The sequence below is a fragment of the Arachis ipaensis genome, chromosome B7 (assembly GCF_059453495.1).
Source record: "Arachis ipaensis isolate K30076 ecotype BB chromosome B7, ASM5945349v1, whole genome shotgun sequence".
Lineage (NCBI taxonomy): Eukaryota > Viridiplantae > Streptophyta > Magnoliopsida > Fabales > Fabaceae > Arachis > Arachis ipaensis.
In genome coordinates, this window is record NC_142442.1 from 57,991,801 (window position 1) to 58,063,889 (window position 72,089).

At 39.5% G+C, this 72,089-nt stretch overlaps 3 non-coding genes across 3 annotated transcripts; 2 read left to right on the plus strand and 1 right to left on the minus strand.

Moving 5' to 3' along the window:
* Positions 1-21,747: 21,747 nt before the first annotated feature.
* LOC148552714 (small nucleolar RNA R71) lies at positions 21,748-21,854 on the plus strand. The gene has a single exon (XR_015893152.1). It is a non-coding gene; the product is annotated as a small nucleolar RNA R71 (small nucleolar RNA).
* Positions 21,855-61,398: 39,544 nt separating this feature from the next.
* LOC148552715 (small nucleolar RNA R71) lies at positions 61,399-61,507 on the plus strand. The gene has a single exon (XR_015893420.1). It is a non-coding gene; the product is annotated as a small nucleolar RNA R71 (small nucleolar RNA).
* A 7,360-nt stretch (positions 61,508-68,867) lies between these two features.
* On the minus strand, positions 68,868-68,975 carry LOC148552716 (small nucleolar RNA R71). The gene has a single exon (XR_015893350.1). It is a non-coding gene; the product is annotated as a small nucleolar RNA R71 (small nucleolar RNA).
* Between the last annotated feature and the right edge of the window lie 3,114 nt (positions 68,976-72,089).

Sequence of the window (72,089 nt, forward strand, 5' to 3'; positions counted from 1 at the left end):
GAGTTAGCTGGTGACTACGTACCTGTGATACCACCAGAGTGGGACTTTCCCACTGAGCCGATCCCTGACTTTTTACAGCCTGATGAGCCGGCACTACCGGACGGTGGGGTAGCTCCTATATACGCGAATGGACCTGTGCTCGCGAATGGTTTTGTACATAGTGACAGCAGTGTTTCTGTGGATCTGAGGGTATAGTTGTAGATGTGGATAATGAGAAGGAGGAGGATCCTGAGATAGAGATAGAGCAGGATGAGGAGATGGACGAGCCTCATGACGATTCTCCAAATGGCCACGTGTAGATATAGCTTGACAGCCGTAGAGGCATTGTTTTGATGACACTCTAGTCTGACATTATCTGATAGTTAGTCTCTCACTTGTGTTAGTACACCCGAGAGCTAGGAGCTATATAGTGGTTAGGCTAGCCTGGGCGCCAGTTTAGTGGCTTTTTATATGGGCCAGGCCCTGGGAGTGTCGTGTACATGTTAGCTACGTAGGATGACGAGGATGTAAACTGACTTGATCTTGTGTAAACGCTACATGTTTTGTTATAGTGTACATGATGTATATTATCAGCTGTGTTTCTATGATTATTTATGCTTCCTTTCTGTTTCTCTCAATGTATGCCTGTTTATTTTACCTTGTTATCCGCAACGATATAAAAAAAAGTGTTACTCGTAAAGCTGGCATCGCTCTAACAAGGAACAGGCTCATATATTAAATAATAGTTAATAATTAGGAGGGTTAAGTTAGTAACACTTAGCTTCTTGTATGACCATGGCATACTGGGAGTTGGGTCGTTACAGGATGGTTGAAGTTCATCCAACGCTCAATCATTCCTACTAGCAACCGGTCTGAAGTTACTATAGATCGGGCTATCATGATCCATAGCATCATGATTGGAGAGGAAGTAGAAGTTCATGAGGTTATATCCCTAGAACTCTACAAGGTGACGGACAAGTCCTCTACTTTGGCATGGTTAGACTTCCCTCATCTCATTTGTCACCTCTGCAACTCAGCTGGAATTGACATAGAGGAAGACATCCTCATTGATGAGGACAAGTCCATCACTAAAAAAAGGATGGAGCAAACAAGAGAGCCCACTCATGGACAAGAACATGAGGAAATTCCTCATCATGAAATCTCTGAGATGCCTCAAGGAATGCATTTCCCTCCACAAAACTATTGGGAGCAAATCAACACATCCCTAGGAGAATTAAGTTCCAACATGGGACAACTAAGGGTGGAGCACTAAGAGCATTCCATCCTCCTCCATGAAATTAGAAAAGACCAAAGAGTCATGAGGGAGGAGCAACAAAGGCATGGAAGAGACATTGAGGAGCTCAAGGACTCTATAAGATCTTCAAGAGGAAGAACAAGCCAGCATCACTAAGGTAGACCCGTTCTTTAATTTCCTTGTTCTTATTTTTCTATTTTTTGAAAATTATGCTTTGTGTTTTATTTATGTTTGTGTCTTATTACATGATCACTAGTGTCTAAGTGTCTATGCCTTAAAGCTATGAATGTCCTATGAATCCATCACCTTTCTTAAATAAAAAGTGTTTTTAATTGCAAAAAGAAAAAGAAGTACATGAATTTCGAATTTTAAAATAGATTAATTATTTTGATGTGGTGGCAATACTTTTTGTTTTTCTTAATGAATGCTTGAACAGTGCATATTTTTGAATTTTTGTTCATGAATGTTAAAATTGTTGGCACTTGAAAGAATGATGAAAAAAGAAGAAATGCTATTGATAATCTGAAAAATAATAAAATTGATTCTTGAAGCAAGAAAAAGTAGTAAAAAGCTTGCAGAAAAAAATATATGCGAAAAAAAGAGGCGAAAAATAAAGAAAAAAAAAGAAAAAAAGAGAAAGAAAAAGCAAGCAGAAAAAGCCAATAGTCCTTTAAAGCAAAAGACAAGGGTAAAATAAAAAGGATCCAAGGCTTTGATCATCAGTGGATAGGAGGGCCCACAGGAATAAAATCCTAGCCTAAGCGGCTAAACCAAGCTGTCCCTAACTATGTGCTTGTGGCGTGAAGGTGTCAAGTGAAAAGCTTGAGACTGAGTGGTTAAAGTCGTGGTCCAAAACAATAAGAGTGTGCTTAAGTGCTCTAGACACCTCTAATTGGGGACTCTAGCAAAGCTGAGTCACAATCTGAAAAGGTTCACCCAGTTATGTGTCTGTGGCATTTATGTATCCGGTGGTAATACTGGAAAACAAAATGCTTAGGGTCACGGCCAAGACTCATAAAGTAATTGTGTTCAAGAATCAACATACTGAACTAGGAGAATCAATAACACTATCTAAATTCTGAGTTCCTATAGATGCCAATCATTCTAAATTTCAAAGGATAAAGTGAGATAGCAAAACTGTTCAGAAGCAAAAAGCTAATAGCCCCACTCATCTAATTAAGACTGATCTTCATAGACGTTTTTGGAATTCATTGTATATTCTCTTCTTTTTATCCTACTTTGTTTTTAGTTGCTTGGGGACAAGCAACAATTTAAGTTTGGTGTTGTGATTAGCGGATAATTTATACGCTTTTTGGCACTGTTTTTTGGTAGTTTTTAGTATATTTTAGTTAGTTTTTATTATATTTTTATTAGTTTTTAAATAAAAATCATATTTCTGGACTTTACTATGAGTTTGTGTGTTTTTCTGTGATTTCAGGTATTTTCTGGCTGAAATTGAGGGACCTGAGTAAAAATCCGATTCAGAGGCTGTTGGATTCTGACCTCCCTGCACTCAAAGTGAATTTTCTGGAGCTACGGAAGCCCAATTGGCACGCTCTAAATTGCATTGGAAACTAGATATTCTGGGCTTTCCAGCAATATATAATAGTTCATACTTTTTTCGAGATTTGATGGCCCAAACCGGCGTTCCAAGTCAGCATAAAAATTCTCGCGTCAAAACGCCAGAACTGGCATAAAAGCTGGAGTTAAACGCCCAAACTGGCACAAAAGCTGGTGTTTAACTCCAAGAAAAGTCTCTACATGTGAAAGCTTCAATGTTCAGCCCATGCACACACCAAGTGGGCCCGGAAGTGGATTTCTGCATCATTTACTTACTTTTGTAAACCCTAGGCTACTAGTTCTCTATAAATAGGACCTTTTGCTATTGTATTTTCATCTTTCAATCAATCTTTTAATCATGCTTTGATGATTGAACTCTCTTTGGGAGACTGGCCTCACGGCCATGCCTAGACCTTTTGTTCTTATGTATTTTCAACGGTGGAGTTTCTACACACCATAGATTAAGCTGTGGAGCTTTGCTGTTCTTCATGAATTAATGCAAAGTACTATTGTTTTTCTATTCAATTCATGCCTACTTCTTCTCTAAGATATCCATTCGCACTTCAACATGATGAATGTGATGAACTAGTGACACTCATCACCATTCTCACCTATGAACGCGTGCCTGACAACCACTTCCGTTCTACATGCAAACAAGCTTGAATGTGTATCTCTTGGGTTTCTAATCTAAGATTAAAACCTTCGTGGTATAGGCTAGAATTATTGGCAGCCATTGTTGAGATCCGGAAAGTCTAAACCTTGTCTGTGGTATTCCAAGTAGGATCTGGGAAGGGATGACTGTGACGAGCTTCAAACTCATGAGTGTTGGGCGTAGTCACAGACGCAAAAGGATCAATGGATCCTATTCCAACATGATCGAGAACCTACAGATGATTAGCCGTGTGGTGACAGCGCATTTGTACCATTTTCACTAAGAGAACGGGAGGTAGCCATTGACAACGGTGAAACCCAACATACAGCTTGCCATGGAAAGGAGTATGAATGATTGGATGAAGACAATAGGAAAGCAGAAGTTCAGGAGGAACAAAGCATCTTCATATGCTTATCTGAAATTCTCACCAATGAATTACTTAAGTATCTCTATCTTATTTTATATTTTATTCATCTTTTAATTATCAATTCTCCATAACCATTTTAATCCGCCTGAATGAGATTTACAAGATGACCATAGTTTGCTTCAAGCCTACAATCTCCGTGGGATCGACCTTTACTCACGTAAGGTTTATTACTTGGATGACCCAGTGCACTTGTTGGTTAGTTGTGCGGAATTGTGAAAAAGAGTTGAGATTACAATTATGCGTACCAAGTTGTTGGCGCCATTGATGATCACAATTTCGTGCACCACCCACTATAGACCATTATATATCGTTGGAAATATCTGAATGTCAGCTTTCTAATGCAATTGAAATCACCTCAATTGGCCCTCTGTAACTCATGTTATGCTCCTTTGAAGGAGACAGGGTTGCTGGCATAGTAACTGGCGTTATTGGCAAAGTTAGCCATAGTAACGTCAGCGTTCAGGGGATTAATATTGCTAGGTTCTGGAGCTCAAAATTAATGTCCACCACATACTATTATATATTATTCGAAATCCCTGGATGTCTACTTTCCAAAACCTTTGGAAGCGCATCATTTGGAGCTCTACAGCTCGAGTTACACCTCTTGGAAGGTGAAGAGGTCAGCTGGCCTTACTACAGGTTGATACCATGTTCAACTTTGCACTTTTGGGGGAGGTTTTCTCCCTTAAATTTAGTGTCCACCATGTAGTGCCATATATGCTTGGAAAGCTCTGAAATCCTACTTTCCAATGCCACTAGAATCACCTCTTTTGGAGCTTTGTGGCTCATGTTATTCTTGTTTGAAGAAGGCATGGTCAGGGTGACGGGTGAAATTTTGCCCACGTTTGTGTCCACGTTAGTGGCACTAACGTGGCCACTAACGTAGGCCTTCTTTGCTTCGCTAAAGTTAGTGATGTTAACGTTTCCACTAACTTCACAGCTGCCTCCTTTCTCCACGTTAATGCCCACGTTAATAGCACTAACGGGGCCATTAACGTGGGTGTTCTTGGCCTTTGCTAAAGTTAGTGGCGTTAACGTTGTCACTAACTTTCCATGCTCTCCTTCTTCAAAGTTAATTCCATTAACGTTCCCACTAACGTTCTAAACTTTCCTTCCTTCCATGTTAATGGCCACGTTAGTGGCGCTAACGTAGCCACTAACGTGGCTCTTCTCTTCTTCTTTTGGTCTGAAATCAAACAAACAAAGTGTATCAAAGTAACATACAAGATAAACTTTACTATACTAAGTGTGCTAATAATGCTCAAAATCATACATTCACTTAGTTTGATCTATTTCATCATATTTATCCTGTATATTAACTAAAATTCACCTATGCTTGAGATTTTGTTTCATGCAAAGATTTTTCATGCTATTACTCATTTATTGGAAAAATGTGTATAAAAACTAAACAAAAATCTACTGAAATAACTACTAAAAATAGGCAATGATGCACCCGCATCACGACCCTCACTTGTGGAAAAGGGGAGTTGACCAAGTAATTCGAAGATGTGTCCCAGAATTCGAAATCCAACCCATTCTTGAATTTTGTGGCTAAAAAGGTTTTGGATTGTTGATTCTGGTGGCCGACATTGTTCAAGGATGCTAACCAATTTTGTGTGTCATGTTACCAATGTCAAAAGTCAAGAAATGCATCTCAAAAGGATGAAATGCCTCAACAACCAATGTTGTTTTATGAAATTTTTGATGTATAGGGCATAAACTTTATGGGGCCATTTCCTAACTCAAGTGGAGATCTGTATATTTTGTTAGCAGTTGATTACGTATCAAAGTGGGTGGAGGCGATACCTACCCGCCTTGATGACGCTAATGCTGTGGTTTCTTTAGAAACAATATTGCATCCCGCTATGGGTCGCCACAAGCAATCGTGAGCGACCAAGGTTCTAACTTTTGCAATAGGAAGGTAGAAGCACTACTCAAGCGATATGGGGTGTTACATAAGCTTGCAACCGCCTATCACCCCCAAACAAATGGGCAAGCGGAGGTGTCCAACCGGGAGATTAAGCGAATTTTGGAAAAAGTGGTAAATCCACAAAGGAAGGACTGGAGCTCTCGGTTGGGAGATGCATTGTGGGCATATAGGACGGCCTATAAGACTCCGTTAGGGATGATTCCCTTTCGGATTGTCTATGGGAAGGCGTGCCACCTCCCAGTTGAAATTGAGTATAAGGCCTATTGGGCTGTTAAGCACTGTAATATGGATATCACCAAGGCGGGTATAGCCAGGAAATTGCAACTGGAGGAGCTTGAATGTCTTAGGATGGAGGCGTATGAGAATGCTCAGATCTACATGGAAAAGACTAAGGCATTTCATGATCACCATATCCGAAAAAAAGATTTTCAAGAAGGTGACGAAGTTCTCCTTTATAATTCGAGGCTCAGATTCATGCCTAGAAAGCTCCGTTCAAGATGGGATGGACCCTTTAGAGTAAAGGAACTAAAGCCCTATGGTGTGGTCGAATTATTTGACCCTCAAAGTGATACAACATTCAAAGTGAACGACAATAGAGTGAAGAAGTATCATGGCTACAAATTATCAAGAGAAGTAGAGGTGTTCCTACTTGAGGATGCACCTACAGGAGGAGAAGCTTAAGCTCACGACCTTCCAACTTAAGGACGTTAAAGAAAAGTGCTAGGTGGGATACATCCCACCATGGTATGATCTTTCTTGTATATACTTCCTTACTTCTAGCTTTAGATTCTTTGTGGATTTTGTGATTTCTTGATGTTGTGAAGTTTGTTTAGGAGCACTAGATTTTGTTAATTTTACTGAATTGTTGTGATATTCATTAAGATTTCATTGATCATGGTTTAGTCGAATTGATTATGCTGAAGAAAATGCTTCATTTTGAGGATTTTATGAAATTGTGAGTATTTTCTTGATCTATCTAGCTGAATGATTGCGAAGATTGTGTTAAAATTGCCATTCTCTATGTTGTTTTAAAAAAAAGGTATCCCCCACGCGCAAGCATGGGCGACGCGTACGCGTCGTTGTGTCTACACCACTCCTGGTAAAAAACCCGAGAGTTGTGTGAGATTTGGGTGAGAATTGTGCTGGGAGCACAATCCCTATCCACACGTACGCGCCGATGACGCTTAAGCATCATTGGTCCACTTCGCCAACCCACGCGTAAGCGTGGGCGACGCGTACACGTCGTTTGGTGAATTCGCAACTCCTGGTACAAAAATTAGAGAGTTATGTGGGACTTGCACTGTCACTGTGCGCAAGGCACAATTTTATTCTACGCATGCGCGTCGTACGACGCCTACGCGTCACTTAATTTTTGGCTCACTCACGCGTAAGTGTGGGCGATGCGCACGCGTCGATCGCCAATTTTAAATTCTCTGGTACTAAAACCCGAGAGTTATGTGATAAATCCCATTTTTAGGGTTTATCTTGTGTTGAATTTAGAGAGATTTTATCATCTTTTCCCACATTTATTCAATGAAATAGCATGGTTTTGTAATTCTCCTTTAATTATGCTTAAGAGTGAAAACATGCTTTTTAGGTCTTAAAGTAGCTAAATTTAATTCACCTTGATACCATTAGATGCCTTGAATGTTTGTTTGATTTCAGGTTTAGAAGGTAAATATTAGATTGAGGGAACGAAGTAAAAGCATGTAAAAATGGAGAACTAATGAAGAAATAAATGAATTGCAAAGCTGTCAATCCTGACCTCTTCGCACTTAATCGATCATAACATGAGCTATAGAGATCCAAATAAGGCGATTCCAGTTGTGTTGGAAAGCTAACCTCCGAGACTTTAAAATGATATAAAATTTGACATAGTTTCCTGGCGTTTAGGGACACGTACGCATCATGCACGTGTACACATGGGAAGCTGCACGTGACTCACTAAAGGCAACTCGTGGCCAGCAATTTCTAAAGTATTTTGGGCCCAATCTAGCTCATGATGCTATTTAACCCAAGGATTAAAGAGGGATGAACCGATTAGTGAGTTAGTTTATTTTAGTTTAGTTTTCATCATGCTTTAGTTAGTTTCTAGAGAGAGAAGCTCTCTCCTCTCTCTAGATTAGGGTTCTTAGTTTTAAATCTAGATCTACTACTTCTTCCCTTTCAATTTTCCTTTTCCATCTTTAATTGTTCTCTTGTAGTTGTAGCATTCTACATCTCTTGTAGTTTCTTTGTATTGTTAGTTGTAGTTTATGAATTCTCTTGTAGATCTACATTTCTTTTCAATGTAATTTGTGATTTCTTTGTTGTTTCATAATTGTTTTGATTTTCTATTATTGATCTCTTGCTTTTGTAGCTGTAGATTCCTTTAATTCTTGCAATTTATGTGTTGTTTGTTTGTATTGTCCACTAAGTATTTGTTGAAATGTCTCTTCTAGTTATGAGGTAGATTTTGTTCCTTTTGGCCTAGGTTGAGTAATTGGAGACACTTGAATTATCAAACTCTCTTGTTGATTGATAATTGGAAGTTGCTAGTTGACTTGAATTATCATTAAAACTAGTCTTTCATCATGATTAGACTAGAACTTGTGGTCTCAAGTTGATATCCACTTGACTTTCTGATGCACGGAAACTTGTCTCTCAACAAATTTCCCTCAGCAAGTATACCGAATTGTCGTCAAGTAATAACTCACAAAAGAGTGAGGTCGAATCCCACAGGGATTAACAGATTAAGCAATCAATGGTTAATTGATTATCCTAGTTAGACGAATCATATTGGAGTGATGAGTAACAAGGAACTGTAAATGGCATAAAAGTAAGGAAAAGTAATAAAGTACAAAAAAGTAAAATGGCAAGAAAAGTAAATCTAAGAACTAAAAATAAAATGAACATTGGGATCAAGAGGTATTGCAATTCTCCGGATCAAGTTCATTCTCATCTCATTCTCAATCAATGCATTCATTGATCTCCTTGGCAATCTTAAGTGATTGGATCCCAATTCCTTGGCAATCCAATCTCTCTAAGCTTGAATAATTTCCCAATTCCTTCATTTAATTGCTCATGGAAAGAGATGAAATTTGGTCACTGATTATACCACACACATTCATAGATCAAAGTATTGGTAGGATTAAATGTCACAATATCCATCCAACCCCCAACCTAATCCAATGTGAGAGAGCATTTCTAGCATGATTTCCTCATTCCTCTTCCAAGGTTCAGAGGAAATCCAAGTATGAGCAATTTCTCTTCCGAGACAATTACCTAATTGGATGAAGATCGAAAGCTCTCCAGTAAAATCAAGAGAAAAGAAAGAAGAAGAAGAATAAGAACTACAATTGATCCATTGAATCAAAATAGATCTCTCTAACCCAATAAAAAGAGTTAGTTGTTCATTGCTCTACCAAAATAGAAAAGAAAGAAAGTGCAGAAAAATAAAGATGAAGATTAAAACTGAAATTGAAACTTTAAAGTTCATAAATGGAAAATTACAAACTATAAAATGTACTACTACTAAGAAAAGAAAAAGAAAGAAAAGTGTGTGAGGGGAGGGAGTCCGAAGACCCCAATACAGAATCCTCCCTCCAATCCCGAATAAATTAAATGTTAAAACTAAGGCCTTTATGTATGCTCTCCTAAATTACAAAATGAAATGAAACTAAAAGTAAATTACAATTAAATGAAAATTCCTATTCTAGATGCTTCTTGTGACCTTGATTGGTTGCCACTTGTGGGCTTGCTTCTTTGTGGTTGGGTGGTCCTTGAAAGAGAAGTAAATCAAGTTGAGGTCTAGGTGCTAATCGTTAGTGCTACCGTTAGCCACACTAATGCTACAAGTGTGGCGTTAGTGCTGAAGTTAGTGTGGCTAACGTCACATTTGCTACCCAGTTGGTATTTTTAGGGCTTAAAAGATGCCTCTTGTTTGTACTCCAATTTCAAGCCCACTATAAACTATTATATGTCGTTGGAAAGCTCTTAATGTCAGCTTTTTAATGCAACTAGAATCACCTTGATTGGACCTCTGTAACTCAAGTTTTGCTCCCTGGAAGGAGACAGGGTCGCTGGCATAGTCGCTGGCGTTATTGGCAAAAGTGAGTGCCAATAACGTCAGTGTTCAGGGGATTAATATTGCCAGGATCTAGAGATCAAATATATTGTTGAAAAGCCCTGGATGTCTACTTTCCAGCGCCTTTGGAAGCGCATCATTTGGAGCTCTACAGCTCGAGTTACACTACTTGGAAGGTGAAGAGGTCAGCTAGCCTTTCTACAGGTTGATACCATGTTCATCTTTGCACTTTCGGGGCAGGTTTTCTCCCTCAAATTTAGTGTCCACTATGTAGTTCCATATATGCTTGGAAATCTATGGAATCCTACTTTCCAATGCCACTGGATTCACCTCATTTGGAGCTTTGTGGATCAAGTTATTCTTGTTTGAAGAAGGCATGGTCAGGCTGCCGGATGAGATTTTGCCCACGTTAGTGTTCACATTAGTGGCACTAACGTGGCCACTAACGTAGGCCTTCTTTGCTTCGCAAACATTAGTGGCGTTCACTTTTTCCACTAACTTTCACAGCTGCCTCCTTTCTTCCACGTTAATGCCCACGTTAGTGGCACTAACGTGGCCACTAATGTGGGTGTTCGTGGCTTCGCAAACGTTAGTGGCGTTCACTTTTTCCACTAACATTGGAGTTTCCCTTTCCTTCCATGTTAGTTCCCACGTTAATGTAACTAACGTAGAAACTAACGTGGGTCTTCTTGCCCTTCGCTAACGTTAGTGGTGTTTACTTTTACCACTAATGTTCCAAAGTTTCCTTCCTTCCACGTTAATGGCCACGTTAGTGGTACTAACGTAGCTACTAAGGTGGCTCTTCTCTGCTTCTTGTTACCTGAAATCAATCAAACAAAGTGCATCAAAGTCTTGCTCTTAATCATGAGATCATGCATCATCTATTTTATTATTCAATTCATGCATAATTCTCATGAAATCATTCAAAATTCACAATGTTTGCTTGAATCATGGTATGAATGCATTTTCAACCAAATGCTTTCTTATTTCCTAAGAAAATGCATGAAACCAACCTAAAGCATACAAAAAATAGCTAGTAAAACTAGCCAAGATGCCCTGGCATCACTTTCTTTCATAGTTAGAGGTTAACTAAGTGGAGCAATGGACAATTCTTCTTGTCACACTTGAAGCTCATAATTAAGATAGGATTTTTAATTCTCATACCTTGCCAAGAGCTTTCTTAATTGTTAGTTCATTTCCTTTGCCATTTACATTTCTTGTCTCTTACTATAAAACCCCCAAAATATACTTCATAGCCAATAACAAGAACATCTTATTGCAATTCCTAGGAAGAACGACCCGAGGTTTGAATACTTTGGTTACTTTTATTGGGGTTTGTACTTGTGACAACCAAATTTTTGATTGAAGGAATTGTTTGTTGGTTTAGAACTATACTTGCAACGAGACTTCATTTGTGAAAGTCTAAACCATACACACAATTTTGGTTCATCATTATGCCAGCTTTATGCGAACTCTACGCGAGGGGCACAACTTCTACCACGTGTGCGCGTCACTGGACGCGTACACGTCCTCTTCATTTCTGTTATCGACGCGTATGCGTGGACAACGCTTACGTATCCTTGCTCTTTTCTGGTCATCCACGCCCATGCGTGGATGACGCGCATGCGTCGCATCCCCGACGCAGCTGATATGCAGCCTGCCCTGATTTTAATTCTTTCTTTAATCCTCTTCTTCTACTCCTCCCTCCTCCCTTCTTCACTTTGGCCACCACCTTGTCTCCGCCCACTACCACCGGCGACTTCATCCACCGGCGACCACCACCTCCGGCGGTCCCACATTCTCTTCCTCTCTTTTCCCCTCTCCTATTTCTCACTTGCATCTTACCTTACCCTCACGTTCTTCTTCTATCAAGGTTCCATTCTTCCTCTTTCTCTTTTGTCTTTGTTTAATTTTTCTCTTATTAGTTGCATTTATCTACTTTTCTTTATTACTTCTTAATTGCATTTTACTTAATTTGTTCTTGTTTATTTGCTTTCTTTCTTTTCGTATTTTCCATGGGTGTCGAATTTTGAGTTAGCTCTTGCTTTGATGGGTTACTTTGATATCTTTTGACTCCTTTGTGATTATGTGGTATTGTTTTGATGTTTGATATTTCATTTTGGGATGATACATTTTTGAATTTATTCAATTTGCTTGTGGTTTAAATGTTGCACACCAAGTGTTTGTTGAAAAGTACCTATGACATTTTTAGTCTATTTTGACTCTATGCTTTTAATATTGTGTTCTTCTCTCACTACACTTGCTTTTTTATTGTGCATTTAGCTTATTGCACTTCATCTTTACCATTCATATGCTCGTACCCATGACTTGCTTCCTTATGTCCTATTGCAAGAATTGTGTTTTAACCCTCTCTAACTCCACTTTATTCCTTTTGCATGCTTTATTGTCTTGAAGTTAGATTAGGTGATTGATTTTCTTGTGCTTATTATCTTTCTTGCATATGTTACTTTGTGTTGTTATTGATGTTTGAGCTTGTTCTTCTCATTCCTTACTTGCAAGCCTTTCTCACTCTTGCATCTCATGCTAGTGATATGCACCGATTATTGCATTGCTGTCTTGCTTACATGTTGCAGCTGTCATGTCTTCAAGATGCTTTACTCCTCTATGGCATTATTTCTCACTTGCATGTTATTATGTTTATGTTGCTTCTTCGAGTTTAATATTTTCTCTTTTCCTTTCCTTTTCAGGATGGCCATCAAAAAGGACAATGGAAAAGCTCTAAAAAAGCCGCCTAACAAGAGGGCACCTCAAAGAACAACCGGTAAGGTGCTTCCTGCACCAAAAGTCAAGCCCCTCTCCAAGAGGGTGAAGAGCATCATCCATATTGATGAGCAAGAGAAGGGTAACCCTGTAAAGGACCCCACAAGGTTTCCCAACCGCTATTGCGAGCTCATGTTCCCCACTGTGGTTGAAAGGAGTTACCATGCTGAACCCCTCCTCGTTCCTCTGGAGCATCTTGTTCAGTGTATCTTACCCCGCACTGAGCGGCGACAATGGAGATTTCTAATGCGGAGACCACAAGAAGCTAACCTTTCTTGGGTGGTGGAGTTCTACTCCAATTAGCACTCCCCTTCCCTTCAAATAGTTTTTGTGCGCCGGAAGCAAGTCCCAATTTTGGAAGAAGCTATTCAAGGGATACTTAAAGTCTTGCAAGTGGTAGAAGGAACAGATGGTTACCATGAGGTCCTGCAACAGCGCTGCACATGCGATTTTGATTGGGATTCTATCCTTAAAGTCATTGCCGAACCGGAATCACATTGGACCCAGGGGACACTCAGGCTCCGCCCTAAGTGCATTGACGCACGCGCGCTTACTGTGGAAGCTCAAGCGTGGGCTCAGATCTTGTCCCACTACGTTCTTTCAGGCACTCATGAGTTGTCCATTACAGCAGATTTAGCCCTCCTTGTCTGGTGCGTACTCACTGAGAGGCTGGTCAATATTCCTCTCCTCATCAGACAAGCAATGGGTCGTGTTCATGCTAAGGGTAACCTCCTATTTCCCGCCCTAGTGACAGATTTGGTTGCTGCTGCTGGTGTCCCCCACGAGGCTAAGGACATGAAGGCAATAATTTTGGCAAAGGGTGCCATTGTCCCTAGCGGAAAATATCTTAATCCTCTTATGCACACCACAAGCCTTGACATAGCTCCCCTTTCTGACATTCCTACCTCTTCATCCGCATCACAGAAGTCATCCCACCAACTGCTTCTAGCACTTACTAAAACGGTGGACCGATACGAGCAGCGGAACCAACGCCAATTTGCTTACATGAAGAAGCTTTAGGGTTATGTTAACCCACCTATGGAAGAGCCGGACATTTCCACTTCCACTTCGGACCAAAGTGATGCAAGCTCACAAGCGATGGATAGTGGAGGTGCTGACCCCAAGCCCACCTTGCGCCTCACCAATAGCATGGAGGACCATGCAAACTTTTAAGTGTGGGGAGGTCGTCTCCAACGTCCATAGGTAACAACCCCTTTTCTTTCCAACACCCATAATTTGATTTTTCTTTTATTGATTAAGATAAATTGCATAGTTAGTTTTTGTTTTGAACATTTTTTGCATGGTAGTTGTTCTTATTAGGACTACTTGGTTAGGGTGATGACTTCTTTTCCAAGAAATCATTTTAAGGGCACCCTACCAATTTGGAAAAATTTTTCTTTGTGTTAAACTTGCTTGAAGAATTTATTTTGGAATATGGTTTTTGAGCAAAGAACACAAGCATGTGAGTTTTGAGCCCAATTGTGTGGTTACATCTTATAACCACTTATTTCCATTCTTTTGTGTCTTGTTCTATTTCTATGATTGTAATCTTTGATTTGTTCGATTCTTTATGTCCATTATTCCATGTATACATGCATCTATATGATTGAGGCCATCATTTAATTTAACTCACTTACCCAAATAGCCTACCTTTCATCAATTATTGTTAGCCAATTTTGAGACCATTTAATCTCTTTGTTCTTAATTTTAGTACATCACTACTCCTAAGTGAAAAATAATGAATGTCCTTTAATTTAGATCTTTGATTAGCTTAGGCTAGTGAGGGTGTGTATCATCTAGGTATGGGAAACTTGGGACATTGGTTGAGGTAAAAGTGTATTTTGTATTTTTTTTGAAAATTTGGGAATTGGGTACATACTCATGTATTAATTATGTGAAACTATATGCATTGATACGTTGTATATACTCCATTGTGAAAAAATGATAAAGAAAAAAATATATATACGTATGTAGAAAAAAAAAAGAAGAAGAAAAATAAAAGAAAAAAATATATACATAAAAAAATACAATAAAAAGTGGACAAAAATACCGCAAAGTAAATTAACAATAATAATGCATATGGAATGTGAATTAAAGAAAATGCATGAGTATGTGAAAAAGTGGGAATCATGGGTAGCTAGGTTGTGTATTAGAATTGTATAGGTTGCTATATGTGTTTAGCGAGAGCTTAGGTTAATCAAAGATTCAAATTTCAAGCTCACTTGACCACATACATCCTCACCCTTACCCTATCCCCATTACAACCTATGAATAAGACCTCATGATATTTGTATGCATGCATTGAATAATTGTTGATTGTTAGATGGAGAACAAATCTTGAAAAACATTATTAGAGGAGAATTGAGTTATCAACACTATACGCTTGAGTGAATAGAGCGGATACACTTCTGGTGAGGGTTCGATGCTCAATTCCTTGTTTTCGGCCTTCACAAGCTTTCTTCTTGCAAGTTGCACACATGTCATTTTGATGTTTGAATTGGTAGAGTTCATGGATTATCATATCACTGGTGCGCAGAAATTGTGATTACACTTTGATTATGTAAAATTCATCGCTCTTTCTTTCCTTGGTAATGGCGCCAAAAACATGATGCCAATACCATGGTTCACAACTTCGCACAACTAACCAGCAAGTGCACTGGGTCGTCCAAGTAATACCTTACGTGAGTAAGGGTCGAATCCCACGGAGATTGTTGGTGTGAAGCAAGCTATGGTCACCTTGCAAATCTCAGTCAGGCGGATATAAAATAGTAATGGAGTTTTCGAATAATAATTAATAAGATAGGGATAGAAATACTTATGTAAATCACTTGGTGAGAATTTCAGATAAGTGAATAGAGATACTTTCGTTCTTCTGAACCTCTGCTTTCCTGCTATCTTCATCCAATCAGTCTTACTCCTTTCCATGGCTGGCTTTATGTAATACATCACCATTGTCAGTGGCTACTTTCGGTCTTCTCTCGGGAAAATGATCCAAATGCCCTGTCACGGCAGGGCTAATCGTCTGGAGGCATCACCCTTGTCAATGGCTTACATCCTATCCTCTCAGTGAAAATGGTCAACGCACCCTGTCACGGCACGGCTATTCATCTGTCGGTTCTCGATCATGCTGGAATAGGATTTAGTATCCTTTTGCGTTCTGTCACTACGCCCGGCAATCGCGAGTTTGAAGCTCATCACAGTCATTCAATCATTGAATCCTACTCGGAATACCACAGACAAGGTTTAGACTTTCCGGATTCTCTTGAATGCCGCCATCATTCTAGCTTACACCACGAAGATTCTGATTAAGATATCTAAGAGATACTCATTCAGTCGAAGGTAGAACGGAAGTGGTTGTCAGGCACGCGTTCATAGGGAATGATGATGATTGTCACATTAATCACATTCAGGTTGAAGTGCGAATGAATATCTTAGAAGCGGAATAAGTTGAATTGAATAGAAAACAGTAGTACTTTGCATTAATCTTTGAGGAACAGCAGAGCTCCACACCTTAATCTATGGAGTGTAGAAACTCTACCGTTTGAAAATACATAAGTGAAGGTCCAGGCATGGCCGAGAGGCCAGCCCTCAAACGTGATCTAAGATAGCATACAACTGATCAAAGATATCTAATACAATAGTAAAAGGTCTTATTTATAATAAACTAGCTACTAGGGTTTACATGAGTAAGTAATTGATGCATAAATTCACTTCTGGGGCCCACTTGATGTGTGTTTGGGCTGAGCTTTAACTTTCCACTTGCAGAGGCCATTTGTGGAGTTGAACGCCAGGTTTTGATCCATTTCTGGCGTTCAACTCTGGTTTTGGATCCTTTTCTGGCGCTGGACGCCAGAATTGGGCAGAGAGCTGGCGTTGAACGCCAGTTTGTGTCATCTATTCTTGGCCAAAGTATGGACCATTATATATTGCTGGAAAGCCCATTATGTCTACTTTCCAATGCAATTGTAAGCGCGCCATTTCGTGTTGTGTAGCTCCAGAAAATCCATTTTGAGTGCAGGGAGGTCAGAATCCAACAGCATCAGCAGTCCTTCTTCAACCTCTGAATCTAATTTTTGCTCAAGTCCCTCAATTTCAGCCAGAAAATACCTGAAATCATAGAAAAACACACAAACTCATAGTAAAGTCCAGAAATGTGAATTTAACATAAAAACTAATGAAAACATCCCTAAAAGTAACTAGATCCTACTAAAAACATACTAAAAATAATGCCAAAAAGCGTATAAATTATCCGCTCATCACAACACCAAACTTAAATTGTTGCTTGTCCCCAAGCAACTGAAAATCAAATAGGATAAAAAGAAGAGAATATACTATAAATTCCAAACTATCAATGAAACATAGCTTCAATCATATGAGCGGGACTTATAGCTTTTTGCCTCTTGAATAGTTTTGGCATCTCACTTTATCCATTGAGGTTCAGAATGATTGGCATCTATAGGAACTCAGAGTTCAGATAGTGTTATTGATTCTCCTAGTTCAGTATGATGATTCTTGAACACAGCTATTTTATGAGTCTTGGCCGTGGCCCTAAGCACTTTGTTTTCCAGTATTACCACCGGATACATAAATGCCACAGACACATAATTGGGTGAACCTTTTCAGATTGTGACTCAGCTTTGCTAAAGTCCCCAATTAGAGGTGTCCAGGGTTCTTAAGCACACTCTTTTTTTTGCTTTGGACCTTGACTTTAACCGCTCAGTCTCAAGTTTTCACTTGACACCTACACGCCACAAGCACATGGTTAGGGACAGCTTTGTTTAGCCGCTTAGACCAGGATTTTATTACTTTAGGCCTTCCTATCCACTGATGCTCAAAGCCTTGGGATCCTTTTTATTTACCCTTGCCTTTTGGTTTTAAGGGTTATTGGATTTTTTCTCTTGCCTCTTGGTTTTAAGAGCTTTTGGCTTTTTCTGCTTGCTTTTTCTTTCTATTTTTTTCGCCTATTTTCATTTTTTTTTCTGCAAGCTTTGTTCTTTGCTGCTTTTTCTTGCTTCAAGAATCATTTTTATGATTTTTCAGATTATCAAATAACATGTCTCCTTGTCATCATTCTTTCAAGAGCCAACATATTTAACATTTTTAAACAACAACTTCAAAAGACATATGCACTGTTCAAGCATACATTCAGAAAGCAAGAAGCATTGTCACCACATCAATATAATTAAACTAAGTTCAAGGATAAATTCGAAACTCATGTACTTCTTGTTCTTTTGAATTAAAACATTTTTCATTTAAGAGAGGTGATGGATTCATAGGACATTCATAACTTTAAGACAAAGTTACTAACCACTAATGATCATGTAATGAAGACACAAGCATAGATAAGCATATAACATAGAAAACAAAAAATAGAAGAAATAAGAACAAGGAATGAATCTACCCTAGTGATGGTGGCGTTTCCTTCTTGAGGAACCAATGATGTCCTTGAGCTCTTCTATGTCTCTTCCTTGTCTTTGTTGCTCCTTCCTCATTGCTTTTTGATCTTCTCTTATTTCATGAAGGATGATGGAGTGCTCTTGATGTTCCACCCTTAGTTGTCCCATATTGGAACTCAATTCTCCTAAGAAGGTGTTGATTTGCTCCCAATAGTTTTGTGGAGGAAGGTGCATTTGAGGCATCTCCGGGATCTCATGGTGATGAGCTTCATACACCTCTTGAGCTCCATGAATGGGCTCTCTTGCTTGCTCCATCTTTTTTTTAGTGATGGGCTTGTCCTCTTTGATGAGGATATCTCCCTCTATGTCAATCCCAGCCGAGTTGCATAGGTGGCAGATGAGGTGAGGAAAGGCTAACCTTGCCACGGTGGAGGACTTGTCAGCCACCTTGTAGAGTTCTTGAGGTATAATCTCATGAACTTCCACCTCTTCTCCGATCATGATGCTATGGATCATGATGGCCCGGTCTATAGTAACTTCAGACCGGTTGCTAGTGGGAATAATTGAGCATTGAATGAACTCCAACCATCCTCTAGCCACAGGCTTGAGGTCCAATCTTCTTAGTTGAACCGGCTTACCTTTGGAGTCAATCTTCCATTGAGCTCCTTCCACACATATGTCCATAAGGACTTGGTCCAACCTTTGATTAAAGTTGACCCTTCTAGTGTAGGGGCATTCATCTCCTTGCATTATAGGCAAGTTAAACGCCAACCTCACATTTTCCGGACTAAAATCCAAGTATTTTCCCTGAACCATTGTAACATAGTTCTTTGGATCCGGGTTCTTACTTTGATCATGGTTCTTGGTGATCCATGCATTGGCATAGAACTCTTGAACCATTAGGATGCCGACTTGTTGGATGGGGTTTGTTAGAACTTTCCAACCTCTTCTTTGAATTTCATGTCGGATCTCCAGATACTCATTTCTTTTGAGTTTGAAAGGGACCTCGGGGATCACCTTCTTCTTGGCCACAACATCATAGAAGTGGTCTTGATGGGCTTTGGAGATGAACCTTTCCATCTCCCAAGACTCGGAAGTGGAAGCTTTTGTCTTCCCTTTCCCTTTTCTAGAGGATTCTCCGGTCTTGGGTGCCATCAATGGTAATGGAAAAACAAAAAGCTTATGCTTTTACCACACCAAACTTAGAATATTGCTCGTCCTCGAGCAAGAGAAGAAGAATAGAATAAGAAGAAGAAGAAATGGAGGAGAGGGAGAAGGGATTGTGTTTCGGCCAAGAAGAGAAGAGAGGGTTGTGTTTTGTGAAAATGAGGAAGAATGGAGGGCTATATATAGGGGAGGGAGGGGGTTAAGGTTCGGCCATTTAGGGTGGGTTTGGGTGGGAAATTGGTTTTGAATTTTTGAAGGTAGGTGGAGTTTATGAGGTAGGTTTATAGGGAAGAGAGATTGAGGTGGTTGGTGAAGGGTTTTGGGGAAGAGTGTTTATGGGGTTTTGTGAAGGAGAGGTGAGAAGAAGAGAGTGGAGGTAGGTGGGGATCCTGTTGGGTCCACAGATCCTGAGGTGTTCAAGGATTTACATCCCTGCACCCATTAGGCATGTAAAAATGCCCTTGCACACAACTCTGGGCGTTCAGCGCCAGGTTGGTGCCCATTTTGGGCGTTCAACGCCCATTTGTTGGCCATTTCTGGCGTTGAACGCCAGAACCATGCCTGTTCTGGGCGTTTAGCGCCCAAATATTGCCCATTTTGGGCGTTCAGCGCCAGAACCATGCTCTGTTCTGGCGTTGAACGCCAGGCAGGTGCTTCCTCCAGGGTGTGATTTTTCTTCTGCTGTTTTTGATTCCGTTTTCAATTTTTCTATTTATTTTGTGACTCCACATGATCATGAACCTAATAAAACATGAAAAACAAGGAAAATAAATAAATAAACATTGGGTTGCCTCCCAACAAGCGCTTCTTTAATGTCAATAGCTTGACAGTGGGCTCTCATGGAGCCTCACAGATGTGCAGAGCTTTGTTGAGACTCCCTATCACCAAACTTAGAGTTTGGATATGGAAGTTCAACACCAAACTTAGAGTTTGGTTGTGGCCTCCCAACACCAAACTTAGAGTTTGATTGTGGGGGCTTTGGTTGACTCTGCTTTGAGAGAAGCTTTTTATGCTTCCTCTCCATGGATGCAGAGAGAGATCCTTGAGTTGTAAACACAAGGTTGTCCTTATTCACTTGAAGGATCAATTCTCCTCTGTCCACATCAATCACAGCTCTTGCTGTGGCTAGGAAAGGTCTTCCTACGATGATGGATTCATCCTCTTCCTTTCCAGTATCCAAGACTATGAAATCAGTAGGGATGTAAAGGCCTTCAATTTTTACTAACACATCCTCTACTTGTCCGTAAGCCTGTTTTCTTGAGTTGTCTGCCATCTCTAATGAGATTTTAGCAGCTTGCACCTCATAGATTTCCAGTTTCTCCATTACAGAGAGGGGCATGAGGTTTATCCCTGAACTAAGGTCACACAGAGCCTTAAAGATCATGGTGCCTATGGTACAAGGTATTATGAACTTTCCAGGATCCTGTCTCTTCTGAGGCAATGTCAGTTGATCCAGATCACTTAGTTCATTGGTGAACAAGGGAGGTTCATCTTCCCAAGTCTCAATACCAAATAATTTGGCATTCAGCTTCATGATTGCACCAAGGAACTTGGCAGTTTGCTCTTCAGTAACATCCTCATTTTCTTCAGAAGAGGAGTACTCATCAGAGCTCATGAATGGCATAAGGAGGTTCAATGGAATCTCTATGGTCTCTAGATGGACCTCAGAGTCCTTTGGTTCCTCAGAGGAAAGCTCCTTATTAATCACTAGACGTCCTAGGAGGTCTTATTCCTTGGGATTCACGTCCTCCTCTCCCTCTTTGGGTTCGGCCATGGTGCTTATGTCAATGGCCTTGTACTCTCCTTTTGGATTCTCTTCTGTATTGCTTGGGAGAGTACTAGAAGGGATTTCAGTGATCCTTTTACTCAGCTGGCCCACTTGTGCTTCCAAATTTCTAATGGAAGACCTTGTTTCATTCATGAAACTTACAGTGGCCTTGGACAGATCAGAGACTAACTTTGCCAAATTAGAGGTATTTTGTTCAGAATTCTCTGTCTATTGCTGAGTGGATGATGGAAAAGGCTTGCTATTGCTAAACCTGTTTCTTCCACCATTATTAAAGCCTTGTTGAGGCTTTTGATCCTTCCATGAGAAATTTGGATGATTTCTCCATGATGAGTTATAGGTGTTTCCATAAGGTTCACCCATATAATTTACCTCTGCTATTGCAGGGTTCTCAGGATCATAAGCTTCTTCTTCAGAAGATGCCTCTTGAATACTGTTGGATGCAGCTTGTATTCCATTCAGACTCTGAGAAATCAGATTGACTTGCTTAGTCAATATTTTATTCTGAGCCAATATAGCATTCAGAGTATCAATTTCAAGAACTCCCTTCTTCATAGGCGTCCCATTACTCACAGGATTCCTCTCAGAAGTGTACATGAACTGGTTATTGGCAACCATGTCAATGAGTTCTTGAGCTTCTGCAGGCATTTTCTTTAGGTGAATGGATCCACCTGCAGAAGTATCCAATGACATTTTAGCTAAGTCAGACAGACCATCATAGAAGATATCCAGGATGGTCCATTCTGAAAGCATGTCAGTAGGACACTTTTTGGTCAGTCCTTTGTATCTCTCCCAAGCTTCATAGAGGGATTCACCTTCTTTCTGTCTGAAGGTCTGAACGTCCACTCTAATCTTACTAAGCTTTTGAGGAGGAAAGAACTTGGCTAAGAAAGCCTTGACTAGCTTATCCCATGAGTTCAGGCTATCCTTAGGTTGAGAATTCAACCAGAGTCTAGCTCTGTCTCTTACAGCAAAAGAGAAAAGCATGAGCCTGTAGACTTCAGGATCTACTCCATTAGTCTTAACAGTATCACAGATCTGCAAGAATTCAGTTAAGAACTGAAAAGGATCTTCAGATGGAAGTCTATGAAACTTGCAGTTTTGTTGCATCAGAGAAACTAGCTGAGGTTTCAGCTCAAAATTGTTTGCTCCAATGGTGGGGATGGAGATGCTTCTTCCATGTAAATTGGAATTTGGTGCAGTAAAGTCACCAAGCATTCTCCTTGCATTGTTGTTGGGTTCGGCTGCCATCTCCTTTACTTGTTCGAAATTTTCAATCAAGTTGTCTCTGTATTGTTGTAATTTAGCTTCTCTTAATTTCCTCTTCAGAGTCCTTTCAGGTTCTGGATCAGCTTCAACAAGAATGCCTTTTTCTCTGTCCCTGCTCATAAGAAAGAGGAGAAAAAAAGAAAAGAAGAGGAATCCTCTATGTCACAATAAAGAGGTTCCTTATTGTTAGTAGAAGAAAAGAAGAAGAGAAAAATCTGAACTCAGAGAGAGAGAGAGAGAGAGTTAGTTAGGTGGTTTTGAAAAAGATAAGAAATAAACAAAAAGTTAGTTAGTTAGTTGAAACAAATTTTGAAAAGATAAGAAGTTAGAAAAGATATTTTGAAATCAAATTTTTGAAAAGGATAAGATAAGAAGATATTTTTGAAAAGATATGATTGAAATTAGTTTTTGAAAAAGATTTAATTTTTAAAAATCACAATTAATGACTTGATTTACAAGAAATCACAAGATATGATTCTAGAGCTTAAAGTTTGAATCTTTCTTAACAAGCAAGTAACAAACTTGAAATTTTTGAATCAAAACATTAATTGTTATTGTTATTTTCGAAAATTATGATGTAAAATTAAGAAAAAGATTTGATTTTTGAAAAAGATTTTGAAAAAGATAAGATTTTTAAATTGAAAATTTGATTTGACTTATGAAAACAACTAGATTTTAAAAATTTTTGAAAAAGTCAAATCTAATTTTCGAAATTTTAAGAGAGAAAAGGGAAAGATGTTTTTTTTTTTGATTTTTGAATTTTTATGATGAGAGAGAAAAATAAGAAAAATGATGCAATGCATGAAAGTTATGGATCAAAACAATGAATGCATGCAAGAATGCTATGAATGTCAAGATGAACACCAAGAACACTATAAAGATCATGATGAACATCAAGAACATATTTTTGAAAAATTTTTAATGCAAGGAAAACATGCAAGACACCAAACTTAGAATTCTTTAATGCTTAGACACTAAGAATTCAAGAATGCATATGAAAAACAAGAAAAGACACAAAACATGCAAATGCAAAGATCAAACAAGAAGACTTACCAAGAACAACTTGAAGATCATGAAGAACACTATGAATGCATGATTTTTTTTTTTTCGAAAAATGCAAGATGCACATGCAATTGACACCAAACTTATAACATGACACATGACTCAAACAAGAAACACAAAAATATTTTTGATTTTTTTTATTTTTATGATTTTCTAATTTTTTTGGATTTTTATTTTATATTTTTTGAAAATTAAAAAGAAAAATAAGGATTCCAAAATTTTTAATATGAATTCCAGAAATCTTGCTTTCTTAGTCTAAAGCTTCAGTCCAGGAATTAGACATGGCTTACTAGCCAGCCAAGCTTTCAATGAAAGCTCCGGTCCAAAACACTAGACATGGAGCTTCAGCATGTAGATCAGGAATAGCAGCAGGTGGATTAGCAACAACTAGCTTGCTCTTGATAACAAATTGCAAGCCTCAGTCCAAATGAATTTAGACATGGCTTTACAGCCAGCCAAGCTTCACATGCTTCGTGAAACACTAGAATTCATTCTTAAAAATTCTGAAGAAAAATATATTTTTGAAAACATTTTCATTTTTTTTTTGAAAACAGATGAGAAAATTTTTGAAATATTTTTGAAAGATTTTTGAAAATAAAATAAAAAGAAAATTACCTAATCTGAGCAACAAGATGAACCGTCAGTTGTCCAAACTCGAACAATCCCCGGCAACGGCGCCAAAAACTTGGTGCGCAGAAATTGTGATTACACTTTGATTATGTAAAATTCATCGCTCTTTCTTTCCCTGGTAATGGCGCCAAAAACATGATGCCAATACCATGGTTCACAACTTCGCACAACTAACCAGCAAGTGCACTGGGTCATCCAAGTAATACCTTACGTGAGTAAGGGTCGAATCCCACGGAGATTGTTGGTGTGAAGCAAGCTATGGTCACCTTGCAAATCTCAGTCAGGCGGATATAAAATAGTAATGGAGTTTTCGAATAATAATTAATAAGATAGGGATAGAAATACTTATGTAAATCACTTGGTGAGAATTTCAGATAAGTGAATAGAGATGCTTTTGTTCCTCTGAACCTCTGCTTTCCTGCTATCTTCATCCAATCAGTCTTACTCCTTTTCATGGCTGGCTTTATGTAATGCATCACCATTGTCAGTAGCTACTTTTGGTCTTCTCTCGGGAAAATGATCCAAATGCCCTGTCACGGCACGACTAATCGTCTGGAGGCATCACCCTTGTCAATGGCTTACATCCTATCCTCTCAGTGAAAATGGTCAACGCACCCTGTCACGGCACGACTATTCATCTGTCGGTTCTCGATCATGCTGGAATAGGATTTACTATCCTTTTGCGTTCTGTCACTACGCCCGGCAATCGCGAGTTTGAAGCTCATCACAGTCATTCAATCATTGAATCCTACTCGGAATACCACAGACAAGGTTTAGACTTTCCGGATTCTCTTGAATGCCGCCATCATTCTAGCTTACACCACGAAGATTCTGATTAAGAGATCTAAGAGATACTCATTCAGTCGAAGGTAGAACGGAAGTGGTTGTCAGGCACGCGTTCATAGGGAATGATGATGATTTTCACGTTCATCACATTCAGGTTGAAGTGCGAATGAATATCTTAGAAGCAGAATAAGTTGAATTGAATAGAAAACAGTAGTACTTTGCATTAATCTTTGAGGAACAGCAGAGCTCCACACCTTAATCTATGGAGTGTAGAAACTCTACCGTTTGAAAATACATAAGTGAAGGTCCAGGCATGGCCAAGAGGCCAGCCCTCAAACGTGATCTAAGATAGCATACAACTGATCAAAGATATCTAATACAATAGTAAAAGGTCTTATTTACAATAAACTAGCTACTAGGGTTTACATGAGTAAGTAATTGATGCATAAATTCACTTCTGGGGCCCACTTGGTGTGTGCTTGGACTGAGCTTTAACTTTCCACGTACAGAGGCCATTTGTTGAGTTGAACGCCAGGTTTTGATCCATTTCTGGCGTTCAACTCTGGTTTTGGATCCTTTTCTGGCGCTGGACGCCAGAATTGGGCAGAGAGCTGGCGTTGAACGCCAGTTTGCGTCGTCTATTCTTGGTCAAAGTATGGACTATTATATATTGCTGGAAAGCCCTGGATGTCTACTTTCCAACGCAATTGGAAGCGCACCATTTCGAGTTTTTTATCTCCAGAAAATCCATTTTGAGTGCAGGGAGGTCAGAATCCAACAGCATCAGCAGTCCTTCTTCAACCTCTGAATCTGATTTTTGCTCAAGTCCCTCAATTTCAGCCAGAAAATACCTGAAATCACAGAAAAACACACAAACTCATAGTAAAGTCCAGAAATGTGAATTTAACATAAAAACTAATGAAAACATCCCTAAAAGTAACTAGATCCTACTAAAAACATACTAAAAACAATGCCAAAAAGCGTATAAATTATCCGCTCATCAATCACATTAGCCCTATGTGCTCTCATGTATGTTCTTGGAGGATTGATTCACTTTTGACCCAGTAGATAGAAACATTTGCATTAGTTGTATCCATTTAGGAAGATTGCTTTTCATAAACCCCATTCTCCTATGTTCTTTGGTCTTTTTATTTTTAGCATGAGGATATGCTTGGTTTAAGTGTGGGAAGGTTTCGTAAACCCCAATTTTGTGGTTTATTTTGTGTAGAATTTGGAAGGTTTTATCAATATTTTCCGTACTTATTCATATAAATTGCATGGTTTTGTGTTTCCTTCCTAATTTTGCTTCATGGTTGAAAATATGCTTCTTTGACCCTAAAAATGCTATATTTTAATCTTCTTCTATTACCATTCGATGCCGTGATATATTTGTTAAGTGATTTTAGAGTCTACAGGGCAAGGATGGCCTAGAAGATGGAAAGGAAGCATGCACAAGTGGAAGGAACATGAAGAATTCAGATTTGGAGGAGCTAGCACCGACGCGCACGCGTAGCCGACGCTCACGCGTGGAAGCGTATAGATGGGACTCACGCGCAAGAGTTGACACATTCATGTACATTGGCAAAAATCCCACCGACGCGTACGAATTCCTGGCTCGTACGCGTGGATTGCAAAACTCACCGACACGCACGTGTGGCCGACGCGTACGCGTGACGCTCAGCACGTGACCTCATTAATGAACTCGTGGCTGGCAATTTTAGAGGAGCTCCAGGCCCAATTCCAACCTGATTTTGCATGGAACAGACCCAGGAATTGTAGGGGGAAGAGGGGATAATTCATACATACTTTACACATAATTTTAGCTAGTTTTTGCTTCTTGTTCTTCTAGAGAGAGAAACTCTTATTCCTCTCTAAATCTAGTTTGATTTGATCTTCCCTTGTTGAAATTCTAAATTGGGTTTTGTTAATCTTAGTTCCATTACTTAATTTGAATTCTCTAGTAGAATTTTGTTTAGTCTTGTGTTTGAATTTGAATTTTCTTGTTATTTTCCATTTTTTTCTCGTTTTATGAACTTTGTGGATCTTGAATTTCTATTAGTGCATTGATATGTTCTATGATTAATAGTGTTGTTTGAGTTGTTTTCCATTGATAACTGTTAGTGGGTACTTTTAATTTCCAATTAATTTGCAATTTGAATATATCTTTTGTTAATGCATACCATGTGTTTGATGAAATGTTTCCTTTGATTATGGAGTAGTCTTTTTTACTCTTGGCCTAGGCTAAGAAAATAGGGTAAACTTGAGTCATTGGGTCTAATTGATTTGGTGATTTGAGAACCCTTGGTGGTCAAGTTGATACCCATTGACACTAATCTACTAAGCCAATTGGTAGTTGGATTAGGTCTTATGAGTTGAGATTGATCAAGCCACTTGACGTACCTTAAGTGTTGAAGTAGACATTAAACGTACTTCAAGCAGAGAGGTAGACTTAGTGAGTTTAGTTCCTTATAATTGTCAAGATATGGTTATTATACAAGGATGGTGACCCCAATTCCTATGCCTAGCCAAGAGTTCCTTTTAGTATTCATATTTGAAAATCAAAAATCCCAATTGCTTGATTCTTGTTATAGTTAGTTTAGTTAATTCCTTAGTTCTAGAGTAGAAATAGATTATTTATTCTCTTACTAGATTGAAATTGCTCATACCTTGCTTTCGTCACTTGATTTAGTTTCCTGCACTTTAAGATTCCTTGCATGTTAAGTCTAGTAGTTTAAATTTTTTTATCATGACTCCTGTTCATGCATCGGTTCGAGCTGTAATGAACCAGGTTGGCCGACCTCTTAGAAGGTTGGCCCATGACCGAACTCTTAAAAGGTTGGACCATGACTGACCTCTTGGAAGGTTGGGCCATGACCGACCTCTTCACAAAGAGCTCGGACAAATCGCCATAAGAGGCCCAAGCAGGTCCAAACGAAGGGACGCAGCCCAATCTAAAGGCAGCCAAAGCCTAGGAAGATAAGGGCGGTTCCCTTAAAGATAAGATGACTTCACGCAAAGATAAGATAACTATCTTATCTCCAGAAAGGTCACGCCACACTACTATAAATACACTGGAGCACCCAGGTATAACTCATACTCTGATTCTACAAAAACCCTACTTAATACCCTTGCTAACTTAAGCATCAGAGTCCCTTGCAGGTATCACCACCCTCCGGTGACAAAGGATCAGCAGCACCCTCAGTCCAATAGCTCCGACCACCCTCATCAAGTCGGATACAACAGCTCTGACCAGTACAAGAGATCTCGTCCGAGATCGACCTATAGTTTCAGGTAACCCTCGGAATATTGGCGTCGTTGCCGGGGAACCTGGAAGTCATCCCATCATCATGGCAGACAACCTTGACAATGACCACAACTCTGGTTTTTTTGGACAGAATGCCAAATAAAGACACGGACGCCACCTCTAAAGACACACCTCAAAATGGGGGAAATAAGCAACCCCCAAACACAGAAATTTTGGAAGCTATCCGTAAGCAACATAATTTCCTTAACAGCTGGAACAAGAAGCTGAACATCGACGGGAAGCCGAAAGAGACCTTCGAAGAGAAACAAGATGATGTCGAAAGATAGAGGATGATAAACCCCGATTTCGTGGTTTATTTTGTGCTTATTTCGGGGGATTTATTCACCTTTTCCCACATTTATTCAATGAAATAGCATGGTTTTGTAATTCTCCATTGAATTATGCTTAAATGTAAAAACATGCTTTTTAGGCCCTAAATTAGTGATTTTAAATCCACCTTAATTCCATTCAATGCCTTGATGTGTTTGTTAAGTAATTTCAGGTTCATAAGGCAAGTATTGGATGGAAGAAATGAGGAGAAAAGCATACAAAGAGGAGAATACATTAAGAAACAAAGATTTGGAATGCACCGATGGACGCGCACGTGTATAAGGCGTGCATGTGCAGAAGTGGTTTTTCACAAGGACGCGCACGCGTACATACCGCTTCCGTGCAGATTGGGAATTTGCCAGCGACGCGCACGTGCACATGGCACACGCGCGCCGATACTCTTACTTGGCCCACTTAATGGCAAAACGCTGGGGGCGATTTCTGAGCTGCCCAGGCCCAAATCCAACTTGTTTCTGAGTGTATTTCATGCAGAATTGAAGTCCAAGCAAGGGGGAGCAATTAGTTTAGCCAACATGAGCCTTTAGTTAATTTTCTAGAGAGAGAAGCTCCCTCTTCTCTCTAGAATTAGGTTAGGATTAGGACATTTTCATCTTAGATCTAGGTTTAATTCATGCTTTGATTTACTTTTCTTTTATAATTCCTTATTCCTCTACTCTTTCTCTCTCTAATTTTGTATTTCATTCTTGTAATTGCTTACTTTGTTGTTGATGCACTTTTGTTCCTCCATTTTCCTTTAATGCAATTTATGATTCATGTTCCTTTATTGTTAATTTGGATTTGTTGTCGTTTAATTCATTGCAATTGAGTAGTGTAGATTTACTTTCGTTGCTATTTTACTATGCTTTCCTTTTATGCCTTCCAAGTGTTTGATAAAATACTTGGTTGGATGTCAGAGTAGATTTTGAGCATTCTTGGCTTGGAAAGAGTAATTGGGCAATCTTGAGTCATGAAAACCCAACTTATGTTGGTGATCTAGTGAGTTGATTAGGACTTTTGGAATATTGTTTCTATTGACGCTAATCTTTTGCTATTTTAATTAGTAAGTCGATTAGGACTTTTGGATTGAGATTAGCTAGTCTCATTAGACTTTCTCCCTATTTGTTGGAGTTTACGTAATGAGATAAATTCTTGTTTATATTTATGTCATGATTAATTAGTCTTGTTTGACATTCTCCCGATGTGTGAGTTAACTAAATAAGATGAATTAATCATGCATGACTAGGATAGAAAGCCTATGATCTCAGTCCATTGCCATGAATGTCTCTCTTTTTATTACTTGCTTTCTTTAATTACTTGCTCAATTTACTTTTCTTGTCTTTTTATTTTATTGTCCCTCTAATCAACCAAAACCCCCCTATACCCCTCATAGCCAATAATCATTCACTTCATTGCAACTCTTCATGAGACGACCCGGAGTCCAAAATACTCCGGTTATTTCTTATTTGGGGTTTGTTCTTTGTGACAACCAAAATTTAATTTGATGTGAGGGTTGTTTGTCGGTTTGGAGCTATACTTGCAACGTAAATATTTTGTGGAATTCCTTACCCACAACAATTTTCGCTATCAAATTAATTGCGCCGTTGCCGGGGAGTTGCAATGGTGTTATGTTATTGGTTATTGTATATATGTGAATATTGTGGATAGCTTGATTTTTGGATTGCTTGTTAGTTTTTGCTAGTTCTAAGACTTTGTTTATTACTTATTGTTAGCTTTTGTTTCTTATTTTTTTACTTTTCACTATGAATTCTCACTTTGGCTATGAGTGTGATTACAACTATGTTGTAGGAAATGGGAACTTCAATGAAGATGTGCATCAAGGATGGGATAACCAAAGGTGGGAGGAGCCAAATGCATATGATCAATCCTCTTGGCAACAACCTCTACCAATGCATTATGAAGAAAAGCCATTCTATGATGCATACCAATCCAATGGTTATGGTGAATCCCCGTGTGACTTCCAAGAACCACCACCATAAACCTTTGAGCCATATCCTCAACATAGCCATCAGCCATACTCACAAGCCACCTTTCACCAACCACCTTCATATGACCCTAATCCATACCCACCATACCAACCACCATATGAACCATACTTAGAGCCACCACCATTCCAACACCAATACTTCCAAGAACCACAAAGTCCACACACACCACCTCAAGAATTTCACTAATGTGAACCACCTTCCGACTATAATACCCTTCCCTCAAACAATGAACCCTCTCTTCCACCCTCACCTCCCGATGAAGCCTCCATGTTGGAATTCGAAGATCTTAAATCTCATATCTTACGGTGACAAGAGGAGGATAAAAAGAAGTTTGCGGAGCTAAGAGCTAAAACAGCTATCATGGTAGAAGCCATTAGCAACATAGTCTCATCCCGCCTAAGCCTATGCGATCAAGGCACTCCCATTGTTGAATGTGGAGAAGCAACCAAGGAGCTTAGTGAGGGAATGGACTTGAAGCTTCATGGTGGAGAAGAGGAGTTAAAGCGAGAAATGCAACAAGAGGAGAAGGTAGAGATGATTGAACCAAAAAAAGTAGTGGTTGGAACCTTAGGACATGTTGAGTACATAGGGGAATCACAAAGTGAAGAGCCTTCTTCCATGGAGTTTGAAGTTGATGTTGAGGAGGAGAGTGCACAACCCCCAAGACACAATGTGATTGAAGAATTGGAAGAAGTGTTCTAATCAATAGGCCCTCCTATTTATGACAATTTCGAGTCAACATGTGATCCTTTTGAGCTTGAAGAACCCTTCCCCACTCTACTTGGAATTGATGATGAGGTAGATTTCACTCAACCTCCTATTTATGATTTGAGTGATGGGGAAGAGCTACAAGAAATTGGTGAAGAAGAATGTAAACTTGAGGAAGCTTGGCAAGAGGTAGAGCTTGAAGAACCTCGCCAAGTAGTGGGAGCCTTCCAAAAAGGATGGACGGGAGTTGAGCGCGCATTGTCAAGATCATTAGGAACTCCTCCACCTAAGTTGTCATCCAATCCTTCATTTGAGTGGGTAAAACTTCTAACTCTTAGCTTTATTATCCCACTTGAATATGGTATTCTTGAAACGGATGGCCAACTTAGGGCGCTTTGTGGAATTAAGCGTAAGAGGAGGATGTTTAGTGGTTGGCATTGTAAGTCTAGGCTCATTATGGTTGGAAGCTCAAAATTGAGGAGCATGGATTGGTGTAGTGCTCAATTGAATGGGCCTAGGAGGATATTTTGGTGCTTCCATGAGAATTCATCTCTCTTGCCACCCGGAGGAAATCACCATGATCAACTCAAGGACGGGTGTGAAAACAAAGTGTGGGATCCCGGATCACACAAGGAAGACCAACTTTGGGAGCCTATGGTTTGTGAAGAACTTCATCAAAGCTTGGAGTTATTAACTTTTAATGATGAAGCACAATGGAAGTCCAAGCATTGATGGATGTTCAAGGATGGATTCAAGCACAAGCCACCTTGATAGGAGCTCCCCATAAGTCCAACTTAAGGACAGTAAACAAAAGTGCTAGTTGGGAGACAACCCTCCATGGTAAACTCTTTCCCTTTTTCTCTTTGTAAATATTGGTAATTTAGATTTAATTTCATGTTTTGAATTGATTTGTTAAGCTTGTTTGGGAGTCTAGTAGGTTAAATAAGGTTCTATAATGTTGTGGTAGCTGTTTGGAGGTTTGGAATGCTTGGTTTGGTGCAAAAACATAGAAAATAATTTTTGAAAAACAGAGCACCAACCCGCGCATGCGCGCACCTGGCGCGTAAGTGCGCCTCAAGCATTTTCGACCATCCATGCAGACGCGCCATGTACGCGTACGCGTGGATTGAACTTTTCCAGAGGACAAGCTCTTAAAGCTCGAAGCCGATCTCAAAACCAAGACCGCTCGATCCAGTCATGAAGATAGCCCCCACAAAGATCAAGACCCATTCACCAAAGAGATCATGAAAGCTAAAGTCCCAAAGGACTTCAAAGCTCCCGACATGACCCCGTACGACGGCACATCGGATCCAAGCCATCATCTTAGCAATTTCAGTAGCAAAATGTATCTCACTGACGCCTCGGACGCTATTCGATGCAAAGCCTTCCTGACTACCCAAACAAAAATAGCAATAAAGTGGTTGGACAGTTTGCCTCCTAGATCCATCACAAGTTTTGACGACTTAGCCAAAAAATTCCTTGCCAGATTCTCCATCCAGAAGGACAAAATCAAACAGTCCCCGAGCTTACTAGGGATCAAGCAAGGAGATCGGAAAAGTCTTCGCAACTACATGGAAAGATTCAACAAAGCATGTCTACACATACAAAGTCTTCCAACAGAAGCGGCCATCATGGGACTCATCAATGGCCTAAGAGAAGGACCTTTCAGCCAACCAATATCCAAGAAGTACCCAATATCTCTAAACGAGGTTCAAGAAAGGACGGAAAAATATATTAATATGGAGGAGAACTCCCGATGTGGAGACAGCTCAAAAACTGGATTCTCCTAACCCATCTCGGGACAAGGATAAAGAAAAAAGAAGATCAACCTGGAGAGAAGCCTAGAAAATACCACAATTACACCCCTCTTCGGGTGTCTCTTGTGGATGTTTACCAAGAAATATGCCACACTGAGAAGATCCCACCACCTCACCCAATCAAAAGCAAAAAAGGAGGAGGAAATCGGACAGAATACTGCAAGTACCACCGAATCTACGGACATCCTACTAACGAGTGTTTTGACCTAAAGAATGTCATAGAGAAATTGGTAAGAGAAGGACGATTACTTCGGTACTTAGCCAATAAAGCAAATGAACCAAGAAAAAGAAGAAGGGACAAAGAGGTCAGACGAGTTGAAGATCCACCTCACACCAAAGAGGTCGGACAAGTTAAAAGTCCACCTCAGACTGAAGAGGTCGGACGAGTTGAAGGTCCACCTCACACCGAAGAGGTCGGACGAGTTGAAGGTCCACCTCACACCGAAGAGGTCGGATGAGTTGAATGTCCACCTCACACCGAAGAGGTCGAACGAGTTGAACGTCCACCTCACACCGAAGAGGTCGAACGAGTTGAACGTCCACCTCACACCGAAGAGGTCAGACGAGTGGAACGTCCACCTCACACCGAAGAGGTCGGGCGAGTTGAACGTCCACCTCACACCGAAGAGGTCGGACGAGTTGAACGTCCACTTCACACCCCTGAGAGACATGTTCATATGATAAAAGGAGGATTTGTAGGAGGAGGAATCTCTAAATCATCTCGCAAATGACACCCCAAAGAGGTATATTAAGGAAGGGAGAGAGGTTTGAAAAGGACAACGGAGTGTAAACAAGCCTTCCGAGATTTCAAAAATTCTTGGGGCAACCACCCATTCTTACCAGACCACGGGAAAGTGAAGAACTCATATTATACCTCACAGTGGGAAGTCGGGCAATAGCCTCAGCACTAGTCAGAGAAGATGAAAGTGGGCAACAACCCGTCTACTTCATCAGCAAATCTCTACAAGGGGCCGAACTAAACTATCAAAAGATAGAAAAAGTTTGCTTACGCCCTCATACTCAGTTCTCGACGACTCCACCCATACTTTCAAGCTCTCACTATCAGAGTTCGTACCAACCAGCCCATAAAAGGTATCCTACAGAAAACAGACTTAGTTGGAAGAATCCTACAGTGGGCAGCCGAGTTATCCGAATTCGATCTTTGATGTGAAGCTCGGCCAGCCATCAAATCACAAGTATCTGGCCGACTTCATTACAAATTACACTGACACCCACAAAATGGAATTTCTACGTGGACAACTCTTCAAACAAAACCGGGAGTGGTGCAGGTGTAATTATAGAAAACGATCAGGAAACCCAAATCAAGCTAAATAACCAAACTGAATACGAAGCACTACTGGCTGGTTTAAGGCTGGCTAAGAAGGTAGGAGCTTACCATGTCCAATGATTCAAAAGTAGTCACCTCACAAATAGAAGGGAGATACCAAGCTAAGGATCCCACCATGAAAAAATACCTCGGACAATTCGGGGGACCCTGGACAAAACAGAAAATAGCTCAGACATTTCGGGGGATATGAGGTGCGACACATACGTCGGGAGCAGAATGCCCGAGCTGATGCACTTTCAAAACCAGACAGCACCAATAGCTCGGACAATTCGGTGAATATAAAGTCCGACACATACCTCGGGAGTAGAATGTCCAGGTTGATGCATTTTCAAAACTAGCCAACCCAAACTAGGGGGCAATAATAGAAGCCTCATCCAGGCTACATTACCAGACCACAACAAGTCGATCTCGAAGGCGGTATAAGGGATGGTAATATTCAACTGACTGAAAAAGTAGTCATAAGCATAGAAAAATGGTCGTTTCCCCGGAGTCAAGAAAGGAAAACAAACCCTCTCCAGGGTCTGGCGACACCAACTCATAATTCTTCTCCTCATCCCTATCCCTACAAATTCTACTGAACCTCCTAAGTCACACATAGTACTCAGGGTCAGCCACAGTAATACACATTAAAACTATGGAATCCAGCCAAACAGACATGTCGTCCGGGATCTTAGTAGACAACTCAGCAATGTTTTTTCAAGAAGACATAGGTCAACTATGGGGTTACTACCAAGTAACTTGGGCAAATAAGGAAACAACTCGGACAATAACAGCAAAACATCAAGTGACAGATATAGCAGTAAAAGGGAAACCCCAGGACTCACACAAAAGTCCAGGGGCACCCTTTAGAGGCAACAACAGGGCAAGAACACAGAGAAGAGAAGTCGACAATCTCTACCCAAATAGCCCGAACACCTCTCAAACAAAATGTCAAAACAAAAGCTAGAACTTTTGTACAAAAGGAGTCAGGCAATGATGAAAAGAAACAGGAACAACAACAAAACCCTAAGCAAAGCACACATTCTTCTCAAAGGCGAACGACAAAAGAAAAGTCACAACAAATGATCAAAGACAAAGAACCAAAGTTCTTCAGAGCAAAAACCCAAATATAAAGTCAAAGCTTTACATCAAATGGGAAGAGCTCCCAAGCTCAAAGGGAAGAGGTCGACCTACCTCCAGAAATCTGAGAAAGAGCTCGGATTAGAAAGGAAGCACTAAAGTGTCGAATGGACCTAAGATCGGTCAGGAGAAGGGAAGCTAGCAGCCAACTTCAAAGGACTATACCAAGTTGTTCAGAGGTACTAGGGAAAGGTCACCAAAAAGTGTCTGACCTCGATGGACGAGAGCTACGAATGTCATGGCATGCCTGCAATCTAAGAAAGGCGCCAGGCCGAGATCTAAAATATTGCCCGACCTAGAAGGGTAAGCACTAACATGTACACACTCTTATTCATATCTTCATTTTATTGTTTAAAAGCTTACAGATTCCTGATGGGATATTTTCGCGGAAAAACAAATTTCTCCGAAACACCCAAATCTAACCGGCAAGTGCACCGGGTCGCATCAAGTAATAATAACTCACGGGAGTGAGGTCGATCCCACAGGGATTGAAGGATTGAGCAATTTTAGTTTAGTGGTTGATTTAGTCAAGCGAATCAAGATTTGGTTGAGAGATTTGTGATTTGCAGAATTTAAATTCCATAGAAAGTAAAGGGAATGGGTAATTGGCATGAAATTAAAGAGAACTGAAATTTAAAGTGCTGAATCTTAAAGAACAAGAAATTAAATGGCAGAAACTTAGAACGCAAGAAATGTAAATTGTAGAATCTTAAAATGCAAGAAATGTAAATGGCTTGAATTATAAAGGGAATTGGGAGTTGGATTTGCAGGAATTAAACGAGGAAAAGTAAATTGCAACAAAGAGAGAAGTAAAGAAGGACTTGAATCAAACCGGATCTTAAAACAGAAAAGTAAAATGAGCATGAAAACTGTAAACAGAGGATGTAAATTGAGAATTCAGATCTCAGGACCTAAGAGACTAGAAAACCAAGTCTAGATCTCAATGCCTTCCTAGATCCAACAAGAACAATTGCAAAGAAAATGTAAATTGCAAAGAAAGTAGATGAAAAGCAATTAACCGAAACTGAATTCAATTGTGCAGTAAAATTAAACAAGATCCCAAGGTGAGATTGAAATAGAATTTCTTCAACTCTCCATCCAAAATCCAATACAAGAAAAGTAAAGAGTGCTGGGCAAGAACAAGGAAGAAGAGAGATCAATTCTCCTCCCAAATTCTCTTGAATTAAAACAACAATGCTAGGAAAAATAAAAGTGAGCTCCAAGCCAAAACCAAAAAGAAAGCTCTTCTACAAAACTAAAAGTGAAGCTCCCTTCAAAACTTAAATTCTAATCTATTTATACACTTTCTTCAAATGGTCTTCAAGCCTTCAATTAGGCCTTTGCTCTTGGTGGAATTGGGTTGAGAGAGGCCTTGGTTGATTGCTCTTGGAGTTTGGAGAAGAACCGAATTGAACCGGGTTGGAATCATGAAAGCTTGAGTAAAAGTTGGAGTAAAAGTTAGGGGTCTAACTTTTGCTCCAACTTTTCACATCAGGACCCTTGTTTTGCTGATACCAACGTTGGGGCAAAAGTTAGGGGTCTAACTTTTGCTCCAACGTTGGCCTCCCCTTGGTTATTCATGGCGCCAACGTTAGCCAAAAAGTTAGGGGGCTAACGTTGGCGCAAACTTTTGCTAGTCCAGGGAGTGTTTTTCATGTGCCAACGTTAGCCAAAAAGTTAGAGGGCTAACGTTGGCGCAAACTTTTTGTGCATCCAGGGAGTGTTTTTCATGCCAAAAGTTAGCCAAAAAGTTAGGGGTCTAACTTCTGCTCCAGCTTTTGCCCAAAAGTTAGCCAAAAAGTTAGGGGTCTAACTTTTGCTCCAGCTTTTACTTCCTGGTTCATAATTAATCCAAAAGTTTGAGCCAAAGTTTGAGGGCAAACTTTTGCTCAAACTTTTTGTTCTCTCGTCCTCCTAGCCCTTCCTTCTTGCATCAACCTTTCTCCAAGCTTTCTTCACCTATCATTAATCAACCAAACACATCAAAGCTATGCTCAAAATCATGAGATATTCATTCTTTCATAATATATGACAATTATAGCATAAAACCTCATGAAATAGCATGAATTCATACATGGTTGATTAAATCAAAGGAAACATGAAAATCTACCCAATTGGCTTGCTTTTGGCTCAAGAAAGTGCATAATTCAATTGAGAACAAAAGAAAAAGGCTAGTGAAACTAGGGTAAGATGACTTGTCATCACAACACCAAACTTAAAGGTTGCTTGTCCCCAAGCAAGAAATGATTTATTGAGAAGAAAGAATGAAATGGAAGAGGATGTTCATGCTAGTAGAGTGTTATTGGTAGTTCATGGGGTTTTATGTGGATATGTACACACTCACCTCTTATTGACTCTTAAGCCTAGAAAGCCTCCTTCAAGCTTCAAGTAATATACTGCTATGACCTCTTATTATTCCTTTATCCTTGGCTATTGTCTTGTTCATAAGCTTTATTTGAGTGTCATGTGTAGCAAGTTCATTTCCTTTTCTTTATACTTGACACATTATTCACTATAGACACTTGGCTCACATTTCTTCTTAGAACATTGATGCCCAGCACCTCTTTGGGCTACTAAACGCCTTGTAGTTAGGTTGCTCTTGATAGTGGACTTTCAGCTGATGATCCCGGGTTAGTTAACCCAAGTCATCAAGTGTTGATGCACTCCAAAGAGCTTAATAATCCAAGCAGATCCTAATACAAAGACACCACAGGCATATATTCTAAGGTTCAAGCTATTGGTGTCCAACTTTGTTTCTTTTTGTTTTTCTTTTGTTCTGCCACTTCTAGGCTGTTTCTTTTTCTCCCCTTTTTTTCTTTCTTTTTGTTTTTCTTTCTAACCAAGGATTTTTATTCAATTGAGATTCATAGACAGTAGCTACTTTCTACTTAAGAGGAGACATCCTAGTGTTCTTATTCATTAAAGGTGAGCTATTATACAATCACACACATACCACCACTTACTTTTATTTTACTTCTATCTAACAGAGAACTATCTCACTTCACATTCAAACATTTCTTTTATTGAATTGAAAATGCAGGGGACAAAGCATGCTTTTTTTTTTTTTCAGTGAAGGTAAACACACAAGCACACACATAGACTAGCTTACTTATTCTAAGATAAACAAACATGATGCAAACCCTATTGATTATGATAACTACTTAAAGATGCAAGGACTACTTAAAACAGACACAATGCATGCTTTCTTAGTGATGAACAAGGAGCAAGTCCACCTTTTATTTGTCATGCTTTTTCTTTCTTCTTTCATAAACCTGGTTGCTGGTGTTTCCTGTGTCCATGTCTGTTGTCTGTTGATCCCGCCAGAAACCAGCTCTATTCATTGCTTCCTCTACTCTATCTTCAAGCTTCATTGCATTGCTTACTTCTATCTCACTTCTCTTTTTGAAGCATGTGATGAGATTTTGTCCTCATGCTATGCTTTCCTTTGTCTTGTCTCTTTCATAAAGTGTTCTTTGACCATCTAGTCATCACAACAAGACAACACACATTAGCTATATCCAACCGTGGCAATAGTGCTTCTTTTCATTAACACTATATGAATCATCATTCCTTATATCCATTTGAACCGTGACTTTCCTTGGAGGACACCAAACTTAATGTTTGGTCATATAGTTGAAAATATGTGTTTCTCCCTCCAACTAGTGAAATTGAAATCCCAATGTCATTCTTGGTCAAATGTTTATAAGAAATATTTTCATCATAATTTTCCTTTTTCTGTCTTTTTTTTTTCATGAAGGATCAATTGTGTCCATAAATCCGTGCATCAAAGTTTGGTGAACACCAAACTTGTATCTTGCTTAAGGGGTAAATGTGAGATGCTAGTAGTAAATCACAATTGATGCCTTCATCACAGAATATGATTTCTTTTTAATTGAAAAGTCTCAGTAAAAGATAATGTATGATCATTGATGCATGATTTTTTTTTTATTTTCATGAGAAGAGAAACACCAAACTTAGTGTTTGGTCATATGCTAGGCATAAAATGTGAAAATATTTGTAACACTGGTTTGGTGTGCTTGAAGGCACACCAAACTTTAGAAGTCTTAGCATATGAAAAAATTTTTTTTTTTTGCATTCATTGAGTTAGTCCATGAAAATAAATTTCATGCTCAGATGATCATAGCTTATTGAATTTAAAATGACATAAATCTTAAATCATGGGTTGCCTCCCATGGAGCGCTCTTTTATTGTCACTAGCTTGACATTGGGGCTTTCTTTTATGGTGGTTGAGGATTGTAGTGCCTCAGCTTGTCTCCCCTGACTGTGATCCTCCTCTTTGTACTCTGGTGTTCAATTTCAGCGTGCTCTAATGAGAGTATGTTGCTGACAGTGTAATAGTCATCAGTCTGTCGGCTTGCTCCCAGTTGTTGATATATCAATTGCACTTTGTCACCTTTGGAAAGCCCCTCTGTTGGAATCTTCCTATTCTTCCAACCCCTTTTTGTTTCGTTTCTGGGTTTCATCCTTTCTTTCGTTGACCTTTCTTTTCTGGCTGTAGGCTTACCTTGGGGATCTTTCATCCTTTCAGTGGCTAATACTCCAATATTCTCTTGGACTTCATCATCAGTTTGCACAATCTTTTGCCTTGGGATGTTGTTGTGAATCGCCTTGTTGCTTTCTTCCTTTAACTGTGATTCTTCCTTGTCAAGTTCCATATAGTTTTTCTTCTCATTACCAAACTGTGCTTCTGATAACACCTTCAGAGTGACACTCTTATCATGCATTCTAAGAGTTAATTCTCCTTCCTCTATGTCTATGATAGCTCTAGCAGTGGCCAAGAATGGCCTTCCCAGAATAATAGAGTCACCATCATCCCCTTCTGAATCTAGAACCACGAAATCTGCAGGGTATATGAAATTGTCCACCTTGACCAGAAGGTTTTCAATCATACCCCTGGGGTATACTGTTGACTTATCTACTAGCTCTAGAGATATCTGTACTGGTTTAACTTCCTCTATATGCAGCTTTTTTACCAAGGAGGATGGTATTAAGTTGATACTTGCTCCTAGATCGCACATTGCTTTAGTGATGGTTAATTCTCCAATGGTGCAAGGTAGCAAAAAGCTCCCTGGATCTTCAATCTTAGGGGGAAACCCTTTTTGAATCAAAGCCCTGCATTCCTCAGTGAGCAGTATGGTTTCCTTCTCATGCCAACTTCTTTTCTTGTTGATAAGCTCCTTCAAAAACTTGGCATACAGAGGCATTTGCTCAAGTGCTTCAGCCAAGGGAATATTGATTTCCAGCTTTTTGAAAGTTTCAAGGAACTTGTGAAAATGCTGGTCCTTGGTTTCTTTGTTGAACCTCTGGGGATATGGCAGTGGAGGTACAAAGGTTTTCTCTGCTTGCTGCTTTTGATTCTTGGTTGGCTCTTCAACTGCTTCATTTCCTTTTTTTGGAATTTTTGATTGTTCCTCCTTTGCTTGAGTTTGCTTTGAAGCTTCCTTGCTTGCCATTGCATCATCATCATTGGCTTCCTCTATGTGTGTTGGCTGTTCCTCTTCTATTGGTCTTTTGCTGCTCTCTACTTGCTTCTTAGTAGTGTCATTGTTGCTCATCAATGTTCTCCCACTCCTTAATTGTATTGCCTTGCATTCTTCCTTAGGATTTGGGATTGTGTCACTCGGCAGTGAGCTTGAAGGTCTCTCAACAGAAATCTGTTTGGAGATTTGCCCCATCTGCCTCTATAGGCTCTTCAGGGAGGCTTCATGATTCTTGGTTGTCATTTCCTGGTGTTTCAACATTTTGTCTATCACGGCCTCCAAGTTAGTGATTCTTTGGGCTTCAGGTGATACTTGAGGTGGGTTATGAGATGTGGGTGGTGGATGGTAGGCATTTTGGTTGGTGGGTTGGTTATTAGATTGGTACTGGTTGGGGTTGGGGTAGTTGTTTTGAGGTTTTCTGTAGGGGTTTTGGTTAGTCTGCTGCTGGTTGTGGTTTTGGTTGCTTTTTGGGTTGTTTTGGTTTGAGTTCCTCTGCCATGGTTGTTAGTTTTGGGTATGATTATCTCCCCATCTGAGGTTTGGGTGGTTCTTCCAGGATGGATTATATGTATCACCATACACTTCAGTTGGTCCTTGGTTGTGCATATACTGTACTTGCTCTTGTTGTTGTTCTTCTTGAGTTTTTTCATTTTGTCCCCATGTAGTTGATGGTTGGCTAGTGTTAACTGCTGCAACTTGGAGACTATCAATCATCTTGGCCATTTGTTCAAATTGTTGTTGAATTTGCTGCTGTATCATCTTGTTTTGAGCCAAGATTGAGTCCACTCCTTCTAGCTCCATTACTCCTCTTCTTTGTGATGGTTGGCGGTTTCTTTGATGAGCAAAGAAATATTGGTTGTTAGCCACCATATCAATGAGATTTTGAGCTTCCTCTGCAGTTTTCATGAGTTGCAAGGAACCTCCAGCTGAATGATCCAAAGCTTCTTGAGATTTCAATTTTAAGCCCTCATAAAAATTCTGCAGCTTATCCCACTCAGTGAACATTTCAGGAGGACATTTCCTGATTAGAGCCTTGTATCTCTCCCATGCCTCATGGATGGGTTCAGCCTCCATTTATGTAAATGTTTGTACCTCAGTCTTCAACCTTATGATCCTTTGAGGTGGGTAAAATTTGGCAAGGAACTTGGTTACCAAATCATCCCAATTGTTGATGCTATCTCTTGGAAAGGATTCCAACCATTGAGTGGCCTTGTCTCTGAGAGAAAATGGGAATAGCAATAGCTTGTAGCTGTCAGGAGGCACACCATTAGTTTTAACAGTGTTACAAATCCTCAAGAAGGTGGATAGGTGTTGGTTCGGATCTTCAAGTGGTCCTCCACCAAAAGAGCAATTATTTTGAACCAAAGTGATAAGTTGTGGCTTTAGTTCAAAATTGTTTGCATTGACATTTGGAGTTAAGATGCTACTTCCACAATGTCTAGGATTTACAAAAGTATAGGAAGCTAAAACTCTCCTCTGGGGTGGAATGTTATTGTTGTTGTCTGCTCCTCCTGGTGGATTAGTTGAATGTTCCTCCATATCTTGGAATTCTTCTTCTGATTCCTCTTCTCCAACAATATTTTTCCCTCTTTCAGCTCTTCTTAACCTTCTAAGAGTTCTTTCGTCTTGTTCATGAAAGATGGGTGTATTTCTTCTTGTACCTGACATACAAGCAGAACATAAGAAACACACAAACCAGTGACACTTCAATCTATTGCTAGAATGAAGTTTTAGTTAGCTTAAGCAAAAATTCAAACAGTTAGTGGGTTAATTGAAAATTAAAGGAACAGAAAAAAAATGCTAGATCTAGATCACCACCTCACTTAATCATTGTCAATCTAATCAATCCCCGGCAACGGCGCCAAAAATTTGATGGGATATTTTCGCGGAAAAACGAATTTCTCCGAAACACCCAAATCTAACCGGCAAGTGCACCGGGTCGCATCAAGTAATAATAACTCACGGGAGTGAGGTCGATCCCACAGGGATTGAAGGATTGAGCAATTTTAGTTTAGTGGTTGATTTTTTAGTCAAGCGAATCAAGATTTGGTTGAGAGATTTGTGATTTGCAGAATTTAAATTGCATAGAAAGTAAAGGGAATGGGTAATTGGCATGAAATTAAAGAGAACTGAAATTTAAAGTGCTGAATCTTAAAGAACAAGAAATTAAATGGCAGAAACTTAGAACGCAAGAAATGTAAATTGCAGAATCTTAAAATGCAAGAAATGTAAATGGCTTGAATTGTAAAGGGAATTGGGAGTTGGATTTGCAGGAATTAAACGAGGAAAAGTAAATTGCAACAAAGAGAGAAGTAAAGAAGGACTTGAATCAAACCGGATCTTAAAACAGAAAAGTAAAATGAGCATGAAAACTGTAAACAGAGGATGTAAACTGAGAATTCAGATCTCAGGACCCAAGAGACTAGAAAACCAAGTCTAGATCTCAATGCCTTCCTAGATCCAACAAGAACAATTGCAAAGAAAATGTAAATTGCAAAGAAAGTAGATGAAAAGCAATTAACCGAAACTGAATTCAATTGTGCAGTAAAATTAAACAAGATCCCAAGGTGAGATTGAAACAGAATTTCTTCAACTCTCCACCCAAAATCCAATACAAGAAAAGTAAAGAGTGCTGGGCAAGAACAAGGAAGAAGAGAGATCAATTCTCCTCCCAAATTCTCTTGAATTAAAACAACAATGCTAGGAAAAATAAAAGTGAGCTCCAAGCCAAAACCGAAAAGAAAGCTCTTTTGCAAAACTAAAAGTGAAGCTCCCTTCAAAACTTAAATTCTAATCTATTTATACACTTTCTTCAAATGGTTTTCAAGCCTTCAATTGGGCCTTTGCTCTTGGTGGAATTGGGTTGAGAGAGGCCTTGGTTGATTGCTCTTGGAGTTTGGAGAAGAACCGAATTGAACTGGGTTGGAATCATGAAAGCTTGAGTAAAAGTTGGAGTAAAAGTTAGGGGTCTAACTTTTGCTCCAACTTTTCACATCAGCACCCTTGTTTTGCTGATACCAACGTTGGGGCAAAAGTTAGGGGTTTAATTTTTGCTCCAACGGTGGCCTCCCCTTGGTTTTTCATGGCGCCAACGTTAGCCAAAAAGTTAGGGGGCTAACGTTGGCGCAAACTTTTGCTAGTCCAGGGAGTGTTTTTCATGTGCCAACGTTAGCCAAAAAGTTAGGGGGCTAACGTTGGCGCAAACTTTTTGTGCATCCAGGGAGTGTTTTTCATGCCAAAAGTTAGCCAAAAAGTTAGGGGCCTAACTTTTGCTCCAGCTTTTGCCCAAAAGTTAGCCAAAAGTTAGGGGTCTAACTTTTGCTCCAGCTTTTACTTCCTGGTTCATAATTAATCCAAAAGTTTGAGCCAAAGTTTGAGGGCAAACTTTTGCTCAAACTTTTTGTTCTCTCTTCTTCCTAGCCCTTCCTTCTTGCATCAACCTTTCTCCAAGCTTTCTTCACCTATCATTAATCAACCAAACACATCAAAGCTATGCTCAAAATCATGAGATATTCATTCTTTCATAATATATGACAATTATAGCATAAAACCTCATGAAATAGCATGAATTCATACATGGTTGATTAAATCAAAGGAAACATGAAAATCTACCCAATTGGCTTGCTTTTGGCTCAAGAAAGTGCATAATTCAATTGAGAACAAAAGAAAAAGGCTAGTGAAACTAGGCTAAGATGTCTTGTCATCAATTCCCTAAAAAGTTTCCTACCAAGACGCCCGATTATGACAGGTTGGCAAGGTGAAAACCAAATTCACCGCCCGATCACGACAAAGCTACAGGTCGGCAAGGTGAAAACCAAAATTCACCACCCGATCACGATAAAATCGGCAAAGTTATAAAAAAGTAACCCATAAAAAGGGATTACTAAAAATAACTCGGACCGAGCCGGCGTAAAGAAGTCGGACGAATCAATCAAAGCCACAAAAGTTATAAAAAAGTGATCCATAAAAGAGGTCTGACGAGGATTAGAAAAAGTGGATTGCTATAAATAACTTAGGATAGACCGACATGAAGAAGTCGGACCAACCAGCCAAAGCGACAAAAAGTTATAAAAAGTAAAGCCATAAGAAAGAGGCCTGGCCAGCCCTGAAAATGGATTACTAGAAATAACTTAGAAGGAACCGACATGATGAAGTCGGCCAAACAAAACTACAAAAGTTATAAAAAGTAATCCATAAAAAGAGACCTGACAAGGTCCAAAGAAAATGGATTACTAGAAATAACTTAGAAGGGACCAACATGATAAAGTCGGCCCAACAAAACTACAAAAAGTTATAAAAAGTAATCCATAAAAAGAGACCTGACAAGGTCCAAATAAAATGGATTACTAGAAATAACTTAGAAGGGACCGACATGATGAAGTCAGCCCAACAAAACTACAAAAAGTTATGAAAGGTAATCCATAAAAAGAGACCTGGCACGGTCCAACTAAAAAATGGATTACCAGAAATAGCTTAGAAGGGATCGACATGAAGAAGTCGGCCCAAACCGATTAAAGTTACAAAGTTTTAAAAGTAATCCATAAAATAGACTCAGCGAGGTCCAACTAAAAATAGATTACTAGAAATAATTTAGAAGGGACCGACATGAAGAAGTTAGCCCAAGCCAATTAAAGCGACAGAGTTATAAAAAGTAGATCCATAAAAAGAGATCTGGCGAGGTCCAATTAAAAATGGATTACTAAAAATAACTCGAGAAGGATCGACAAGAGAAGTCGGACCAACGAAGGGCATGCGCTAAAAGGGACACAACTCTGCTCAAAAAGCCACGACTCCACGACAAGGCTATCAAAATTGTTCAGACTGACTAAAAAGTGTTCTACGAGAACACTAAAAAGTCGTCAGACAAGTTAGCCCAGAGGTCATCTTGCCAAAACAGGAGACAGACAAAACAAGATCTGATCAAAAAGAGGTCGGACAGCAAAGTGCCAACACTCTACAAAGATCCACAAAAGGGACAAAGACATCTTACAACGGCCAGAGGAAGGCCAGAAATGCTTTGCTGAAAGGTACGAAGTCTTGAAAAAAGACACTACTTAAAAGGCAAAAGCACAAATTAGAACGGCGCTAAAAAGTCATCCAAACAAACAATAGAAAGGTTCCTCATCGGAACACTACCTAAAAAGTTGTTGGATTATGACTAAAAAGCCCGAGCAGTGAAGACAAACAAGTCGGAATAAGACTGAGAAGTCCTCTCAACAAACTAAAAAGGGAAATACTAGACTCGCACAAGGAGAAACTACTCAAGATCGACCAAAGTCAGGATGCTTGAGCACGACTTCCCCAAAGAGATCGAAGCTCTGAAAGTACGATCTCACGGAAAGGTCTGAACTCAAGCAGGGGCAAAGTCGTACAGGTCGACGTCAGCTAAGAAGAGGCGCAAGTACGATCTCAAAAAAGAACAAGCCAAAAGGTTGGGAAACAAATTAAAGCTCAAATGTGCTTAGCTAAAAGGGATACAACTCCGCTCAAAGAAGGCACAATCTCAAACAGAGCTACGAACGTCATCCGAGACTAAAAAAGGTTCAATATAAAGAACACTAAAAAGTCATTGGACAAGTCACTAAAAGCCTAGATATCAAGCCGCAAGGATAACTTCGCCAAAGTAGAGGGTTTTGTCAACACAAACTTAAAGCAAGGCGTGATCCAGAAGGCAAGGGTAGAAAACCCACACTACCACTCAAAAGAGGTCGGACTGAGAAGTACCAAACCTCTAGAAAATCTGTAAGGATTGCAAAGTAATGAAGAAACAAGCCAGACAGATGCTCGAGCATGACTTCCCTAAAGAGATCGAAGCTCTGAAAGCACGACCTCACGAAAAAGTCGAACTCAAGCAGGGGCATTATTCATGCATCGGTTCGAACTGTAATGAACCGGGTTGGCCGACCTCTTAGAAGGTTGGCCCATGACCGACCTCTTAGAAGGTTAGCCCATGACCGACCTCTTGGAAGGTTGGGCCATGACCGACCTCTTCACAAAGAGCTTGGACAAATCACCATAAGAGGCCCAAGCAAGCCCAAACGAAGGGACGCAGCCCAATCTAAAGGAAGCCAAAGCCTAGAAAGATAAGGACGGTTCCCTTAAAGATAAGATGACTTCAATCAAAGATAAGATAAGATAAGATAACTATCTTATCTCTAGAAAGGTCACTCCACACTACTATAAATACACTGTAGCACCCAGGTATAACTCATACTCTGATTCTACAAAAAACCTGCTTAATACCATTGCTAACTTAAGCATCAGAGTCCCTTGCAGGTACCACCACCCTCCAGTGACAAAGGATCAGCAGCACCCTCAGTCCAACAGCTCCGACCACCCTTATCAAGTTGGATACAACAGCTCTGGCCAGTACAAGAGATCTCGTCCGAGATCGACCTACAGTTTCAGGTAACCCTCGGAATAACTCCCAACCCCGGAATTCTAACCAATGTTGATGCACATGTTTGTCCATTCCTTGTGAGACGACCCGAGGTTTGAATACTTCGGTTTACTTTTATTGGGGTTGAACTTTGTGACAACCATCTATTAAAATTTGATTGAGAGTTATTAGTTGGTTTGGAACAATACTTGCAACGTAAATATTTTGTGAAATTCTCTACCAACAATAATTCTCTTCTATCAGCTGTCCAATGAAATTTTGGACATCTCAGACAAGCCATCATAGAACACGCCTAAGATGGACCACTCTGAGAGCATGTCAGGAGGACATCTCCTAATCAATTGCTTGTATCTTTCCCAAGCTTCATAGAGGGATTCACCTTCTCTGTGTCTGAAGGTTTGAACTTCCACTCTAATCTTGCTCATCCTTTGAGGGGGAAAGAACTTAGCCAGAAAAGCATTAACTAGCTTTTCCCAAGAGTCAAGACTCTCTAGGTTGGGCATCCAACCAGAACTTAGCTTTGTCTCTTAAAGCAAAGGGAAAGAGCATCAGCTTGTAGACTTCAGGATTATCTCCATTAGTCTTTACACCATCACAGATCTGTAAAAATTCTGCTAAGAACTGATGCGGATCTTCCAGTAGAAGTCCATGGAATTTGCAGTTCTGCTGTAGAAGAGAGACTAACTGAGGCTTAAGCTCAAAATTGTTAGCTCCAATGGCAGGTACAACAATGCTTCTGCCATAAAAGTCAGAGGTAGGCATGGTGAAGTCACCAAGGAAAGATTCAAAGGAGCAACTATTCCCAAGAACATAGACACATTCAAAAAATGCAAGGATTAAACAAAGAAAAGAAAAATATTTTTGAAAAATTTTTTAGAATTTTCAAAAATTTGAAGAAGAAGAAAATAAAAATTAAAGACTCAAATAAAATAAAATAAAATAAATTACCTGATCTAAGGAGTAAGACAATCTGGCAGTTTTTCCAAACTCAACAATCTCTGGCAACGGTGCCAAAAATTTGGTGCGTGTGTACGCAAAACCACACTATTTCATACAATGGTAGTAGTACCAGCAAGTGCACTGGGTCATCCAAGTAATACCTGAGCGAGTCAGGATCGATCCCACGAGGATTGTGGCTTGAAGCAAGCTTATGGTTGTCTTGCAGGTCCTAGTAAGGCGAAATCAGAAGGAGTTGGATTATTAAGAAGTTAGCTATTAGGAATTATATGATGGGAATAGAGTTGAGAGTTGGAGTTGGTTTGTCTTTCTGAAGTAACTCTGGTACCACTATCTTCTTTGCTTGGGGATGATCTTTTTCTATGGCAGGCTATTAGTGATCAAAGCCACGCCAATGGTCCGTGATCTCCTCTGCTACAGATTGAACATGGCCATGGCCAGTGGCCGTGATATTCAATCTGATGAAGGGTAAAGTGCATAGAAGTCTATTCTCTTGGCGATCCTACTCGAAATGCCACAGACAAGGTCGAATCTTCCTGATCAGAGAATGCTGCTTCTATGGATTCTAGCCTATACCACGGAGACCTTAATCTCCCCGGAGAATGGCTGAACTGGTGTCTCGAGAAGTCTCCAACGAAATCCATAGCTGTTGGCTACTGCTTTTCTTCTAGGTACTCACACGAACCCAAGTAGATGCGGGTGTTTGTCAGGCACGTTCGTCTTAATGTGATGAACAGAGGCAATTTGTTAGATCGTCTTATTCATCATGATGAAGATCAGGATATACATCTTAGTGATAGATCAAACACGGATTGAAGAAGAAGAAATAGTACTTTTATTAATTCATAGGACTCAATAGAGCTCTTCCCCTCAATTTAGGAGGTTTAGAAACTCATATTGAAAATAAAAACAATGGAAAAACGAAAATAATGGCAGACCTCCCTCTATAGGAGGTGTAAAAGTGATAAAAGATCTAAGACTGAAAGTCGTCAAAAGACTCTGAATTACATAAAGTTAATCCCTTAGATAGATGACTAGTAGGGTAAAATAGTCTATTTAGTGCTAAAATCTACTTCTGGGGCTCACTTGGTGAATGTTTGGGCTGAGCTTTGATGAGATCCACGTGCATTGAGGTCTCTTGGGCATGGAATGCTAGCTAGGGGGTCCTCTCTGGGCCTTTGGACGCTGGGCTCTGCTCTTTGGGTGCTAGACGCTTGGAAAGGGACAGAAAGCTAGCGTTGGATGCCAGTTTTGGGCCTTCTAATTCGAAGAAAAATATAAACTACTATATATTGCTGGAAATCTCTGGAAGTCATCTTTCCATAGCCATTGAGAGTGCTCCATTTGGACTTCTGTAGCTCTAGAAAAGCTCTTCCTAATGCAGGCCAGTCAGATTTGGACAACATCTGCAGTGCTTTCTCTGTCTCTGAATCAGACTTCTGCTCCAGCTCCCTAATTTCAGCCAGAAAATACTTGAAATTGTACAAAAACACAAAAACACATAGTAGAATCCAAAAATGTGATTTTAACACTAAAACCTATAAAAACTTAACAAAAACTAAATAAAAACTACTAAAAACTATATAAATATGATGTCAAAAAGCGTATAAAATATCCGCTCATTATGCACTAACGGTGGCACTAACGTTGCATGCATAAGCCACTTTGGGCATTGCCACTGGCATTGGTGCCAAACGTTGGTGTGCCAACGTTCTTCAAGTCACGCGTACACGTCGCCCACGCGTGCGCGTCAACGCTGTTTTTGGCCATGTCACGCGTATGCGTCGCCCATGTGTGCGCATGACTGGCGTTAATGACACAACGTTAGTCCATTAATGCTCTTCTCACGTGTGTGCGTCTTCGATGCGCATGCCTGGCTTGTCAATTTTCCACTTTCATGCGTACGCGTCGCCTACGCATACGCGTCGTAGCCAATTTTTCCAGCTCCAACTTGAAAATTTGTCAAAGACGTTAGTGTGCTAACTTGACGTAATGTTAGCACACTAACGTTGGCACCATATTATTTGCTAGTAACGTTGGTGAGTCAACTTTGGGGATACCAACGTTGCTTGTTAACTTTCAAATGTTAGTGGGCAACGTTAGTGAGCCAACTTAGGCCACTAACGTTGCTCACTCTCCCTTGGCAACGTTGATGGGCAACATTGGTGAGGTAACTTTGGCTACTAATGTTGCTTCTCCCCTTCTTTGGCAACGTTGGTAGGCAATGTTGGTGAGCCAACTTGGGCCACCAACGTTTCTCCCCTTCTTCATAGGCAACGTTAATAGGCAACGTTGGTGAGCCAAATTTGGCTACCAACGTTGCTTCCTTTCCTCTTTGGCATGTTGATGGGCAATGTTGGTGAGCCAACTTTGGCCACCAATGTTGCCTCCTCCTCCATAGGTAACGTTAATAGCAAGGAATTGGAACTCAATTATTTACAATCTGCCATTGATCTACTTTATATGATTGTGAATGAAGTTTAGAACCATTGATTCATGACGGATTATAATATCTCCAATCCCTAATGAATCTCACCCATTGTTGCTCTTCCTTTCAATTACTTTAAATTTCTTGTTATCTTTGATTCCCAGCACCCAGAACCCATTTACATTTCATGCAATTTATCTTTCATTGCTATTTACATTCTTGCTTTTTCTTTTTTGTCATTTAAGTTTCAGCTCTTTAATTTCTTGTCATCTAAGTTTCTACCATTTACCTTTCACAATTTACTCTCAACTCTTTATTCTTCAGCAATTTAAATTTAGTATAGTTACTTTCTTTGTCAATTACATTCTGTTCATTCAATTACACTAAAATCATCAAATATTAGCTTGACTAGATAAATTACCTAACTAAAGTTGCTTAATCCATCAATCCCTGTGGGATCGACCTCACTCAACAGTGAGTTATTACTTGGCGATTTGGTACACTTGCCGAAGGAATTTGTGTTGTGCAAATTTCCTGTCATCAAATTTTTGATGCCATTGCCAGGGATTAATTCAGATTGACAATGATTAAGTAGGTGATAGTCTAGATTGAGCATTTTTCTTTGTTTTTGTTTAAGCATACTAACTGTTTGACACATTGTGTCAGCTAATTCTAACACACATTCTAGCAATAGAGTGTTCACTTTTCATTTGATTCTGAGCCAGAGAGAAATCTTCTAAGACTGAGAAGAGAAGTCAGAGGGAAAAGAGTTTTGGTGAAGAGGACTCCAAAGAGGACTTGGATCAAGTCATGGAGGACGTGATGCATGAGGAAGGGGTGGCTAACAACAATGCCCAACCTGCCAGGAGGGTGCTTGCCTCCTATATTATTCCTGATCCTAGGAACTGTGGGAGTAGTATACTCACTCCTAATGTACATGCCAACAATTCTGAGCTTTAACCTCATCTCATTACTTTGGTCCAGAATAATTATCAATATGGAGGAGGTGCTTTGGAGGACCCTAATCAACACCTATCCGTTTTCCTAAGGATATGTTACACCGTCAAAACTAATGGAGTACACCTAGATATCTATAAGCTACTACTATTTCCTTTCTCTCTAAGGGACAAAGCAACTCAGTGGTTGTAGACCTTCCCAAAGGAGAGCATCACAAATCGGGATGACTTGGTTAACAAATTCTTGGCCAAGTTCTACCCCCCTCAAAGAATTATCAAACTGAAGACTGAGGTGCAAACTTTCAGACAATTAGAAGGAGAATCATTGTATAAGGCTTGGGAGAGGTATAAAGCACTGATAAAGAGATGTCCTTCAGATATGTTCATTGAATGGGTGAAGCTTCAGAACTTCTATGAAGGTATCTCTATGAAAGCAAGAAAGGCACTGGATTATTCTTTAGGAGGGTCACTTCAAATCATGAAAACTCTAGAGGAGGCACATAATCTCAATCACATGGTGGCTAACAACCAGTATATTTACTCCACAGACAGACAAGCAACTCCCAAGAGAGGTGTATATGAGCTTGAGGGTGTGGATGCTATCCTAGCCCAGAACAAGCTAATTGATGCACGGAAACTTATCTCTCAGCAAATTTCCCTTCAGCAAGTTTACCGAATTGTCGTCAAGTAAAAACTCAAAATAGAGTGAGGTCGAATCCCACAGGGATTGATTGGTCAAGCAACTTTAATTAGAGGAATGTTCTAGTTGAGCTAAGCAAAAATTGAGTTGAGGAATTGCAGAAAATTAAATGGTGAAAAAGTAAATAACAGAAAATGTAAATACTGGAAATAAATGGTAGAAAGTAAATTACAGAATCTTAAATGGGGATTTGGGAAGATGAGCATAAAAGTAAAAGGCAGAAATTAAAGAGAATGGGTAAGATTAGAAATGGGGGATTCATTGGGCTTAGGAGATGTTGCATTCTCCGGATCAAATTCATTCTCATCTCTTCCTCAATCAATGCATTCATCGATCTCTTTGGTAATCTTAAGTGATTGGATCCCAATTCCTTGGCAACCCAATCTCTCTAAACTTGAACAATTGCCCAATTCCTTGATTTAATTGCTCATGAGAAGAGATGAAGTATGGTCACTGATTATACCACATGTATTTCAAAATCAAAGTATTGGTAGGATTATATGTCACTATATCCATCCAAACCCCAATTTGTTCCAACATGAGAAAGCAGCATTTCTAGCATGATCTCCTCATTCCTCTTCCAAGGTTTCGAGGAGATCCAAGTATGAATAGCCTTTTTTCCAAGACAACTACCTAATTGGATGAAGATTGAAAGCTTTCTAGTAAAATCAAGAGAAAAGAAAGAAGAAGAATAATGAAAACTATTATTGATCCATCAAATTATAACAGAGTTCCCTAACCCAATAAAAAGGGGTTTAGTTATTCATAGCTCTGGAAATGGAAGATGATAGAGAAGAGTGCATTCTGAAATTCAACTAGAAGTTACAAAGGAAGTAAAATATACAAAGTATTGTTCTCAAGTTCCAGATCCTCTTTTTAATTCAAAACTATCCCTATATATACTACTCTTCTGATCTTCTAGTTAGCTCTTCAAGTCTTGGATATCGGCCCTTGATCTTTAGTTGAAGCAGTTATAGTCTTTAGTGGGCTCAGCTTTGCTTGCAGAAAGAATGTGAGTTAGGCATGATAGGAAGTTAGTTAGGGCATTAGTGGTGTTAATGTTAAGTGAAAATTTGGGTTCAAAAACGTTAGTGACGATAACTTTGTCACTAACGTTCCAAACTAGTTGATCCAAGTTAACTTCAACGTTAGTGGTACTAACGTAACCACTAACGTAGCCTCTTAGCCCTTCACAAGCGTTATTGGCACTCACTTTTACCAATAACGTTGCTCCTTGTCCCTCTCTTCCACGTTAATGATCCACGTTAGTGTAACTAACATGGCCCTTAACGTGGGCATGCCCAAGCTTGGAGAGCGTTAGTGACACTTACCTTTGTCACTAACGCTTCAAAGTGCCCCTTTCTCCCACGTTAGTGCTTCACGTTAATGGCATTAATGTGACCACTAACGTGGGTATGCTTGCCATCTCCAACGTTAGTGACAAAGGTTAGTGTCACTAACGTTGGCATATCATCCCTTGCTCTACGTTACCCTTCACGTTAGTGGTCTTAACGTGACCACTAACCTAGGAAATCTTGGCCTGATCCAACGTTAGTGACAAAGGTGAGTGTCACTAACGTTGGCGATTTCCTCTCCTTCCACGTTAGAGTTCACGTTAATTAGATTAACGTGACTCTTAAGGTGGCTATATGTGGCCTTTTGGAACGTTAGTGGTGCTTACTTTTACCACTAACGTTGGAGCTTCTTTTTCCTTCCACGTTAGTTCCCACGTTAGTGTAACTAACGTGGCAACTAACGTGGGTTATGATGGCTTTCAAGGGCGTTATTGGTGGTAACTTTACCGCTAACGTTGCAAGATTGCTCCCTTTCTACGTTAGTGGTCACGGTAGTGAGACTAACGTGGCTCCTAACGTGGCTCTTCTTTGCTTTCTTTGTCCTGAAATCAAACAAACAAGGTGCATCAAAGCTTTATTTCAAGTCATGAGATCATGCATCATCCATTTTGTCATTTAATTCATGCAAAATTCTCATGAAATCATGTAAAGTTCACAATGTTTGCTTGAATCAAGATGTAAGTGCATATTCACCCAAAACTTGCTTATTTACTAAGGAAATGCATGAAACTATCCTAAAATAGTAAAGAAAAAGGTCAGTAAAACTGGCCAAAATGCCCTAGCATCACTAATGCACCAACAAATCCAGTAGCAGATGAAAATAATGGCAAAAAGGATGGATGGACTTAAATTAGCTACAATTAGCACAACAAGCCAAGCCTCAAATACATGGGGTCAAAATGAAGAAAGCTTTGAGGCATACAACAATGAGCAGCAGCCTGAGCAAGTCTAATATATGCACAATATAAGCTCTTCTCACAATGATTTCCATGGGACACATACAATTCCTCATGGAGGAACCATCCCAACTTGAGGTGGGGAGACAATCAGAACCAATGGCAGAAGAACTCCAATCCCAATAACTTTTGCAATACAAACAATTACAACTAACCACCCACTAACAACAACCAATTCAGAAAACCCCAAAACTCAAATCTCCAACCTCAAAATACTTCACAATGGAATCAAAACAACCACCCCACACCCTCATTTAACCACTCTTCAAATGGCTCCAACAACTTCCATCAATAACCATCACACCCCATGCAAGCACAACCATAGTTAGAGTCTCAAAAGATCTATAATTTAGAAGCAATAATGGAGAAATTCATCCAAAGTCAAGAAATGGCAAGGAAGGATTATGCCATGACACTCAAAAACCAAGAGGCCTCAATAAGAAATCTTGAAAGACAGATGGGACAAATGGCTAAACAAATCACAAAGATAGGTGACAAGTGAGCAAATGCCTTCCCTAGTGACACTGAAGACAACCCAAAGGACAAAAGAAAAGCTACAAAATAAGAGGAGTGTAAGGCAATCACATTGAGAAATTGGAAGATTATGGAAAAAGAAGCCACCATTTAGGAAGAACATGACAGAGAAGTTCCAAAAGAAAAGATAAAGGAGAGAAGTGAGGAGGATTACAAGACCGAAGACTCACAAATCTCAAAGGAAGACAAGAACATCCTTAAACAACAGCCACAAGAGAAGAAGGAAGAGGTGAAGCCATATATCCCTGGTGTGCGAATCTCCACGCTTCGTACAATTGAACCAACAAGTGCACTGGGTCGTCTAAGTAATACCTGAGTGAGTTGGGGTCGATCCCACGAGGATTGTGGTTTGAAGTAAGCTATGGTTATCTTACAGGTCTTAGTCAGGTGGATAGAAGAGTTGTTGGATTTGGAAGATGGAATTACAAGGTTTGATTATAAGAAGATGTTGGTATGTTTGTGATTGCATAAAAGAAAATAAAGAAAAAGGGTAATCAGAACTCAGAAGTCATGTAAACTATGATAAGAAGGTGGTTAATACTTGGAGATGCTTTGTCCTTTTGGATTAACTCTGGTATTACTGTATTCTTTAAGTGTGAATAATTTCTTCTATGGCAGTCTGTATGTGATTAATGCTAGTTTGAGCAGCTGCCAATACTCCTCCAGATCTGAACCCCAGGGTTAGTGCGAATCCATTCTGATTGAGGGTGAAGCTCCTGTAGTCCATTCTCTTTGGTGATCTTACTCAAAATGCCACGGACAAGGTCGGATCTTCCAGTTTAGAGGATGCTGTGCCTTTGGGTTCTAACCTCTACCACAGAGACCTTAATCTCCCCATACTTCGGCTGAACTAGTGTCTCGAGAAGTCCCCAATGAAGTCGTGGATTAGCCATCTAAGAGATGTATAATCAAGCTGGTGGTTCATCATTGTCCGATGAAAGACTCACTCTGAACCCATGTTGAATGTGATAACCTTATGCCAGTTCAACGCATTCATATTGATGAAGAACGAATATACATCTTAGAATAGAGAATTAAACACGAGTTGAGAAAGAACAGTAGTACTTTTATTAATCCATTAAACTCAGTAGGGCTCCTCCCCTCAACCTAGGAGGTTTAGATACTCATACTGATAGAAAATATAATCATAAACAAAATATGGCTGAAAGTTCGTAGAGATTATGTAAAATATCCCTTAAATACTAAACTAATGACTAAGGATTACATAAGAAGGGTAACACAATCTTTCTAGCGCTAAAATCCACTTTTGGGGCCCACTTGGTGAGTGTTTGGGCTAAGCTTTGATGAGATCCATGTGCTAAGAGGCCTCTAGGGCATTGAACGTTGGCTAGGGGTCCTCTTTGGGCGTTTGGACGCTGGTCTCCTCCTTTCGGCACTGGATGCCTGGAATGGGGCAGGAGGCTGGTGTTGGACACCAGTTTTTTGCCTTTAACTCTGAAGCAAAGTATAGACTATGATATATTGCTGAAAAGCTCTAGAAGTCAAATTTCCATAGCCGTTGAGAACACGCCATTTGGACTTTTGTAGCTCTAGAAAAGCTCTTTCAAGTGGAAGGAGGTCAGATCCAGACAACATCTGCAGTAATTTCTTTGTCTTTGAATCAGACTTTTGCTCCACCTCCTCAATTTCAGCCAGAAAATACCTGAAATTGCATAAAAACACACAAACTCAGAGTAGAATCCAAAAAATGTGAATTTAACACTAAAATCTATGAAAATATAATAAATCTTAAACAAAACATGCTAAAAACTATATGAAAATGATGCCAAAAAGCGTATAAAATATCTGCTCATTACAACACCAAACTTAAACTGTTGCTTGCTCCCAAGTAACTAAAAACATAGTAGGATAAAAAGAAGAGTAGGTTACAATAAATCTCAGAGTTTCCAATGAAGCACAGTTTCAATTAGATGAGCGGGACTTAGTAGCTTTTTGCTTCTGAATAGTTTTGGCATCTCACTATCCATTGAAACTCAGAAGTGTTGGTCTCTTTAAGAACTTAGAATCCAGATGATATTATTAACTCTCGTAGTTTAGTTCTTTTTTATTCTTGAACACAACTTTTAGAGTCTTGGCCGTGACTTTAAGCACTTTGTTTTTCAATATTACCACCAGATACATAAATGCCACAGACACTTTAACTGGGTGAACCCTTTCGGATTGTGATTCAGCTTTGCTAGAATCCCTAAATAGAGGTGTCCAGAGTTCTTAAGCACACTCTTAGGATCTTTGAATCTTTTTACCCTCACCTTTTGACTTAAAGGGTTACTGGCTTTTCGCTCTTGTCTTTTGGTTTAAAGAGCTATTGGCTATTTCTGCTTTTTTTTTTATTTTTTTTCTATTCAATTTTTTTTCGCCATTTTATTATTTTTTTTGCATGCATATATTAATTTTTTTTCTTTTGCAACATGCTTTTTCTTTTTCTTTTTGCTGCTTTTTCTTGCTTCAAGAATCAATTTTTGGATTTTTCAGATTACCAATAATAATTTTTCTTTTTCGTCATTCCTTCAAGAGCCAACATTCTAAAATTCCAACTTCGAATATGCACTGTTTATTCATACATTCAAAAAATAAAAGCAATGCCACTACATCAAGATAATTGAACTATTCTTATTATAAACTTAAAATTCATGTATCTCTCAATTCTTTTCAATTAAAATTTTCTTTAAAGCAAGGTGAGAGATATATGGAATATTTTACAACTTTAAGACATAATTGGAAATGATCATGCAATAAGAATAAGAGAACAGACAACACAACATAACAAAAAATAGAAAAATAACATAAAAAAGGAGATAAAGAGAATGAATCCACCTTTAATGGTGGCGGCTAGTACTTCTCCTTAAGTATCCAATATAGTGCTTCATCTCTTCAATGTCACTCCTTTGTCTTTGTTGTTCTTCTCTCATGGCCCATTGGTCTTCTCTAATTTTATTGAGAATGGTTGAATGCTCTTGATGCTCCATCCTCAACTGATTCATGTTAGAGCTCAATTCTCCCATGGAAGTATGCCATTGATCCCACTAGGTTTGAGGAGGAAAATACATCCCTTGAGGCATCTCAGGGATCTCATGCTAAGGCGGTTACACAGGTTCATGTGCATGCTCTCTAGTTTGCTCCATCCTCTTCTCCGGATCTCTCTTCGGATTTCCGAATATTCATTCTTCTTGAACCTGAAAGGGACCTCAGGGATCACCTTCTTTTCTGCCACTACTTCATAGAAGTGGTCTTGGTGGGCTTTATTTGATGAATCTCTCCATCTCCCAAGATTCAGAGGTGGCGGCTACTACCATTCTTTTCCTCTTTCTAGAGGATTCTCCAACCTTGGGTGCCATAAGTGGTAATGGAAAGCAAAAAGCCACGCGTTTCCCATACCAAACTTAAAAGCTTTGCTCGTCCTCGAGCAAAAATAAAGAAAAAAGAAGAATGAAGTAGAAGAAGAAGAAAATAGAAGGAGATGTTGGGAGAGGGCAATTCGGCCAAGGGGGTTTTGATGTGTATGAGAGGTGTGTGTATGAAGGGTTAGAATGAGGGGTAAATATAGGAGTGGGCTAGGGTTGGGTTCGGTCATGGGTGGGAAAAATGGGAGAAAAATTTGATTTTGAAGTGGGTTGGGGTTGGTGGGAGTTATGATGGGTTTGGGGAAGTGATATGGATGTGATTGGGCTAGGGTTTATAGGGAAGTGTGTATGGAAAAGTGTGAAAGTAAAAAGGAAGAAGCGGGGTAAGTAAAGATGCTGTGGGACCCACTGGTCCTGAGAGGTTAGGGAATTCAGATTCCCTGCCCTCTGCATTGGCGTTGAACGCCCAGGGTCTATTCCCTAGCTGGCTTTCAACTCCAGCAACACTCCATCCAGAATGTTCTGTTTTCGCTGCTGAATTTTTCTGTCTTTGTTCTGACTGCTGCACATGATCATGAACCTAAAGAAAATTTTAAAGAAAAATAAAATTAAGGAATTAAAAGAAATAGAAATAATTAATTAAGGTTGGGTTGTCTCCCAACAAGCGCTTCTTTAACGTCATTAGCTTAACGGTTAGCTCCTTACGGAGGTGTGTATGGGCTCAGAATTTTGTCCTTTACAGTGAACTTTCTTCCTGTCTTCTCATGAATGAGCTCCACATGCTCTAGAGATAGGAGACCACTCACTGTATGTGGTATGACTGTTTTCTTAGTGAAGACAACTCTCATGCCAAGTGAGAGGCCTTCTGTTGGGACTTTCTTATCCCTGCAGCCTTTAGGCACTTTCTTTCTAGTACCTTTGTTCTTAGAGCTTGTTAATGGCTGCCCAACACCAAATATAGAATTGATGTTTGGGGGTTTAGTAAAACTATACACTGAAGGAAACGGTTGGAACACTAGGTGTTGCACCATTGTCTCTTTCTTATCAGAGGGAGAATTAGGTTTGGACATCTTGAACAAGACGTAGTCCTTTCCTAGTTGGAAAACCACTTTTCCCTTTGCCACATTAATCATGGATTTTGCAGTGGCTAGGAAAGGTCTTCCGAGGATGATAGATTCATCCTCATCCTCTCCAATATCCAAGACTATGAAGTTTGCAGGGATGTAGTGATCTTCAACCTTTACCAAGACATCCTCTACTAAGGCATATGACTTCTTCATTAACTTGTCTGCCATCTCTAGTGAGATGTTTGCAGCTTGTACCTCAAAGATTTCCAACTTCTCCATTACAGAGAGTGGCGTGAGGTTTATGCTTGACCCTAGGTCACACAGAGCCTTCTCAAAGGTCATGGAGCCTATGGTGCAAGGAATCAGGAAGCGTATAGGATTTGGAAGCTTCTGAGGTAGCTTCTGCTGAATCAAAGCATGGAGTTCTTTGGAAAGCAATGGAGGTTCTTCCTCTAAAGGCTTTGAAGCAAATATCATGGCATTCAGCTTTATGAGAGCTCCTAGGTACCGAGCAACTTGCTCTTTCCTAGTGTCTTCATCCTCATCAGAGGATGAGTGTTCATCAGAACTCATGTTTTACAAAAGTTCATGCAAAAGAACCCCTATGGTCTCTACATGAGCCTTGGCTTTCTTTAGTTCTTGGATAGGGATTTCTTGAGTAGGTATTGAGCACTCAGAGGGTGTGCTTTTACTGGCATTCAACGCCAGCTCTGATGGCTCTTTAAGCGTTGAACGCCTATGCTGTATACCCTTACTGGCGTTAAACACCAGTTCCCTTACCATTTTAGGCGTTGAACGCTCAGCAGGGATGTCTTGGCTGGCGTTCAATGCCAGGTTCCCTGGCTGTTGGGGCGTTGAACGCCCAAAGAGGGCTTCTTCGCCAGCTTTGCTATCTGGTTGGGTGTTGAACGCCCAGTGAGGGCTTCCTCACTGGCATTCAGCGCCAGGCTCTTAGCCATTTTGGACGTTGAAAACCCAGTGAGATCTTCCTCACTCATGTTCAATGCCTTCTCAGTCTCTCCAAATTTGGCTTCAGCCTCAGTGGTGATGGCCTTGCACTTTTTTCTTGAGTTTACTTCAGTGTTACTAGGAAGAGTGTCAGGAGGGGTCTTAGGGATTCTCTTGCTCAGTTGACCAACTTGTACCTCCAAATTTCTGATGGAAGACCTTGTTTTAGTTTTAAAACTATGAGTGGTCTTAGAGAGGTTGGAGACTAGAGTGACTAAGTCATAAAGGCTCTGCTTAGAAGTCTCCATATTCCCTTGAGAAGATGGGAATAGTGGCCTATTGTTGAACCTATGCCGATTCCTTCCACCTTGATTATTATTGAAGCCTTGTTGAGGCTTCTGTTGATCCTTCCATGAAAGGTTAGGATGAATCCTCCATGAAGGGTTGTAGGTGTTTCCATAGGATTCTCCTATATAATTCAAGTCCTCCAGGGTGGATTGATCAGGATCATAAGCTTCTACTTCAGAAGAAGCTTCCTGAGTGCTGCCAGCTGCAGCTTGCATTCCTGTCATATGCTGAGAGATCATATTGACCTGCTGGGTCAAGATCTTATTCTGAGCCAATATAGCTTTCAGATTATCAACTTCAAGAACTCCTTTCTTCTGAGAGATTCCATTGTTTACAGGATTTCTCTCAGAGGTATACATGAATTGGTTGTTTGCAACCATCTCAATGAGTTCTCTTGCTTCTGTAGGCATTTTTTTCAAATAGAGTGATCCACCTGCAGAGTTGTCCAATGATATTTCGGACATCACAGACAGCCCATCATAGAAAATTCCTATGATAGACAATTCTGAGAGCATGTCAGGAGGACACCTCCTGATCAATTCCTTGTATCTTTCCCAAGCTTCATAGAGGGATTCACCTTCTCTTTGTCTGAAGGTTTGAACTTCCACTCTAATTTTGCTCATCCTTTGAGGGGCAAAGAATTTAGCCAAGAAAGCATTAACCAGTTTTTTCCAAGAGTCTAGGATCTCTTTTGGTTGAGAATCCAACCATATCTTAGCTCTGTCTCTTACAGAAAAAGCAAAGAGCATAAGTTTGTAGATTTCAGGAATTAATGTGGATTAGAAAAGATTTGAATTCAAAATTTGAAATTTAAAAATTAAATTTTAAATTTTGAGTTTTGAAATTGAAATTTGAATTTTGAAAAAGTCAACAAGATAAGATAAAGATTTGAAAAAGATTTAATTTTTAAAAATGTTTTATTTTGAAATTTGAAATTTGAAATCTAAATTTTGAATTTCAAAATTGAATTTTAAAATTTGAAATAAAGTAAATCTTTTGAATTATAAAGAAAGATAAAAAGATAAGATATGATTTTGAAATTTGAAAACTAAGATAAGATAAGATAAAAATTTAAAATTAAAATCTAAATTTTTATTGAAAATTCCAAAAATTTAATTAAAATAAAGATATAAAAGATATTTTTTTATTTTTGAATTTAATGAAGAAAAAGAAAAACAACAAAAAGACACCAAACTTAAAATTTTTAGATCTAAAGGGACCTAGTGTGCAAAAATTAACAAGAAAAACACAAAGAGACACCAAACATAAAAATTTTAAGATCAAAATAAAAAGAAAAACAAGAACATTTTGAAGATCAAGAAGAATACCAATAACAAAACTAAAAAAATTCAAAGAACACAAGAACATGCAAAAGACACCAAACTTAAAATTTTTGAAAATCAAATACAAAATTTTCAAAAATTTCAAAGAAAAAGACATAAGAAGACACCAAACTTAAAGATTAACACAAGATTTAAATAAAAGAAACTATTTTTGAAAATTTTTAGAAAGAAAGACTCAAAAAATTCAAAAATTTCAACAAAAACAAAAACAAAAGACTCAAACCAAAAACAAAGATTAAACAAAGAAAAGAAATTTTTTTTGAAAAAGGTTTTTGATTTTTCAAAATAAAATAAAATAAAATAAAAGACTCTAACAAAATTAAAGACAATACCTGATCTAGGAAACAAGATAATCCGTCAGTTGTCCAAACTCGAATAATCCCCGACAACGGCGCCAAAAACTTGGTGTGCGAATCTCCACGCTTCGTACAACTGAACCAGCAAGTGCACTGGGTCGTCCAGTAATACCTGAATGAGTCAGGATCGATCCCACAAGGACTGTGGTTTGAAGCAAGTTATGGTTATCTTGCAGGTCTTAGTCAGGTGGATAGAAGAGTTGTTGGATTTGGAAGATGGAATTACAAGGTTTGATTATAAGAAGATGTTGGTATGTTTGTGATTGCATAAAATAAAATAAAGAAAAAGGGTAATTAGAACTCAGAAGTCGTGTATATTATGATAAGAAGGTGGTTAAGGCTTGGAGATGCTTTGTCCTACTGGATTAACTCTGGTATTTGTATCTTCTTCAAGTGTGAATGATTTCTTCTATGGCAGGCTTTATCTGATTGACGTTGGTTTGAGCAGTTGCCAATAATCTTCTAGATATGAACCCCAGGGTTAGTGCGGATCCATTCTGATTGAGGGTGAAGCTCCTGCAGTCTATTCTCTTTGGTGATCCTACTCAAAATGCTACAGACAAGGTCGGATCCTCCAGATCAGAGAATGCTACCACAGAAACCCTAATCTCCCCATACTTCGGCTGAACTGGTGTCTCGAGAAGTCCCCAACGAAGTCGTGGATTAGCCGTCTAAGAGATGTATAATCAAGCAGGTGGTTCATCATTGTCCGATGAAAGACCCACTCCAAACCCAAGTAGAATGTGATAACCTTATGCCAGTTCAACGCATTCATATTGATGAAGAATGAACATACATCTTAGAATAGAGAATCAAACACGAGTTGAGAAAGAACAGTAGTACTTTTATTAATCCATAAAACTCAGCAGGGCTCCCCACCTCAACCTAGGAGATTTAGACACTCATACTGATAGAAAATACAATGATAAACGAAAATATGGCTGAAAGTCTATAGAGATTATGTAAAATATCCCTTAAATACTAAACTAATGACTAAGGATTACATAAGAAGGGTAAAACAGACTTTCTAATGCTAAAATCCACTTCCGGGGCCCACTTGGTGAGTGTTTGGGATGAGCTTTGATGAGATCCACATGCTAGGAGGCCTCTAAGGCATTGAACGCTGGGTAGGGAGTCCTTTTTGGGCGTTTGGATGCTGGTCTCCTCCTTTGGGCGCTCGATGCCTGGAATGAGGCAAGAGGCTGGTGTTGGACGCCAGTTTTGGGCCTTCAAATCTGAAGCAAAGTATCAACTATTATACATTTTTGGAAAGATATAAAAGTCAGGTTTTCATGGCCGTTGAGAACGCTCCAGTTGGACCTCTGTATCTTTAGAAAAGTTCTTTCAAGTGCAAGGAGGTTAGATCCGGACAGCATCTGTAGTGCTTTCTTTGTCTCTGAATCAGACTTTTACTCCAGCTCCTCAATTTTAGCCAGAAAATACCTGAAATTGCATAAAAACACACAAACGCAAAGTAGAATCTAAAAAATGTGAATTTAACACTAAAACCTATGAAAATATAATAAAACTTAAACAAAACATGCTAAAAACTATATGAAAATGATGCCAAAAAGTGCATAAAATATCCGCTCATCAGTCCCCAAACTTCCATATCCTCAAAGGTTTAAGAAAGAGAACCAGGAGAAGTAATACTCCGATTTTTGGAGATATTTAAGACACTCTGCATCAACATTCTTTTCATAGAATTCCTTGAACAGATGCCACTATATGCTAAGTTTATGAAGGAAGTGTTGACAAAGAAAATATCCTTGAAGGAAGGACAAATTATTGTGATGACCAGGGAGTGTAGCGCCATAGTCCAAAGGGATTTGCCAAGAAAGAGGAAGGATCGAGGGACCTTTCATATCCCCTGTACCATAGGTAAAACGACAATTGAGAAAGTATTTTGTGACCTTGGTGCAAGCATAAATCTCATGCCCCTATCTTTAATGAAGAAGCTCCAAATTCATGAATTGAAACCTACACAAATAGCTCTTCAAATGGCCAATAAATTCATTAAGCAAGCAGTTGGGGTTGTGGAGAATGTTCTAGTAAGAGTGGGGAAATTTTTTCTTCCAACTGACTTTGTCATCCTAGACATGGAGGAGGATTTCAACACTCCCATCATTCTGGGGAGGGCCTTCTTAGCTACGGGCAGAGCATTAATAGATGTTTAAAAAGGAGAATTGATGCTAAGAGTACATGATGAGCACCTAGTGTTTCATGTCTTCAAGAGCTTGCATGATCCCACTCAAGAAGAGGAATGCATGAAGGTTAATGTCAGAGATCCAAACTTGAAGGAGGCACTCAATGAGCCATATCCAAAGCTTCTAAGTCCATGCTTGAAAGACAAAGAAGAAGTAGAAATGGTGCAACATGTTCAAGGAGTCAAGGAGGAACTACAACCAAAGCCCCCCATATGAGACCCTCAATAAGAACCTTCCAGATATTGAGCCACTGGTGCACAAAATCGTGATTTTTCATTCCTTGGTAACGGCGCTGATGAGCGGATAATTTATACGCTTTTTAGCATTGTTTTTAATATGTTTTCAGTATATTTTAATTAGTTTTTATTATATTTTTATTAGTTTTTATTTAAAAATCATATTTCTGGACTTTACTATGATTTTGTGTATTTTTCTATGATTTCAGGTATTTTCTGGCTGAAATTGAGGGACTTGAGCAAAAATCTAATTCAGAGGCTGAAAAAGGACTGCAGATGCTGTTGGATTCTGACCTCCCTGCACTCAAAGTGGATTTTCTGGAGCTACAGAAGCCCAATTGGCGCGCTCTCAATTGCGTTGGAAAGTAGACATCCTGGGCTTTCCAGAAATATATAATAGCCCAAACTTTGCCCAAGCTTTGATGGCCCAAACAGGCATTCCAAGTCAGCTCAAGAATTCTGGCGTTTAACTCCAAAACTAGCACAAAAGCTGGAGTTAAACGCCCAAACTGGCACAAAAGCTGGCGTTTAACTCCAAGAAAAGTCTCTACACATGGAAGCTTCAATGCTCAGCCCAAGCACACACCAAGTGGGCCCGGAAGAAGATTTCTGCATTAATTACTGATTTCTGTAAACCCTAGGCTACTAGTTCTCTATAAATAGGACCTTTTGCTATTGTATTTTCATACTATCGATCTTTACTCATACTTTCATAGACCTTTTCACGTTTGGGGATGGCCTCACGGCCATGCCTGAACCTTGTTCTTATGTATTTTTAACGGTGGAGTTTTTACACACCATAGATTAAGGTGTGGAGCTCTGCTGTTCTTCATAAATTAATACAAGTACTATTGTTTTTCTATTCAACTCAAGTCTATTTCTTCTCCAAGATATTCATTCGTTCTTCAACTTGATGAATGTGACGATCCGTGACACTCATCATCATTCTCACCTATGAACATGTGCCTGACAACCACCTCTGTTCTACTAGCAATGGCTTGAATGCGTATCTCTTGGGTTTCTAATCTAAGAATGGAACCTTCGTGGTATAGGCTAGAATTATTGGCGGCCATTCCTGAGATCCAGAAAGTCTAAACCTTGTCTATGGTGTTCCGAGTAGGATCTGGGAAGGGATGACTGTGACGAGCTTCAAACTCGCGATTGTGGGGCGTGTGACAGACGCAAAAGGATCAATGGATCCTATTCCGACATGATCAAGAACCGACAGCTGATTAGCCGATATTGTGACAGAGCATCAGGGCCATTTTCACTGAGAGGACGGGATGTAGCCATTGACAATGGTGATGCCCAACATAAAGCTTGGCATGGAAAGGAGTATGAATGATTGGAAAAAGGCAATAGGAAAGCAGAGGTTCAAGGGGAACAAAGCATCTTCATACGCTTATCTGAAATCCACCAATGAATTACATTAGTATCTCTATCTTTATTTTATGTTTATTTTCATCACCTTAAACTCCATAACCATTTGAATCTGCCTGACTGAGATTTACAAGATGACCATAGCTTGCTTCAAGCCGACAATCTCCGTGGGATCGACCCTTACTCACGTAAGGTATTACTTGGACGACCCAGTGCACTTGCTGGTTAGTTGTGCGGAATTGTGACAAAGTGTGATTCACGTTTGAGAGCTCCAAGTCTTTGGCACCATTGTTGATGATCATAATTTCGTGCACCAAGTTTTTGGCACCGTTGCCGGGGATTGTTCGAGTTTGGACAACTGACGGTTCATCTTGTTGCTTAGATTAGGTATTTTTTTCTTCAGAATTTTTAAGAATGAATTCTAGAGTTTCAAGGTGATGTTCCCACCATCACAAAAGCTGATTGATTCTCATCAATTTAGCTATTGAATGTAATGTCCTGCTGAAGCTTGGCCAAACATGTCTAATCTTTTTAGACTGAAGCTTTAAACTAACATTGCATGATTCCTGGAATTCTTATTAAAAGTTTTGATTCTCTTTATTTTCTTTTCTATATAATTTTCAAAAATCACAAAAAAATTTATAAAACCATAAAATCAAAAATATTTTTATGTTTCTTGTTTGAGTCTAGTATCAATTTTTAAGTTTGGAGTCAATTGCATGTCTTTATTCTTCTTGCATTTTTCGAAAATATGCAATATGTTCTTCATTGATCTTCAAGTTGTTCTTGATGATTTCATTGCTCTGATCTTCAAATTCTCTTGTTTTGTATATTTTGTTGTTTCTTACATGCATTTTTGCATTGTTATAGTCCTTAGTATACAAAATTTTAAGTTTGGTGTCTTACATGCATTGTTTATTTGATCTTAGTTGCATTTTTATTGATTCCCATCATCAAAAATTCAAAAATATTTTTTAAAACTATGTCTTTTCAAGTCAATAATACAGTAAATTGAAGATTCAGAACATTCAGCAGAGGAATCAAACAGAAAAAGCTGGGCATTCAAAACGCCGAGTGAAAAAAGGAAAACTGGCGTTTAAACGCCAGCCAGGGTACCTGGCTGGGGGTTTAACACCCAAAAAGGTAGAGATTTGGGCGTTAAACGCCAGAATGGTTCATTCTGGGCGTTTAACGCCAGGATGACACTAGAGGGAAGATTTTGTTTTTAATTCACATTTTTTTCAAGTTTTCATAATTTTTCAAAATCAAATCTTTTTGAAATCATATCTTTTCAATCATATCTCTTTCAAAATCAATTTCTTTCCATTTTATATTTATTTTCACTATTTTCAAAAATCCTTGCTTCAATTCAAGATTTACTTCAAAATTTTCAAGTTGTTACTTGCCTATTAAGAAAGGATCAAACTTTAAATTTTAGAATCATATCTTTTAATTTCTTGTTAGTCAAGTAATCAACTTTAATTTTAAAAAGCTTTCTTTTTCTAAATTGATTTTCAATCATATCTTTTCAATCATATCTTTTCAATCACATCTTTTTCAAAATTAATTTTCAATCATATCTTTTTAATTTCTAATTTCAAAATCTTTTTCAAAAATCACTTTATTTCTTTCCCAATCTAAATTTTCGAAAATCTCAATCAAATTTTCAAATTTCTTTTAATTATTTCAAAATCTTTTAATTTATTTTTGAAAATTTTTCCCCTCTTCTCACATCCTTCTATTTAAAGGACAAACACTCCTCCTCAAGGTACAATTCGAACTCCCTCCTTCTTTATATGTTCGAATTCTCTTCCATCTACCTCCTCCTTCTATTCTTCTTTTCCTCTGACACCTCAAGGAATCTCTATACTGTGACATAGAGGATTCCCTACTTTCTTGTTCTCTTCTCTTTTATATGAGTAGGAGCAAAGATAAAGGCATACTTGTTCAAGCTGATCCTGAACCTGAAAGGACCTTGAAGAGAAAGCTAAGAGAAGCTAAAGAACATCTCTCTTTAGAGGGCCTAACAGAGCTCTTCAAGGAAGAAGAAACCATGGCAGCCAAAAACAACAATGCCAACAATGCAAGGAAGGTGCTTGGTGACTTTACTGCACCTACTCCCAACTTCTATGGGAGAAGCATCTCAATCCCTGCCATTGGAGCAAACAACTTTGAGCTTAAGCCTCAATTAGTTTCTTTAATGTAATAGAATTGCAAGTTTCATGGACTTCCATTGGAAGATCCTCATCAGTTCTTAGTTGAATTCTTGCAAATCTGTGCCACTGTCAAGACCAATAGAGTTGACCTTGAAGTCTACAGACTTATGCTTTTTCCTTTTACTGTAAGAGACAGAGCTAGGACATGGTTGGATTCACAACCTAAAGAAAGCCTGAACTCTTGGGAAAAGCTAGTCAATGCCTTCTTGGCAAAGTTCTTTCCACCTCAAAAATTGAGCAAGCTTAGAGTGAAAGTCCAAACCTTCAGACAGAAGAAAGGAGAATCCCTCTATGAAGCATGGGAAAGATACAAGCAATTGATCAAAAGGTGTCCTTCTGACATGCTTTCTGAATGGAGCATCATAGGAATTTTCTATGATGGTCTGTCTGAACTATCCAAGATGTCATGGGATAGCTCTGCTGGAGGATCTCTTCATCTGAAGAAGACGCCTGCAGAAGCTCAGGAACTCATTAAAATGGTTGCAAATAACCAATTCATGTACACTTCTAAAAGGAACCCTGTGAATAATGGGACAAATCAGAAGAAAGGAGTTCTTGAGATTGATATTCTGAATCCCATATTGGCTCAGAATAAAATATTGACTCAACAAGTCAATATGATTTCTCAGAGTCTGTCTGGAATGCAAGCAGCAACATGCAGTACTAAGGAAGCTTCCTCTGAAGAAGAAGCTTATGATCCTGAGAACCCAACAATGGAAGAGGTGAATTACATGGGAGAACCCTATGGAAACACCTATAATCCTTCATGGAGAAATCACCCAAATCTCTCATGGAAGGATCAACAGAGACCTCAACAAGGTTTCAACAACAACAATGGTGGAAGAAACAGGTTTAGCAATGGCAAGCCTTTTCCATCATCTTCTCAACAACAGACAGAGAATTCTAAGCAGAGCCCCTCTGACTTAGCAACCAATGTCTCTGATCTAATTAAAACCACTCAAAGTTTCATAACTGAAACAAGGTCCTTCATTAGAAATTTGGAGGCACAAGTGGGTCAGCTGAGTAAGAAAATTACTGAACTCCCTCCTAGTACTCTCCCAAGCAATACAGAAGAGAATCCAAAGAGAGAGTGCAAGGCCATAAACACGTCTCATATGGCCGAACCTGGAGAGGAGGAAGAGGCAGTGATCTCCACTGAGGAAGACTTCAATGGACGTCCACTGACCTCCATGGAATTTCCTAATGAGAAACCATGGGAATCTGAGGCTCAGACTAAGACCATAGAGATTCCATTAAATTTACTTCTGCCATTCATGAGCTCTGATGAATATTCTTCCTCTGAAGAGGATGAAGATGTTACTGAAGAGCAAGTTGCTAAGTACCTTGGAGCAATCATGAAGCTAAATGCCAGGTTGTTTGGTAATGAGACTTGGGAGAATGAACCTCCATTGCTCATCAAAGAACTGGATGACTTGAGTAGGCAGAAATTACCTCTGAAGAGACAAGATCCTGGAAAATTCTCAATCCCTTGTACCATAGGCACTATGACCTTTGAGAAGGCTCTGTGTGACCTGTGATCAAGTATAAACCTTATGCCTCTCTCTGTAATGGAGAAGCTAGGGATCATTGAGGTACAAGCTGCAAGAATCTCACTGGAGATGGCAGACAATTCAAAGAAACAGGCTTATAGACTTGTAGAGGATGTCTTGGTAAAGGTTGAAGACCATTACATCCCTGCTGATTTCATAATCCTAGAGACTGGGAAGTGTATGGATGAATCCATCATCCTTGGCAGACCCTTCCTAGCCACAGCAAAAGCTGTGATTGATGTTGACAAAGGAGAATTGATCATTCAAGTGAATGAAGACTCCCTTGTGTTTAAAGCTCAAGGATATCCCTCTGTCACCATGGAGAGGAAGCATGAAGAGCTTCTCTCAATACAGAGTCAAACAGAGCCCCTACAGTCAAACTCTAAGTTTGGTGTTGGGAGACCACAACCAAACTTTAAGTTTGGTGTTGAACCCCCACATTCAAACTCTAAGTTTGGTGTTGGGAGGTTCCAACATTGCTCTGAACATCTGTGAGGCTCCATGAGAGCCACTGTCAAGCTATTGACATTAAAGAAGCGCTTGTTGGGAGGCAACCCAATCTTTACTTATCTATGTTAAATTTCTATTTTCTATTGTTATTTTATGTTTTCTGTAGGTTGATGATCGTGTGAAGTCACAAAAACAATTGAAAAAGCAAAAACAAAGGAAAAACAGAATGAAAAATAGAACACCCTGGAGGAGATAGTTACTGGCGTTTAAACGCCAGTAAAGGTAGTAGAATGGCCGTTAAACGCCCAGTCTGGCACCATTCTGGGCATTTAACGCCAGAAAAGGGCACCAGACTGGCGTTTAACGCCAGGAATGGGCAAGAAGCTGGCGTTAAACACCAGAAATGTGCAGCAGCCTGGTGTTTAACGCCAGGATTGGCAGCAAGGGGCGTTTTGCATGCCACATGGTGCAGGGATGAGAAATCCTTGACACCTCAGGATCTGTGGACCCCACAGGATCCCCACCTACCCCACCTCTCTCTCTTTTCTTCACCCATTCACCAATCACCTCAATACCTCTTCCCCAAAAACCCCTCACCCATCAAATCCCACCATTCTCTTCACCAGTCACATCCATCCTTCATAAAACCCCACCTACCTCACCATTCAAATTCAAATCACTTTTCCATCCAAACCCACCCATAATGGCCGAAACACAAAGCCCCCTCCATATCCTCTATTTCTTCTTCTTCTACTCTCTTCTTTATTCTTTTGCTCGAGGACGAGCAACCTTCTAAGTTTGCTGTGGTAAAAGCTAAAGCTTTTTATTTTTCCATAACCATTTATGGCACCAAAGGCCAGAGAAACCTCTAGAAAGAGGAAAGGGAAGGCAAAAGCTTCTACCTCCGAGTCATGGGAGATGGAGAGATTCCTCTCAAGGGTGCATCAAGACCACTTCTATGAAGTTGTGGCCAAGAAGAAAGTGATCCCCGAGGTCCCTTTCAAACTCAAAAAGAATGAGTATCCGGAGATCCGACATGAGATCTAAAGAAGAGGTTGGGAAGTTCTCACCAACCCCATTTAACAAGTCGGAATCTTAATGGTTCAAGAGTTCTATGCCAATGCATGGATCACCAAGAACCATGATCAAAGTGTGAACCCGGACCCCAAGAATTGGCTTACAATGGTCCATGGGAAATACTTGGATTTTAATCCGGAAAATGCAAGGTTGGCATTCAACTTGCCCATGATGCAAGGAGATGCACACCCCTACACTAGAAGGGTCAACTTTGATCAAAGGTTGGACCAAGTCCTCATGGACATATGTGAAGAGGGCGCTCAATGGAAGAGAGATTCAAGAGGGAAGCCGGTTCAACTAAGAAGGCATGACCTCAAGCCCGTGGCTAGGGGATGGTTGGAGTTCATCCAACGCTCAATCATTCCCACTAGCAACCGATTCGAA